Source organism: Acipenser ruthenus, chromosome 4, assembly GCF_902713425.1.
Source record: "Acipenser ruthenus chromosome 4, fAciRut3.2 maternal haplotype, whole genome shotgun sequence".
NCBI classification, from domain to species: domain Eukaryota; kingdom Metazoa; phylum Chordata; class Actinopteri; order Acipenseriformes; family Acipenseridae; genus Acipenser; species Acipenser ruthenus.
The window spans coordinates 10,230,813-10,302,500 of record NC_081192.1 but is presented as its reverse complement, the minus strand read 5'-3'; the positions used below and the strand labels follow the sequence as shown (position 1 = coordinate 10,302,500).

Below are 71,688 nucleotides of genomic sequence, written 5' to 3'. Positions count from 1 at the left end.
GCAAGAACACACCCTTACCCAACCTCTCTGTCATCACCATGATCGACAGGCGGATCCTACAGGGCTCCCGACCCCTCCCCTACAGGATCATACATATGTCAGATAGCCAGCACAGATCTCACCCTGTTACAGTGTTACATATTGTAAGGTCTTGCTGTAAAATAAAAGCACACACACAGGGGCCATGGCCACGCCCCCTGCCTCTGCTGCTATGCTGTTTCTGCCTGCATTCAGAGCAATATAATGGCTTTTATTACTTTTTGAAAAACAAAGGAATATCCAAACAAATATTAAATTTATTTAAACACAAGGCAAGTTAGTAGAAACAACTGGGGCAACCTTGACCCCCACCGCTTTTACAGTTGTGCCTATTTGCTTGGTGCTGGCCAAGGTTGCCCCAATTGTTTCTTCTAACATAGCTTGTGTTTTTGATATCTCCACTTTAAATGGCTTTTTTCACTTAATGGATAATATCACACACACACATTACAGGACTAGCAAAATTGTTCAACTTATATTGAGGCAATGTATTGTCATTTGGATAGGGTACATGTAAATAGTAGCCGTCTGTTGAAAGGGTTAAGATGTGTATCTGTGTAGCGTAGCGGTTATGTAGTTGGAAAGTATGACTAGTTAGGGTTCAAATCCTGCCTTATATACAGTGCCTTGCAAAAGTATTCAGACCCCTGACCAATTCTCTCATATTACTGAATTACAAATGGTACATTGAAATTTCATTCTGTTTGATATTTTATTTAAAAAAACTCAAACTCAAAATCAATTATTGTAAGGTGACATTGGTTTTATGTTGGGAAATATTTTTAAGAAAAATAAAAAACTGAAATATCTTGCTTGAATAAGTATTCAACCCCTGTGCTGTGGAAGCTCCCAGTTTACACCGATGAAAGAAATTGCCCTAACGAGGACACAATAACCTTACCATTGGCCTCCACCTGTGAACCATTAAAGTTGCTGTCACATTTTCTGGATAAAAACTCCACTGTTGAAGGATCATTGGTCAGGCTGTGAATCTGAAGGAAAATGAAGACCAAAGAGCATTCTACAGAAGTTATACAGAGATAAAGTAATACAAATGCATAGATTAGAGAAAGGGTACAAAATAATATCCAAGTGTTTGGATATCCCAGTGAGCACAGTTGGATCAATAATCAGGAAGTGGAAGCTCCATCACACCACCCAGGCACTGCCAAGAAAAGGCTGTCACTCAAAACTCAGCGTTCAAATAAGAAGGAGACTTGTGAGAGAAGCCACAGAGAGGCCAACAATCACTTTGAAGGAGCTACAGAGTTCAGTGGCTGGGAGTAGAGTAATGGTGCACCAGTCAACCATATCAAGAGCTCTGCATAACACTGGCCTGTATGGGAGGGTGGCAAGAAAGAAGCCGTTACTCAAAAAGTACCATCTGAAAGCACGTCTGGAGTTTGCCAGAAAGCATGAGAATGACCCAGCTGCGATGTGGGAAAAGGTTTTGTGGTCAGATGAGACCAAGATAGAGCTTTTTGGCCAAAACTCAAAGCGCTATGTGTGGCGCAAACCTAACACTGCCCATGCCTCAAGACACACCATCCCTATAGTGAAGTATGCTGTGGGGATGCTTCTCATCAGCAGGGACTGGGCATCTTGTTAAAATTGAAGGAAGAATGGATGGAGCAAAATACAGGGAAATACTGCAAGAGAACCTGCTTCAGTCCGCTAAAAAACTGAAGCTTGGGAGGAAATTCACCTTTCAACAGGACAATGATCCCAAGCACAAGGCCAAAGCAACATTGGAGTGGCTCAAGAACAAAAAGGTGAATGTCCTACAGTGGCCCAGTCAAAGTCCTGATCTCAATCCCATTGAGAATCTGTGGCACTATTTGAAAATTGCGGTCCACAAGCATCGTCCAACCAACCTGAACAACCTGGAGCAAATCTGCCAAGAAGAATGGGCCAAAATCACTCCGACACTGTGTGCAAAGCTGGTACATACTTACCCCAAAAGACTTAAAGCTGTTATTGCAGCAAAAGGTGGCAAATATTAATGTGTGGGGGTTGAATACTTATGCAAGCAAGATATTTCAGTTTTTTATTTTTCTTAAAAATATTTCCCAACATAAAACCAATGTCACCTTACAATAATTGATTTTGAGTTTCAGTGTTTTAAAATAAAATATGAAACAGAACGAAATTTCAATGTACCATTTGTAATTCAGTAATATGAGAGAATTGGTCAGGGGTCTGAATACTTTTGCAAGGCACTGTATATATATATATATATATATATATATATATATATATATATATATATATATGCACATTAAAGTTATGTGTGCAAAAGTATGAAAGTGTTCAATGAAAGTGTCATTCATATCAACTACATTTTTTTCACATTAAAAATGTGTTTGTTACACATAAATACAATACATTTTTTTTTTAAGTATGCAAGAACCCAAGACCTGCTTCCAATGCAGCTTGCGATGCAGGTGCCCTAGCTTTCACGTCACAAAGTTTGTCCTTCCTTTTTACAACATTTTAAAGTAGTATAGCAGTAAAGTTACAGTTTTTAACAAGTAACGAGACGAGCGAGATTTTGTAAATAATGATTATGTATTATCCCGATTGTATTGAAAGCTTTCATCTGATTTTTCAAACTATCATAATAAGCTTGATCCGTTCATTTAGTATATTGCAACGTTTTCATGTTTAGGAAGTAGTACTCATGGAGATGGTGCTGAATTCTCAAAATGTTTTATTTTATTTGAAACTACAGAGAATTCCTGTCAGGGGACGGAATTCATGGCACCGCAAATAATAACCCTACGTTTTAGTCTTGGCACTTTCACTGCATATTCTCTCCGGTCACAGCTCACACGCTCACTCAGTTGCACCCAGGTTCTCATTCAAGTTCAGTGCCGGACTGTCTCCTGTCGTTTCCCGCTGCTGACCGGGCTCATCAACCAGTCACATCCATGCTCTGCAACCCCCAAAAACAACAACACACATTCCCCCCACTCATTCACTCACTCCCCCTTCCCATGCTAAGTAACGGCGTGACCCGTTCCCCTTACAATACATGTAACATAAAAGACAGACGAGACAAACTGAACAGACAACAAGTCCTGCAACAAAGCAATTGTCTGGGTCGTTACAATGTATTTTAAAATTTGAAAGTAAAAATATATGAAAGCATGATGACCTTTATGTACAAAAATGGCAGTGTTTATATGTTAATTAAAAAATATCAAGATAGATAAAGAAAGAAATGTCTGTGTATTGATATCCATTTATTTAAATATTTATTAATGTATTTATTACTACAGTCTCTCAGTGCTCCAAAAAATGCATGCAAAATCAAACTGCTCCCATGATTTAATTTGTTAAATCAACTATGTAATTTTTAAGAGTTGTATTATTTTTGATCTACACTTTTATACTAAACATACAACAAATGTATAAATGTGAACTGAGAGAAACAGATTTATACTTTATACAGATTTATGTAGAATCAGACCCTTTTTTATTGTTTGATGGGCATGTTCTTACTTATAGCTGACAAGCCAAGCCTAGCCAAACTGCAGTATGCTCATATTAAGTCAAAAGTAACTGCTACGTTTTTGGCTTCTATGCTATAGGCACTTTAGCATTTACAAGTTAAACAATAACAGAGATGTATCACATATTTGCAAATAGTTTTGTATAAAACTAGGTCAAAGTTGCTTCAGGGCATGTTGGTTCAGTATGTAGGTGCCTTTCCACACAGTAGTGGTGCTGCATATTACACATTCTAGATGGTTTAAACATGCAAGGAAGATCAATGACTTGCTTTTAACTTTGTTGTAATATACAGTAGGCTGAGTAGCAAACAGTCTGTGCTAGGACTTGCAATAATTGCCTGGCAAATTCTCAAGGAACAGGTGTAGCAGACATTTTCTCTCCTTTAGAGTCAATTAAATGTAGTAACACAAAACTAGAGCTCAGAAAAAGTGGGTGGTCTTTTTTGTACTTAAAACAGAATATGAATGAACCTGTATAATCAATCTGAAACAACAACACATTGGAAATGTGAAAAAACTGCAAGTTATAAAAAGTGCCCAGCCGTTTAAAGTGGAGATATCAAAAACACAAGCCAAGTTTCATGAAACCATTTGGGCAACCTTGCCCAACACAATGCAAATAGGCACAACTGTCAAAGCGGTGGGAGCCAAGGTTGCCCCATTTGTTTCTACTAACTTTGCTTGTGTTTTTCAGGCACAATAAAAGCGGATCAAACTTGCATCAAAAACACAAGCCAAGTTAGTAGAAGCAATTGGGGCAACCTTGGCTCCCACCCCTTTGACAGTTGTGCCTATTTGCTTGATGCTGGCCAAGGTTGCCCCAATTGTTTCTTTTAACTTAGCTTGTGCTTTTGATACAAGTTAGAATAAACAATTGGGGCAACCTTGGCCGCCCATTGGTTTTACAGTTGTGCCTATTTGCTTTGTGCTTGGCGGGCGCCTCGGCGGTGACGTGCTGGCGTTCCTGGGCGAGGCAGAGCTGGCGACCCCCAGCGACGGCGAGCAGCAGACCCTCGGGAGGTGACGATGAGCAGTGGACCCTCGGGAGGCAATGGCAAGCAGCAGACCCTTGGGAGGCGACGGCGAGCAACAGACCCTCAGGAGGTGATAGCGAGCAGCGGACCCTTGGGAGGCGACGGCGAGCAGCGGACCCTCGGGAGGCGACAGCAGGAGGGGAGCCTGTGGCCATGAAGGAGGCAGCAGGAGCTCCACTTCTCCCTCTGGTTGTGGTGGTGGAGGCAGAGGCACCTCCCCTCCTGGCTGCGAAGGCGACAGGGGCTCCTCCCCTTCTGGCTGCGAAGGCGGCAGGGGCTCCTCCCTTTCTGGTTGCGAAGGCGGCAGGGGCTCCTCCTCTTCTTGCTGCGAAGGCGGCAGGGGCTCCTCCCCTTCTGGCTGCGAAGGCGGCAGGGGCTCCTCCCTCTTGGGTGTTGGAGACGGCCTGGTCTGGTCCACCGCCCAAAACCACTCTGCAGCGTCCACAACCAGACCCTGGTTCCACCCTGGGATAACAAAATACTGAGCCCAAGTCATGTGATTTCATAAAAATGCCAGGTGCTCAGTGTTTGTTATTTGAGTTGAGTTAAAATTGCCAAAATGGGTTGATTAAGAATTTCTATAAAAAGCCATTCGAAAAGACATGATTTTAATTAACGCAAGAACAGTGAATGATACGACCATGCCTTGCTTGAGTAATGAAGATCGCCTGGTTGCTATCGGCATGATTGAAGGCGGCCTGTCTGTGAGAGAAGTTGCCTAGAGAATGAGATGTTCTGCTTCAGCAATCAGCAGACTAATCCAGAGAAACCAGGAAACCTACTCTGTGAGGGACAGGCCTCGTCCTGGAAGTCAGAGGGTCACCACACTGGCCCAGGACCGTTATGCTGACTGTTGCATTGTTCAAGCCAACCAGTGGGGCAACCACGACCAGCCAACCTTCACCAGCTGGCTGCAGCTGCACAGGAAGATTGGCAGAACATCCCACAGCAGTCTATCCAGAGGCTGATCAGGTCTATGCGTCAACGCTGCCAGGATTGTATTAATTACTTTGTAATGTTTTCAAAAATTGTGTCACGTTTACACTAAAAACTTATCATGATTCTTTGATCTGTATTTTTGTTCATATTTTCTGTGATTTTGTTTGATATCTGTTCAAAACATTTGATTAAATCCATTAGACCTGAGTGTTGCGTTTCTTTTGTGCATCAGTGTGTGTGTAGTGGTTAGGGCTCTGGACTCTTGACCGGAGGGTTGTGGGTTCAATCCCCAGTGGGGACACTGCTGCTGTACCCTTGAGCAAGGTACTTTGCCTAGATTGCTCCAGTAAAAACCCAACTGTAAAATGGGTAATTGTATGTAAAAATAATGTGATATCTTGTAACAATTGTAAGTCGCCCTGGATAAGGGTGTCTGCTAAGAAATAAATAATAATAATAATAATATATATATATATATATATATATATATATATACAGACGTGCTCAAAATTGTTGGTACCCCTCCACAAAAAACGAAGAATGCACAATTTTCTCTGAAATAACTTGAAACTGACAAAAGTAATTGGCATCCACCGTTGTTTATTCCATATTTAATAGAAATCAGACTTTGCTTTTGATTTTTTATTCAACATAATATTGTAAATAATAAAACAAATGAAAATGGCATGGACAAAAATGATGGGACCGCTAACCTAATATTTTGTTGCACAACCTTTAGAGGCAATCACTGCAATCAAATGTTTTCTGTAGCTCTCAGTGAGACTTCTGCCCTGTTAACAGGTAGTTTGGCCCACTGCTCCAGCTGTCTCAGGTTTGATGGGTGCCTTCTCCAGACTGCAAGTTTCAGCTCTTTCCATAGATGTTCGATAGGATTCAGATCAGGACTCATAGAAGGCCACTGCAGAATAGTCCAATGTTTTGTTCTTATCCATTCTTGGGTGCTTTTAGCTGTGTGTTTTGGGTCATTATCCTGTTGGAGGACCCATGACCTGCGACTGAGACAGAGCTTTCTGACACTGGGCAGTACGTTTCGCTCCAGAATGCCTTGATAGTCTTGAGATTTCATTGTGCCCTGCACAGATTCAAGGCACCCTGTGCCAGGCGCAGCAAAGCAGCCCCAAAACATAACCGAGCCTCCTCCATGTTTCACTGTAGGTATGGTGTTCTTTTCTTTGAAAGCTTCATTTTTTCGTCTGTGAACATAGAGCTGATGTGACTTGCCAAAAAGCTCTAGTTTTGACTCATCTGTCCAAAGGACATTCTCCCAGAAGGATTGTGGCTTGTCAATATGCATTTTAGCAAATTCCAGTCTGGCTTTTCTATGTTTTTCTTTCAAAAGTGGAGTCCTCCTGGGTCTTCTTCCATGGAGCCCACTTTCACTCAAAAAGCGACAGATGGTGCGATCAGAAACTGACGTACCTTCACCTTGGAGTTCAGCTTGTATCTCTTTGGTAGTTATCCTTGGTTTTTTTTCTACCATTCGCACTATCCTTCTGTTCAATCAGGGGTCGATTTTCCTCTTGCGGCCGCGCCCAGGGAGGTTGGCTACAGTTCCATGGACCTTAAACTTCTTAATAATATTTGCAACTGTTGTCACAGGAACATCAAGCTGCTTGGAGATGGTCTTGTAGCCTTTACCTTTACCATGCTTGTCTATTATTTTCTTTCTGATCTCCTCAGACAACTCTCTCCTTTGCTTTCTCTGGTCCATGTTCAGTGTGTTGCACACAATGATACCAAACAGCACAGTGACTACTTTTCTCCATTTAAATAGGCTGAATGACTGATTACAAGATTGGGGACATGTGTGATACTAATTAAAAAAACTAATTAGTTTGACATATCACTATAATCCAATTATTTATTATCTTTTCTAAGGGGTACCAACAAATGTGTCCAGGCCATTTTAGAATATCTTTGTAGAATAAGCAATAATTCATCTCTTTTCACAGCTTCTTTGCTTTATTCTATGACATACCAAAGGCATGCAAGTATACATGATAAAATAGCTTTTAATTTCATCACTTTTCAGGAAGAATGAAGCATTATTTCAATGAGCTGTAAGGGTACCAACAAATCTGAGCATGTATAATAATAATAATAATAAATAGGAAACACTTCTTAGATATTGCCACCGCCAAAGAGAAAAGACAGTAACTCCCGCTAAATAAAAGTCTACATCCCAAAAATGTCAATTATTCATACTTTATTCATTAAAACAAGGTAAAAACAGATACGCTGACGTGTTTCGACATGTTGTCTTCATCAGAGCGCATTGAAAGCAGGACTCATTAGAACTATTAAATACTCATTGTCATTTAACACCATTACGATACTCATTGTCATTTAACACCATTATCTGATTACTAGAAATAGTAATCTAGCAATCAATGCATTCAATTCACATTGCATATACTTAACAATCTTATTGAACATTATTGTTGATTCAGCAGCATGCATTTGTCATATTACACTAATCCTCCTGGAAGACCTAAAATATGCTTTTACCATTAACAGAATCATTATGCTACATTTATTATTTTACTGAACTAATATGAAACCACGGAAACATCATCATTTATAACATATTTAAAAGTACAATAATTGCAAACAGCATCCATCTACCTGTCATTTTAGGCAACTTGAAAACAGAAGTGCCTGGGGTCTGCAAAAAATAGTTTAGGAGAAAAAGGATAAGGACATTTTTACCTTAATTTGGCGACTTATTTCTCTTACTGAATGACAGGTATTTTTTTTTTCACATTTCACCTAAGAGTGTTGGGAACTACAAATTAAAAGTGGAATGGTGCTTTTAGCGGATTTACTTTTGCCGCGCCAATACGCTGAAAACACATAAAGTATCCTTGCTGTATAGCTAGTCACTGGCAGTTCTCATGCTTCAGTGCGAGGAACTAACGTTCCGCTCAATCACTGGCAGTTCTTGCGCTTTATGCAATGTTTTATCAGGCTAAATTCATTGCAGTTCAACACTGCAGCATACACATTTACAGAATTTCTTAATAGTTTAGGTTTCATGTGCTTTGCCATTTTCAGAGTCTGCTTCTCTCCTTATGGACAAACATTTATTGCAAAATACTGAAACATGTAGTGTATTGGGTTAATTAATGTATTACAATATGTTGTAGATTGCCAACATACAACAAATAACATATCTTTGTTCTGTTTATTAAAGTGTAAAGCGGCAAGTAGGTATTTTAAAAATGTCAGTTGATTTTAAATTAGAAATATATTCATTTGTTTAAATGCCTATTGTTAGTAATATGGGGCCTACACTCTTGTGTGCACGTGGCATTCTCATTGCCTCAGGGAATTCCTTTGGCTGTTGTATGCCAAACATCCGGATTGTACTATGAAGGAGGAAAGGAAGTCTGTAAAAGAACATATTGTGCTTGTGTTAGCTCTACCTGTCAGCTGCAGTGTAACGAGGACGGATACATGCTGGATCCTCAGTAGAAAGATAAGCCTACGTAAGACTAACACTATTACGGGAAAGCAAGTTTTTTTTTCCGCACTTCAAGTTTAATAAAACATGCTGCTTTGACATACAGGCCCTGTTTTAATATTTATTACTCTGGTGTTATTCAGCAAGGCTGACTTGAATTTTTATAGCGATAAACCAAGCTGATGCCAGGCTTAATTGACACAAAATATAGAGCACATCAGATATCACACACTGGAATTTTAATAATGATAATGTCACAGGTAAGTATTCACCAATAACTTTGGCCTATACTTTGCTTTACAGGTTCTTAACACACAGATTTGCCACCTGGACCACCCAAAGGAGCACCCAAAATCAACACAGAGGTAAGTATAAATACTCATATAATTTATTTGAGAAATGCAATTCCATTCACAATGTCAAGTGGCAGTTGACTGCGTCTCAGTGAAAGAGAGAAAAACAACATAACAAAGCATTACTCAAATCCACACAATAATTCAAACAATATAAAAAGTATTGCAACAGATCACACAGTGAATTTTACACAGCAAACCACTAGCAATAAATCTAATAATAATTAAACAATACCAAACAAATTACACAGTGAAATTTTACACAGCAACCTAATTACAATAATAATAATGACACTGCATTTTTATCACTTGTGACATTCCTCCCCGCTTGACTATTGACATCCCGGCAATAATAGAATAGTTCTCATTCCCTATATCGATGAAGGGCTTACCCAAATTGTCTCTCTGCAACCGTCGGAAAAAAGGTTGTTCAGCAACTTCAGGGGGTCTCCTTAGGGGTGGGCGAATGACACTACTTGGGCATCTAATCCTGGTTGCAAGGAGATTTGTATTTGCCACGGTTGACCAAACCATTCCCCTCCTTCTGACTCAGTCCTCTGGGAATCTGGGCAGTTTACGGACTCGGGCATTTGCGAATCAAAGGTACAAATCTTAAGATGGTTCCTATGAAGGGTGCACTCCCTTCTGGGCGGAGGCGGTACACAGGATGTCCAGGATGTAAGAGGGCACCAACTACGTAGGGCAGCCTGTCCCATCTATTGGCCAACTTCCCTTGTGCACAACGCCGGAAACTGTGTACCAGGACCCGTTCTCCTAGTAAGAGAGGGACAGCACTCCGATTCTGATCATATCGCTACTTGTCTGCTTCTTGCCTCTCCGCTTGGTCTTAAGCACGGGCCAGCGTTTCTTGATACCCTTGCACCCATTGATCCAGATTCCCCTTCTCAATTTGCGACTTCACTCCTAAAGCCAAATTAACTGGAAGTTGAGCATGACAGCCAAACATAATAAAAAAGGGGGTCAATCCAGTACCACTATGTACTGTATTATTGTAGGCATGCATCAGCTACCAATGTACCCAACAGGTGGATCAAGGTCTGATTAATTCGCTCGCAGGCCCCGTTCCCCTGTGGATGGTAGGGGGCGGTTCGACTCTTCACGCACAACTGTTGAACAAGTCCCGATTCAAAGGTTGCTCCTCTGTCGCTAAGAATCCGCTCAGGGTATCCAAACGGCTGGATTAAAGTATGCCACAAGGCCCTTGCAGTAGTGTGGGCAGTCTGATCTTTGGTTGGGACAGCCCAAGCAAACTAGGAAAACAGATCAACCAGAACCAATATGTAAGGGTGTGCATCTCCTGGGTGGCCTAAAGACAAGTAATCAATTGCCACAATCCCCATAGGGGCACTTGTGACTATAGGCATCACTGGTGCTTGAGCTCCAGGGCTACGTTTGCTCAGCTTACAGCGTGGACACTCGGCGGACCATTTATTGATGTCAGCTCCCATTTTGGGCCAGAAGAATCCACGCTGGATAACCGACAACGTCTTCACTCACATGATGTAGCGCTTGATGATACTTCTGCCACACCATCTGTCTCTTCCCTAGAGGTACCGAGATCTTGGGGTGGCTCTCTTCCACCTTCACCTTCCCGCATCAGGTCCCCATCTTGCTTTGTCAACCAGCTCCATTCCTGTAGCACCTGTTTCAGGGTTAAGGAAGCAGCCCTCTTTACCTTATTGTCAAGCATAGGCCCTTGATCAAGAAGGGCCTCTATCTCCTTTAGCACCAGATCCTCCTGTTGCCACTGTCCCCATGGCATGTCTTCCTCAGCATTTCCCACTTTCTCACTTCCTTCCTCTTCCATCCTAAGGGTGGATTCTCCCTGGATCGCCTGGTATCACTCAGTCTCTTCAGGCAGGCGGGACAGGATATCAGCGTTAACATTCGCCGAACCTGGACGGTATTTTAATTCAAATTGGAAATTTGCTAGTTGGGCTGCTCATCGTTGTTCCGTGGCCCCAAGGTTAGCTGTCTGTAGATGCACCAGTGGGTTGTTGTCCGTAAACACTACAAATGTTACCCCCCACAAGTAGTCCTTTTTAGTCACGGCCCACTTCAGTGCTAACAGTGGGCATTCGTGGGAAGCAAACACTTTTGACCAACGACAAAGGAGTTCAGCCAATTGCGCTTCTTGAGTGGGAGTCAAATCTTTACCCCCTAAGCCCATCTCTGGGACCTCAGTTGTGTTCTCACTCTGGGCTCTGCAGATATTGACCTCAATGACTCCAGCTTCCTTGGGGGTCAAGACCACATCCTTCCCCCCTCCAAAAACTCTGCTGGATCCACTACATGGACAACAACCAAGGCCTTCTGCTGGGTCAGCTCCACCAGGTAAGTGGCCAAATCGCGGAGTCACACAGGGCAATGGTTTCCCTCTATCTGCACCACGGCTTGGGCGACTTGCCACTCGACAGTTTCGTCATCTGGCTCCAGGATAGCACAATAGGATTGTCTAGAGGCTGGCCCTCGCACCTGTGCCAACCATACCGTTGTCCTAGTCTCCTCACTAAACCGCCCTGCTTCGACCTTTCTGCAATCGGCAACAGCTCGATCCCACTCCTTCCATCGCTCAGGTCCAATGGTGGCCGTAAAGCAAGTATGTTGTAGTGGTACACCCCTAAAGACGTCTTTCCAACATGCTGCGATCATGTCCATGCCTAGGATGCCCTTCTCAGCTCCCAGGCATTCATCCTTTACTAGAACAACACCCTGTTCTGCTACTTGCACCCCACCTATGACAAAGTCCAACACAGCATAGCCAACATATGGGATTTTAAGCCCATTGGCCACACGCAAAGTCAGCCAATCAATCTGAGCTGGGTCTTGCCTGCCCTGGTTCTTCAGCCACTTTTGAAAAAAGGTTTCACTGAAAATAGTTACGTGTGAACCTGTATCCAACAGACAGGGTACTCGAACGCCCCCAATCTCAACCTCCACTCCCGGGCATTCTGGGAACACCATTGGCCAATATGTCCACTACGCCCACAGCAGTGGCAGATTGATCGTCCATCTTCATCCCAGCGATACTCCAGTGCAAAACATTCAGGGCGCTGAAACTGCTCCCTGGGGGTGGGACGCCTTCCCTCTGGCCAATTTGGGAGTGGGGGGGGGGCTATCTAGGACTGCATCTGTGCCTTAATTTCATAAGAGAGGGTATTAGTATGTTCAGAAAATGTACCCTGTACTTCAGCAAATAATTCCGTGCGAACTTCCTTTTTCCAAGCTTGGAGGTGTCGGAGCAATCTGGGCCCCCCTAACCAAAGCACAATTCATTGCTCCCAGGGGCCCGCATTCTTCTTCCTCCAAGACGCGGCTCTCCTGCCAAGCCATAGCAGGGTTACGTCAAAGTTGGCGCTGCAGTTATTGCCTTGTTGTACCCGGGTTTAAGCCCAGAATTCATTGATCACGCAGTCCAACATCTCCAAGTCTGGCGATCCTCTCTGGTGGACCCGATGGAACAATTCCCACAGATGGAGGGTATAGGCCCCAATAATCTCGGTCTCAGTTTGTCTGCAGCCAAAAAAACGTGAACGGAGCTGTGCCAGGAAAGTCCGATCTCCATAAAGTTCTTCCAAAACATTAAACTTGAGCAGAGTTAGTATGTTCAGCAACCGGGACAATTTGCATCTCCTGCTTAGTGTCCCCTAAGGCATTGATAATAAAGTCTGCCTGTTGTTCATCAGTTACATTTAGGGATCTAATCATTGCCCTAAACTGGGCCTGCCATTCCCCAAACCTCATTTCATTATCTAATCCTTTAAATTTTGGAATCCAGGAAGCCCCCATCATCCAAGGCATTATCGTAGTAGTTACTATTGAGGGATTTGCTTTCACTTCCTGCACTACTGGGGGTGCCTCAGCTTCCCTTGCTGGGGGCACTACCGCTGGGGGACCCTGTATGCTCATTGTACTGGCCTGTGTAGCTAAATCAGGTATCCTGCCAAACTACGCCAGAAAATAATGTCACAGGTAAGTATTCACCAATAACTTTTGCTTATACTTTGCTTTACAGGTTTTTAACACACAGATTTGCCACCTGGACCACCCAAAGGAGCACACAAAATCAACACAGAGGTAAGTATAAATACTCATATCATTTATTTGAGAAATGTCCCTCTTTTACTTACTACAATAAACATCACAATTAAGCTGGCATCAAATAAGAAACAAATAATTCAGGTAAAATAACAAAAGCACAAATATACAGAAACCAAACAAAATATAGAAAAAAGATATTAAAAAAAATATATACCGTATATAAATAATAAACGCACAATCCACTCAGGTTTTTCTATTAGACTATGATACTTAAGTCACTTGCAGCTGTCCTAAGTCTGCCCCCTTCAGACCAATCCACAGAAGCCCTCACGTCTCCAGTATCCTCCAGCTCAGAAAGCAGAGCAATTTATAATCCAGGCTAGTGAGCCAGTCCACAAGCCACGCCCGCGCCTTCCAACAGACTCCGTCAGCGAATCAGTAGCGCTCCTCAAAAAAAAAAGCTTTCCCTCAGTCATTTCAGTCATTTCAGTCATTTGGTGTGTCTCAAAAAACGCTTTGCAAAAAAACAAGGAAACCATTCTAAGCAGCAGCCATCATTATATTGCACGTCCCTATTTAAAAGTCCACTTTATTATACTTCTTAATTATTAAATCATTCGGCTACCTGTGCAAAAATACAATAAAAAAACTCATCCGATTTAATATGTGTTTCGGCAATACTGATCCCATAGCAGTCAAGAAAATAATAACAGCTTCCACTAGAGAACAGGGAAACAAACAGAAAAGAGGCGCATTGCACTTCTCTATAGCACAAATATATCTGCCGGTATTATCCCATCAACATAGGCGACAGTACTTAACTTTTGCTTGTCGATGCTGTCAAATGTCCGTCCTTGTTTTAATTTCTTTCTCCTTTCCAGGTATCCTATTACCGGAGCTTTTTGGAACAACTGCCACCTCTTGCAAAGGTAAGTCCCGTCTCCTTCCGTTCCCTCCGGTCCCGTCTCCTTCTGATTCCCCCGGTCCCGACTCCTTCCTTTCCCTCCGGTCCCGTCTCCTTCCATTCCCCCCGGTCCCGTCTCCTTCTCCTTCCATTCCCCCGGTCCTGTCTCCTTCCGTTCCCCCCGGTCTCATCTCCTTCCGATCCCCCTGGTCCTGTCTCCTTCCGATCCCCCTGGTCCCGTCTCCTTCTTCTTCCATTCCCCCCGGTCCCGTCTCCTTCTCCTTCCATTCCCCCGGTCCCGTCTCCTTCTCCTTCCATTCCCCCGGTCCCGTCTCCTTCCGATCCCCCCGGTCCCGTCCCGTTCCGATCCCCCCGGTCCCGCCTCCTTCCGATCCCCCTGGTCCTGTCTCCTTCCGATCCCCCCGGTCCCGTCTCCTTCTTCTTCCATTCCCCCCGGTCCCGTCTCCTTCCGATCCCCCGGTCCCGTCTCCTTCTTCTTCCATTCCCCCCGGTCCCGTCTCCTTCCGATCCCCCCGGTCCCGTCTCCTTCTTCTTCCATTCCCCCCGGTCCCGCCTCCTTCTTCTTCCATTCCCCCCGGTCCCGCCTCCTTCCGATCCCCCTGGTCCTGTCTCCTTCCGATCCCCCCGGTCCCGTCTCCTTCTTCTTCCATTCCCCCTGGTCCTGTCTCCTTCCGATCCCCCCGGTCCCGTCTCCTTCTCCTTCCATTCCCCCGGTCTCATCTCCTTCCGTTCCCCCCGGTCCCGTCTCCTTCCGATCCCCCCGGTCCCGTCCCATTCCGATCCCCCCGGTCCCGCCTCCTTCCGATCCCCCTGGTCCTGTCTCCTTCCGATCCCCCCGGTCCCGTCTCCTTCTCCTTCCATTCCCCCGGTCTCATCTCCTTCCGTTCCCCCCGGTCCCGTCTCCTTCCGATCCCCCCGGTCCCGCCTCCTTCCGATCCCCCTGGTCCTGTCTCCTTCCATTCCCCCCGGTCCCGTCTCCTTCTCCTTCCATTCCCCCGGTCCCGTCTCCTTCCGATCCCCCTGGTCCCGTCTCCTTCCGTTCCCCCGGTCCCGTCTCCTTCTCCTTCCATTCCCCCGGTCCCGTCTCCTTCCGATCCCCCCGGTCCCGTCTCCTTCCGTTCCCCCGGTCCCGTCTCCTTCCGACCCCCCCGGTCCCGTCTCCTTCCATTCCCCCCGGTCCCGTCTCCTTCCGATCCCCCTGGTCCTGTCTCCTTCCGATCCCCCCGGTCCCGTCTCCTTCTCCTTCCGTTCCCCCGGTCTCATCTCCTTCCATTCCCCCGGTCCCATCTCCTTCCAATCCCCCCGGTCCCGTCTCCTTCTCCTTCCGTTCCCCCGACCTCCCATCTCCTGCCATTCCCCCCAGTCCTGTCTCCTTCTCCTTCCGTTCCCCCCGGTCCCGTCTCCTTCTCCTTCCATTCCCCCCAGTCCCGTCTCCTTCTCCTTCCATTCCCCCCGGTCCCGTCTCCTTCTCCTTCCATTCCCCCCGGTCCCGTCTCCTTCTCCTTCCATTCCCCCGGTCCCGTCTCCTTCTGTTCCCCCCGGTCCCGTCTCCTTCTCCTTCCATTCCCCCGGTCCAGTCTCCTTCCTTTCCCCCCGGTCCCGTCTCCTTCCGTTCCCCTGACCTCCCGTTTCCTTCCATTCCCCCCGGTCCTGTCTCCTTCCATTCCCCCCGGTCCCGTCTCCTTCTCCTTCCATTCCCCCGGTCCCGTCTCCTTCCATTCCCCCGGTCCCGTCTCCTTCTGTTCCCCCCGGTCCCATCTCCTTCCGTTCCCCTGACTCTTGTTTGTGGTTTCCATTCCTTTTTATATCCATCTCAATCAGGGTTTGTAAGTTTAATAGGGCGAACGCAGATGAATCTGCGTTGCAATCAATGTGGGAAGCACTTGTGACAACAATCTTTACTAGTTAACACATGCAGAATAGCCACACGTACATCAGTCTGTAACATGAACTGACATACTTGTGCATACTTTCTGATGTTGACATCAATAATGATGTGTAAATTAAATCTAATAATAATCCAATTCAATAATAATATTGCTCAACACATGCTGTTTTTATGTGCGACCTTTTAGTTTTCTAAACTCCTAACTATATTGGGTCCTAAAAGTTCAAGTGAATATTTGTATAGTTTTGCATTGGCTTGTATTGTCACAGTAATTGGTTACAATATATGCAACAGTAACTAATGAAAACACACACCAGTGGTCCACATCCTATGGGTTGTTTGTGGTGTAAAGCAGTTTATAAGAGACTACAAATATAACGTCAAAGGCAGAGGTAATCAAAATTGCTATTGCTATGAACACACACACCTTTTTTTAGTTAATATTTGACTAAGTTGTATTTTAAATCTAAACAATGATATATTCTAACTTGCTCTCGCTGAGACAGACCCATTACTAGTAGTTATAAAACATGAGTGATAATGATTGGAGAAGACACTGCAGTAGAGAATGAAAGAGGGCACCAACAAAGGTTTTTGAAACAAGAAAGACATTGACATATTTAGGGCCCAGTTCAATGTGCAAATAAATTTAACTACATTTTTGTGTATAATTTTCCACCAGCTTAAAAACATTTCTTAAAGTCGGCATACTGTACACCCCTTCAATTTCGGAAGAAAGGCTACCAGTTCTTAAGGATACTGACTGACATATTTGCCTAAACCAGTAGAGGATATAAATACTGCCGCCCCTGAAACCTGATTTTTCACTTTATTTTTAATAAGTGGGTCAATAAATAATCCCAAGGGGAAAACACAGTAATGATTAACATAAATTTAAAGAGTGGAGAAATTAAGATCTGCCCCTGTTTAGATTGATAAAACAGGCCTCACTAAGTTATTGGGGTCTATTGTAATAATTTATTCTGTGGAAGATCTTAATAACATTTTTATTTAGTGACATAAACACCATAAGGAGTAGCAATACTTATATCTGCCACTAATATACCCCATTGTCTGTGGCAGCAATGTCATTATGATCATTTTACACTGTTCTTTAAATAAAATAAGCTATGTTGTGTTTTATTTACCTGTAAAAGTGTAAATGTTTTCTGTGATTATTATTTCTTCAAAGAAGCTACCGATTATGTCCCTCTCTATGTGATTAAAGTCCTGTATTTTAAATTAGACGCTAGAGCATTGTTCTGGAAGCATTATGGCAATACCACTCTTCTATTGGGCACCATTTTAATTAGCTCCTATTCCAGTCTTATTTCTAATCGTGTACTCAATTACCTCCTTGTCCACTGCCGCAACCCCAAGGACATAGCTCTCAACCTCGGGTGCAGTACTAATCAACCTGTCATCACAATCCTTTTATCGTCAAAGGTAAAAGACTGAGAGATGTTCTCAATGCTCATAGGTTAGGCCACACTCTATAAATGATCTTAATCACAAATGTCTTTTACTTTTCTCATTACTCTTTTACCAAAAAAGTAATAGTCACCAAACTCATTTGTGTTTTAAAACAAAACGGCTACAATACAACTGCAATTGGATTGTTTTGATTGTTTCATCAGTGAACAAACAGGTTTCCCAGAACAGAACAATCCATTCTTTAAGCCGCCCATAAAACATGAGGATGTGCCCCATAGCTGCTTTTAAAAAAGCAAATGCTCACAAAGTCAATATGCTGGATTCTTTGTCCCCTTCACCACTGACTAATCTTCCTATTGAAAGCCAGGGAGTATGGCTCATTTTTCTTGTCTGTGTTGCTTTTTCTTCCCTGTCTCTCTTTCACCACCATTGCAATAGTCTCTGTATGTTGGGCTCTACCTCCCATATTTATCCACGTAGTGAACTTCAGTTGAAAGTGTAACACCCTTCTCTAGAGTCTATTGCATTTTGTTTTTATTGTACTGAATGACAGTGCTTAACTGTGGAATGATTACAAATACCCCCTCCCCCATGCTATGAACGTGGAGCCATGCCTGTTCAAGGGTGAATAATCTTTCAGACTTTGGACTGGTAGAAGTGTAAAGTGAAACCTCCACGTAATGTGTTTATTATGTGATTATATCTTGTCCTTATATGAGTGAAACCCGAGAAGGGAATGTTTCCACTGCTGGTGTTACAGGAACATCACCAGCACACCAGGAAGAAAGTAATATAAACACAGTTGTTTAAAGAACAGCATGTGTTGCTTGTCACGCAGACATAAGTTTTGTTTTTGCTCTGGCTTTGCTATACAATGAGTTCACTGCTAAAAAAACAAAACAACCAAAAACAGCGAATTGAGACTTAAGGGCTGGTAAAAGAAACAAATACAATTAAAATGTTTCTTGGTGTGATGTTTGTGTACAGGACTGGTATATCTTAAAACTATTAAACAAAGAAAACAATTTACATTTTAACCAGCAGAAATGTCACACATCCAAAACATATTTGAAATGACATAATCCTAATGGTTATTTTCAACATTCTCGACCTGGACTGTACATTTTCATTAGTGAGATGCAACTGATTGCCAGTCATTCTGCATCTGTGGGCCACATGTTATACAGGCCTACAGCAGCTACTAGATTTCTGAGTGCTGAATAACAGAGAAATCCTTTCTGCAGTGTGCCCATCTCACACTAAATGCATTAGTACACAAGTAAAAGAATACTAAAAGAGCATAAAACTGTTAAATAAATACCAAGCAACAACACACCTTTTTTAGTTAATGTTTGACTAAGTTGTATTTTAAATCTAAAGGATGATCTATTCTAACTTGCTCTCGCTGAGACAGACCCATTACTAGAAGTTATAAAACATGAGTGATTGCAGAAGACACTGCAGTAGAGAATGAAACATTGTGTATATAAACCCCAATGTGGTTAGAGTAGTAAGTATATTACTTTGAAAAGCCAAGCAAAGACATTGCATGTGAGAGCAAAACTGCACATATTGGGAACTGGGAAAGACAAAGTCAGCCTACCACCAGAGAAAATTGACATTTGCCACAGGGCACAAATCACACATCAAAGAGACAAGTAAATAAAGGTGGATAAATACAGTGTACACATGACATGACTAAGAAACAGACAAACTAAAGAAAATAAACAGTAGGTTTTGAGCAAATACCTGCTCAAAAGTGATGCACTATACAACCTAGAAAACAGCTTTGTTTTTATTAACACAATTGCTGTTGAGTTTCATATTTTCTGCCAAACAGTGGTTTCCCTTGCATGTGATATATAGAGCATAGGGTCACTTCTTGATTCAGTATTAGCATACAAATGTCTGGGATAAACCTGACATATTAAAAAATAAAGGTTCCAATTGTTAACCATTTTTTAAAAACACATATCTTTATATGACTGTTCTAATTTGACTCTTTTTATTACATCTTTAAAAATGATTGAAAAAACAGCCTCTATTGAAATGTGCATTCCTAGGTTAATTAATTTATTTACAGGGCAATTAATAAATACACCATATGAAGTAAAAAGCAGTAATAATTTTGTTTTTACAATAGTTTGCTTATTAAACAACCTATATATGCATGCATAACACTATGTAACACAATTTTTGTTCCTGGGTAGTAAGTGTTATTTCCTAATTGCTTATGCCTCAAAAGTATAGAAAATGGCTATTATTCCCCACAAACTTTGCTTTTGTGACCAGAACAGTGATATTTTGAAATGTACCTATTTCCAATGAGAAAACGGGCGAATGTGTCTTTTCGTTCACATAAAGTCAGAAAAAAAAAAATCCAATCCAAATGAATCCATGAATCCAAATTAACATGTATTTATACTAAAGTAATACAAAAATGACTACAAAAGATTTAAAAGTGAGTAGTTTTTCGAGATTTACGATTATACTGTAAATCACTTTCACGAATCAGCCCCCAAATGTAGTCTCCCATCATGTTCTTGTTATACTGTCCTTGGTAGCGGCGTTCAAAGTCCAGTGTATCCTGGTGGAAGCGCTCGCCTTGCTCCTCCGAGTACGCTCCCATGTTCTCCTTGAATTTATCAAGATGAGCATCAAGGATATGGACTTTGAGGGACATCCTACAGCCCATTGTGCCGTAGTTCTTCACCAGAGTCTCAACCAGCTCCACATAGTTTTCGGCCTTGTGATTGCCCAGGAAGCCCCGAACCACTGCGACAAAGCTGTTCCAAGCCGCTTTCACCTTACTAGTGAGCTTCTTGGGGAATTCATTGCACTCCAGGACTTTCTTTATCTGTGGTCCGACAAAGACACCGGCTTTGACCTTTGCCTCAGACAGCTTAGGGAAGAAGTCTTGAAGGTACTTGAAGGCTGCCGACTCCTTATCTAGAGCTCTGACAAATTGTTTCATAAGGCCCAATTTGATGTGCAGTGGTGGCATCAGCACCTTCCGGGGGTCCACCAGTGGCTCCCACTTGACGTTGTTCCTCCCCACAGAGAACTCGGTCCGCTGTGGCCAGTCCCGCCTGTGGTAGTGCGCCTTGGTGTCCCTGCTGTCCCAAAGGCAAAGATAGCAGGGAAACTTGGTAAAACCGCCTTGGAGACCCATCAGGAATGCCACCATTTTGAAGTCTCTTATGACCTCCCAGCCGTACTCATCATACTTCAAGGCGTCCAGCAAGGTCTTGATGCTATTGTAATCCTCTTTGAGGTGCACCGAGTGAGCCAGGGGAAGAGACGGGTACTTGTTACCATTATGGAGCAGCACGGCTTTGAGGCTCCTGGATGAGCTGTCAATGAAGAGGCGCCACTCATTCTGGTTACAGGCGATTCCGATTGCCTCGAACAGACTGGTCACATTGTGGCAGAAGCAGAGCCCATCTTGACGGGTGAAGAAGCTGGAAAAAGGTTGGTGACGCTTCCTCTGATCTGCGACTTGCACACTTTCATCCAACAAGTTCCACTGCTTGAGCCTAGACGTCAAAAGCTCGGCATTGGACTTGGTGAGACCAAGATCTCTAATCAAGTCGTTGAGGTCTTTTTGGTTGGGGTAGTATGGGTTTCTCTCCTTAGCTCCACCTCTGAAATTGTCATCTGGATCTACAACATCTTCCTCGCTCTCTGACTTGCTGCTCTCTTCTAAAGACCGCTGCTCTCTCTCCGGAGGAGTGGGTACGGGGAGCTCATGGTAGTGTGGCAACGGGGCGATGGATGAAGGAAGGTCCAGATACGTGATAGCAGGTGCATTCTTGCCAGTCCGATGTTTGGAAGGGTCCACCATGCAGAAGTAGCAGTTGCTTGAGTGGTCAGTGGGTTCCCGCCAAATTCTTGGGATAGCGAACTTCATGGCTCTCTTTTCCCCTCTGTACCATCCTACAAAAATACATTTATTTCACCCAGCACTGAATCTATCTGGAATGTTCTGGAAAATAGGTACATTTCAAAATATCACTTTCCTGGTCACAAAAGCAAAGTCTGTGGGGAATAATAGCCATTTTCTATACTTCTGAGGCATAAGCAATTAGGAAATAACACTTACTACCCAGGAACCAAAAAAAAAAATAAAAAATTTGTTACACGGTGAATTGATCAGAATCTACTATATGGTTCTTCTTCAACAAGGAATGCATTTTAAAATGCCTTTTGGTTTTATGTTAGAATTGGTCTGTGCAACAACATAAAAAGAATGTCGCTATTCTCTACTACAGTACTACACATTTTAATGGCTTGAATCTCTACTAAGCCTACATCCAACTTTAATTAACTTCATATTTTGAATACAAACTATAACATAATTAGTGTAATGAAGCGCAAAAGAAACCTGATGAGAATGCAGCTTCAGTGCCATGTGGTTTAAAGGAATGAAAGTTAAATGGCAGGTATTGATTTCAGCAGCGGTTATTTGTCTCCCAGGTTCACATTTAATATGTTTTATAAATTCTCTCCCAGAGAGTGACTCAGGCAAAACCATTACTGTGAGACTGTGGCCAGGAGTCAGCTATGCTCAGTAATAATTCTTATATGACGCAGCTTCATTTGAATCAATATTTATTCTAGGACTATAACTAACTGAATCAAGGTCATATCCAGGGAAGTGAGTTTAAATTATAGCTTCAGATAAATGCTTTTAAAGCCAGGAACATACAGATTATCTTAACCATCTGGTTTTCTTACTCTTATATTTACAGGGCTGGCAAAATACGTGCTTGAGCATAACCACTTATGCTGTTTTGTCTAGCCGATGTGGAACCACGGGGAACCAAAACAATATGAAGCCCATAGTTATGCACAGCTACACATACAAAAACAGCTTTTGACTAAAACATTCTTAAATAAAAATAACTTGTTAGGTCTCATTCCAAAAATGACAAGCTCTATTTATAGATAAAAAAAGCTTGTTCCTTTTGAGGTGTTTTTGTCAAAAGATTAGTTACGTGCAGTTAGTCAACTGACTTGTAACTTAATACCATCCACATAGTACCAGAGCTAAGAATCACCACTTTGTTGTACAGTATATATCTTGTGATGTGTCAGTCTTTAATCCTATTAAATATATTTAACTACAAAATAATAATAATAATAATAATAATAATAATAATAATAATAATAATAATAATAATAATAATAATGGTTCCAAAGATGTACATTTAATAAGCAGATCCTAGTTTAGACATATTCCACTCCAAGTCAATCATATCAGTGATACTGGAAAAATAAAGATACCCAGATAGAATACATGCATGTGAACTTGTTTTTTTTTTCTTCTGTGTGCTTATAAATGTATAGTTTAGTAACTTAAGTGCTGGGTTGCACTTTAAGGAATTAATCAAAAAGCGTCACTGATAACATGAGGCACATGGAAAAGCGAAATTTCTGCATCACAATTGCTGGTGGAATAAAGACTACCCCTTGTTGTTGATCACAGCCAGATTGAAGTGCTTAAGTACCAGGAAGAAACAGAAAAATTGGTATCTATTGCTTTTGAAAGATTCAAAAAGAAGAAAAAGCTACTGAATACTGAATTTTCTGCCATTTTCAAAGAAATATATTATCTCAGTATTTCTGTAGTCTGGAATTCTGCAGAACAGAATTTGGACTGAAGAATTAGGTCTTGTTTATGTTATAGCAGTTTCATGTGGAAATGCTAGTCTGGACAAAAAGGCCCTGTTGCTAGCAGTAACACAATAGTCTGGCAGGTAATTGAAAACTTCTCAATAGAAGGAAAGAGAGCAGTACCGGGACAGGAAGATAATCAGCACTTGAAGTAAAGTACAAAGGAAACACTGTGCAACATTATCCTCAACTCTAACAAAGTGTTTCTTTATCTTATTATTAGCCTACCATCTAATTGTTTTTATATGTGTACAACTGGACAAATAATATGCTCTGTCTAACACAGAAAGTAATGTTTTGTATTGTGTGATAAAAAAACAAAATAAAACATAAGTGAAGTAAAAGTTACTGAATGCTTATCCATAACATTTGACAAAAACATCATAATTCACTGAAGCACAGCAGGGAATGGTAGAACCTGGTTGTACATGATCAAAGCTTCTGGTGGATGTCCTCATATTTATGAAGCCCGCCGCACACAGCCCGACTCAAGCCATCCTGACTCATCTCATCTGAGTTTGCACAGTTTCCACAATCAGTTGTGCTCAGTTTTGGTTTGACGTCAAAATTGAGTTTTTCCCGACTGGGTGTAACACACTGCTAAGACTGAAGTAGACTGACCACAACTAGAGCCTGGTGATTACTATGTATGCAGATTTAATTAATACTGCCCTGTACACATTTTTTTATTTACTTAGCCCAACATAGCGACCCTCATTATGCATGGCATCGTATGCTGATTAGACAGCGGAGACAGCGCTGCGAAGCAACCAAAAAGAAGCGCTTAACCTATTAATTTAGCTACTGACCATTTACACAGTGAAAACGTTTCAGGCAGTGTTTGACTTTTTGTATAGTTTGTCTACTACACTTTAGCCTTTGGTAAATAAAATCCAACCTGTTGATTTTTATTTGACTTTGGCCTTGTATCGCTTTTTGTGTAGCTCTATCTTGGGGCTTTGTGATTGTATTGAGTTATTGTTTTAGACATTGTGGGGCAGTAAAAATATAGACTACTGCTTCACTGATATTAAAACTAAATACCACATATACTCACTTGTAGTTCCAAGTGCTTTCGCAATTTCTGTTGTCACGTAGGTTTTGAAATTACGATCGGAGTGCGCTTTAGCACTGCAATTGAACAAACTTGGACTATTGGTCCACATTTGGACGAGCTCATCTTCACAATCTTTTGTCCAATATTCCATAATATTGCATAATAAGTCACATGACAAGCCACATGACTTAAACCTGCTTCACCACTGGTTGACATCCTTATGACTAATCTGTCTCAGTCTTGGTCAGCAACCGCTGCACACAGACAGACTGATCACGTCTGAATCAAACTGCGACTGAAAAAGATTCAACATGTTCAATCTTCAGATCTGAAGACAGCCTGACAGAAATCTGTATAATCTTGGTTTTAAGGGCACGCACACTGCTACGATCCCTCCAGACTGTGCATGGCCAGTTGAGTCGGGACGGCTTGAGTTAGGCTGTGTGCTGCGGGCTTTAGGATGTAATGGATCTGTGGTTGAAACAGGTAACATGTCCATGTTCTTTGCATTTCAATATGTTATCGAATATATGTTGGCTTGTGAACCAGGTTATTCTCCAAAGTGGCTCTGGATCCTGGGGTAGGGTGAGTGGTCGTGGTGACGAGCCCAATGTTGAAACTCCCTAAACCGAGGTGGATGCACACTTGTGTTTACGTTTGAGGACAAGCTTACTTATGCTGGAGGAGAATGTAATGAAGAGTTAATAATGAAGAGTTAAAAATAGCCATAAGTATTCATTTTGTAAAAATAATAATAATAATAATAATAATAATAAAAAGACAAAACCGCAGACTTTGCCAGAAATTATGCTTATTGGTACTGTAGTTCTATGGAAACTGTATTGTGTTTCTGAAAGGAGGATCTGCCCAGAATGCCACTTATCCTGCCACTGACTATAACTGTCATCAATCAATAACTATTACCCCACAGTTCAGCCAGCACAGGAGGCAGCTTTAAAGCTCCAATGGACAAGACCCGGGCCAAAAAGTAAATTACGTTTCTCATGGGCCTTCTGTCAAACGCAATAAAGAGTTGGTCAAATCAAATCTTTGGTGGAAAGCTCCTTTCCTGAAACAACATTAAGGAGGTGAATGTTTTCCCCAGATAATAATTATTTATTTTTTCCCCAATATATTTATAAGAAAAAACAGCATTTAAATGAGAAACCCTTGAGTTCATCTTGGGAGTGTTGCTTTGCTCTTGAAACAATTTACTCTGCTCTTCAGACACAGACACAACTGGTTGTCACAGACAGAGGCACAACCGAAAAGTAAACTGCAGTATACAGGCTTCACAATGCCACTTTGTGCATAACGCCTCTATGTACAATTTAACGTTAACACTCGATTGTACGTTTTCAGATCTTTCCAAAAAACTTATGGCATGTGTCACTAGTAACACAAAAGTTATGCAAAACGTCAGATGTTTCTGAATATGGAGGAAGAGGAGGTGGTTAAACGCTGTTCAGTTATAGATAGGGCGGTCATTTTTTTGTCAGTAAAAATTGCTTATTTCATGTTCTAAAAATAGGGATTTCAAGATATTTCATGACTAAATATACTTAAGCAAAAAAATAAAATAAATAAAAATGTTGTTGTCACATTCAAAATGTATAATTTTCTCTAGCGTTATTATACAACAAATGTTCCAAAATATTTAAATGCTTACCTGTTTAGATTTTTATGTCCACCTTTTAAAGACATTCTATTTTCAACATCAGTGACTTATCAAAGAAAATTAAAACATAAAATGTAAAAATAACAACAGCCATGAGAAACGTCTCCTTTTTGTACTGGACAGAGCGATCTTTATGAAGCTGGAGTCTTTCATTGAAGCAAACTAAACCAGCTGCTGCTAGGTTTATACATTCAGTGTAACGTGCAGCGCGTCAGTATGGCAAACGTTTGTATTCATTTTAAATGATAATATGTATATTTACACTATTCTTTTAGAAATGGGAATTTTCACTGGGAACTTTATGGAAATTGTGAAATCTGCCATAACCGTGAACAAAATCCAGCCTTAGTCATGGATGACCGTAGGTATTTTTTCAGCTTTTGAAAGCACGGAAATATGCGCTAAGCAGTAGCATTAGACATTGGGAGAGTGCAGTAGTTTCTTATATGATTGAATTAATTAGCCCCTCGCTTTTATGTAGGATGCAGAGTATAACCGCAACTAAATATTGTGTGCTATACACATGCCTTTTTTTCATACTGTGCACATGTTTTTTGTCAAAAAGTGAGGGGGCATGGGCGCCTCTGACTGACATAAGCATGTGACACGAACTTGCCTCTCAACTACAGAGTTTATAGCAAATTCAGGAGAGTGTGATCCATGTTCTCAGGGGTGTAAGTGTAGTAATTACTTGCCGTAGGATGGTGAAAAAACACTGAACAAGGTATACCTTTTTCACTTAAACAATGCAGTGGTAGATACAGTAAGTGGTCTGACCCACTCAGTCTGTGTTGTTATTTCTTTGTAATATACAAACTATCATGTGCAGGTTTTAACAAGCATTCAGTATTCCATTTGTAAAGTTGTCATTCTAGATTGATTCTTCAGTTGGCATTTCATTTCTGTACATTTTTTTTTTTTTAAATCTTTCTGGAGTGCTTTTAACAAGACCTATTTCTGGTTATGTCTTACTTAGGACCTTATGTAACTTTATTGTCAAATACATTTATATTTCTTGTTTAATGAAAGGAGAGCTGGTTATGTAAAAAAGGTCAATAGGAATCCGCTTTTTAGAATAACATAAACAAATATATATACAGAAAAAAAAACACTACTTCATGTACACTTCTTGCACAATTCAATTTAAAATGTGAACTGGTAAACACATCCGAAGTGCCAAATGAAATTTGGACTGGACTGCTAATGTTTTTATTTCTTGCATTGTATTCAAACAGTTTTCCACTTAAGCAGGTGCTTCCTTAACAGGATATTACTGGCATCTCTGGCAAGGACAATGGAATACATGATTATTAATGCACGTAATGGTCAATAAACAGTTGTGTCAGGGAACTGTTATAAAACAAACTGCCTGTATATGCAACAACCCTTAAACAGCAACAAGTGTAAACCGTTTTATCCAGTCTTGGTTACTACAAAATAACCAATGAGAACACTTTTAACCTGTGTTTTTCAGTGTTTACTGCTATCTACTGTGTTTTCTAAAATGCAAACATAAAACAATGCAAAGAATACATGAATCATAGGGTCCCTGAGTGGCTCACTGGGTAAAGCCATGGCTGCGTGCAGGGTGAGTCATTCAGTCAGGGAGGTTTGTGCCCTGGCAGTAGACCCTACTGGTCAGGAACTTGGTGAGCTCAACGTGGACACCTGCCGGGGTTGGCAGGTTGCTGACATCTGCATTTGAGCTCCTGGGTGTTGAGGCAATTGTCCTGCATTGTGATAACACAATTAAATGTAAGAAATACCTGTTCTATAATAATATGGCATGGATTATTTAAGGTCAAATTATGCTATAGTGGGGGCTCCCGAGTGGCGCATCGAGTAAAAGCACTCGCTAGGGTGCAGGATGCGCTCTATAGCCTGGACGTTGCTGGTTTGAGTCCAGGCTATTCCACAGCTGACCGTGGACGGGAGCTCCCAGGGGGCGGCGCTCAATTGGCCGAGCGTCGTCCGGGGGGAGGGAGGGTTAGGTCGGCCAGGGTGTCCTCGGCTCACCGCGCACCAGCGACCCCTGTAGGCTGGCCGGGCGCCTGTGGGCTTGCCTGTAAGCCGCCCAGAGCTGCGTTGTCCTCCGACGCTGTAGTTCTGAGGCAACTGCACTGTGAGTCTTCAGAGTGTAAAGAAGCGGGTGGCTGACGGCACATGCTTCGGAGGACAGCGTGTGTTCATCTTCGCCCCTCCCGAGTCAGCGCAGGGGTGGTAGCGGTGAGCTGAGCCTAAAAATAATTGGGCATTTCAAATTGGGGAGAAAATAATAATAAATAAAAAACTAATTGGCAACAACTAAATTTTAAAAAAAAAAAATTATGCTATAGTGATCACACTTTCTGTAATTATACTAGTTGTATATTTCCCTTTCTAAATACATGCTAGTAAACCAACTGTACTTAGGAAGAAGACATGTTTTAGCAACAGGAAGTGACTGAAACAGAAAATGCTAAATAAAGTGAATCTAAACCATTGAAATACATTAGTGAAGATACCTCTGACATGTCAGTCCCATACCAAAGTTGCTCTATAAGATATTTGTTAAGAAAAAAGCTAATGATGAATGGAAATATATGGTAATGGCAATGTATATCCTAATGTAATGACCACCACGTACAAAAGGGAAGGTTTCTTACTGAGGGCAAGGATGATGCTTTCACATTCTGAAATAGGTCCAGTCCCATTTCAAATGAATTGGTCAATCATGCTGTCAAGTGAGAAATCATGTCACACAGCCACAGCACTTTCATGAAATGAATACATTGAAAACTGTTTATATATACATATATAATTTTTCTTTTTAGTGCTCATGAAAGAAGAGGGCGCTCCAGCATGGGCATAAGGGCTTCCCTTCACAGCTACAGTATCTGTTGGTGTTTCCCCCACCTTCCCAGCATTTCCTTCCCCCTCCTTCCTCATCACACTCAAGGAAAGAAATTAAAAATTAAGAAAATGAATAAAGTATGGACTGTTCCTCATTTGACCAAGAAATGGTTTCACAAACATGTAAAGTAATAAAATCAATTATTATGTGTTCCCCACAGCCATTCAATATATACAAAAACTGGATTCTGCTTATTTATAGATCAAAGTATATGTGACCAGGAACGCATCGTTGACCAAACAATACTATTTGTTAAAAGACTTTATATCTATAGGTCCGACTACACCACAATAGGATTAGACCTGTAGAAATTATTCTCTGACTGAAATTTCTTAAGTTACTGCACAGTAACACGATTCTCTTCTGGAGGGGAGCCAACACCAATGACCAACCACACACCCTGGAAAGGACAACACAAACAGAAGTGTAGCAATTTAGCAAATACTAATGTATTGATCTAAAAAACAGGGTAATGTTGAAAACATCTACAATAATTTAAAATAAATGGACTGAGAATTACTGTCTGGTTGATGTAGGCAACCAAATGACACGCTGTTCCCACAATTTAGAACAAACAAAACTGGCTAATGAAATAAGCCTATGCTAGAGTGACCAATCGTTTCAACTTACAGTAATACCAAGAGTCCACTTCATTGAGCAAATGTCCACAAAAGTCCAGGCCCCCAGTCCAATACTTTATGATCACCCGCTCTGTTAGTTCAGTTTCTCAGTAGATCTCTCCAGGCCTGTATCAATAGCAGGTTTCCAGCACTAACAAACAAACCAAATAAAAGACAGTCAGTCCTTATCAGTTAAACTGTAATGAAACTACAAATAAAATACAGATACTAAATATTCTGTTTATTAAAATATACAAAAAAACCCTAAACTAATAACTCCTTACTTCATTTATTTAAAAAAAGAAAGAAAATATAATATCTATCAGTTCTAGTATTTAATACAACTCTTCAAGTATTAAAATAGCTGAAAGACCACAGGACAGCCAGGTGAGAAACAATGTGCCTGATGCAATGCAAATGTCAATCACTTCCCTGACTAATTCCTAAAGCTGGTGCAAAACACCATCATATGAATCAAATGTAGGAGGAGGTAACTATGCGGGAGGAGTAAAGCAACTTCCATCCTCCCTAATACAGCAAATTGCCGCCTTCTGTCAGTCACTGCACACCACGGACGCCGTGCAACTCTTTCTCTTAGGCCCTGTTCACACTACGTAACTGATCTTGAGAACCATACGCAAAAACATTTAAATTAATCCAGCTCAAATTGTCCACACTAAAGTACCGTTTCATGTTTAGTCAGGCTTAATGCATACAAACATTATTAAAATAGTCCAATTACAGTTCCTAGCAGCGCAATGGACTGTGAGACTTAATATGACATTAAGCCACCATGCACTGTATTTTATGTTTATAACCATGCAAATATGGAGCCCGTGCCGATGAAAGACATAGCACTTCTTAGCATGAATGTTATGGCTTTGTTTCTTAAAAACACAAGGTACATTTTATCATAATGTGTGCGTTTTGTTTTTTACTCTGAAATTCTCCTTGACCAATTGCATCGCTTCAGATATCAATGTGCCTTGATTTCAGCATCAGATCGCGTCGCTCTATGATCCACCATTTTACAACAAATTGTATATGGTTCAGCAGTATTGATAGTCGTTCTGTAATGTCCACGAGCCAAAAGCATTTTGGGATATTGGAGGATACACAAACAATGTAGTTCGGTATTACAGAATCCACACTTCTTACAAACTGCAGTAACTGATGCAATCTAATTTAGAACCAGACTCGGGACTACCCCGGTATGGTACTGTATTAAACGCTGTATAGTGTAGATGCTAACCATATTTAGCACTTTTAAGCCGGTTTAAAGGTAACACATATGTTTGAAAGGCATAGTCTGTGTCTGTGTCGGCGTCTGCGTCTGCGTCTGCGTCTGCGTCTGCGTCTGCGTCTGCGTCTTGTTTTCTCTTTCTTCGCGGCTCACTTCAATAGAACTTCGCTGCTGTTAAATACCCAAAAGGGGGTGGGATCTCTCGTTCCCCCTCCAATCCCTTCTTAAATTCAATTATATTTCTTTAATCAGGTATTCTGCAGCTTAGTTTGTGTCTGTGGTAGTGGGGAAGAAGTGTTACATCAAAATAAACCTGTGTGGAAACAAACCATGCTCAACTTAGACAATATTTATAAAAATGAAAACATGCAATACAAAACATACATAATCATGCCAAAAATAAGAATAAGTCGTGCAAACCAATTTTAAATAACATAGGTAAAGACAAATACCAGTATTAATAATAATAATAATAATAATAATAATAATAATAATAATAATAATAATAATAATAATAATAATGTGATCACAAATAATAACAGTCAGCTAGTCACCTCGTGACCTATATCCTCAAGGGACTTGTTTGGAGAAAGCTTTTCCAGGCATTGTGCCTCTGAGAGAGGCATTTTCTTTTCATAAATATAGCTTAATTTACGGCAGAACTTATTTTTGTCTAATTACAGTTCGATTAATAAATTATCAATACACAATGTATTAAACTCGCAATGGAGAGCCTGAAAATAATATTCCAAATTATTTGTGGAACTCAATGTTCAACCATATAATAATAATTAAAAAAAACTTGTAACATATAGTACTGACCTGAAAAATATCACATTTTCAGAAATGATACAACTTTTTATAGAATTCCTCTTTATCCTGGCTTAGGACTGTCTGCTCAGTGTCCATATACTACAGTTATGTCTGTTTTTACATATGTTGAATAGTTTTTTGGATATGTGTCAAAATACAGCCGCATTAACTGCTGCTACACCCCACTTACACTTTTGTTAAATGCATGTATGGAGTTCCATCCTCACAATCACAAACTTGTGTGTTAAGTGCATGTGGTAAATATTAGTAAGTGGTAACTATAGCGTAAGTAGATGTAGTTAATGCACCTGTTAAGTAGTATTATAAATAATAATAATAATAATAATAATAATAATAATAATCTGCTCGTACAAATAATGCATGCAATCATTTTAGAAATATTTGTTTATTTATATTTCCCCTTTCGTTTGTGGGAATGTTTTGCTCTTAATCAAAAGTATCTCCATTCTTTTTCCCATCAAGCTTCAAAAGCCTATACCCTAAGGAACAGCTGTTCTGTGCTGTTTGTTTACTGCTGGGGTTTCAAAGCTTACTTAATTCTTATATAGAGCTATCCACATACTGTAGAGCAGATTGCTGAGTTGCTGAGGAAATGTCAGCTTCAGGCTGAAATGAGCACTCAGATGTAATTTGGGTATCAGTGCACCTGCTAGCCATGACATCAAAGTAAGGATTCCAAGGCATGCTCCCACTGAATGATGGACTAATTGTCAAATGGAAATTGATGTCTTATTCATTATGCTCTAGGGAACATGAATGAACTAATACAGTAGACTGTCAATCTGAGTTTGTCAAAGCATATCTACAATCGCTTAGACAAGTAGAAATTCAGCAGATGCCCACAGTCAGACCCTGATCCTTCAATAAAGTTGCAAGGGAACGACATGACATAAGATGCTGTTCACAAAGGAAATGTTATTTCACTTTTGCACTTTCCTGAAACTTTAATTGAGTTTTGTTTCTACAAACAATCACATCTGGGGCTTTGGAATTCAGTTGGTTTCTCAAGTGGGTAGAAATTGCTTACACTGTTAGGTTACAAGATCCTTTGCCAATTGGACCGAGAGCAGAGATAAGCAATTCACTACTTACTGAGCCAACATTGATGAGTCCCTATCAGTGCTGACAGGAAACCCAACATAATCACTGCCCAAATCAGCAATTGGATTGGTGACCTTTTATTAACACATGAAGAAGAATTTCAATGATATGTTCCAAAGCTTTAAGGATTATTTACAGCTTACCTTTTCTTAAACTGCTATTACGGTAAAACCTATATTATCCAAACTAACTGGGACCAGGGGGTGTTTGGATAATTGAATTGTCTGGATAACTGAATAACAACTGTGAAATTGTTTCTATAATACATAATACAACATATTTACCATTATATGTATTTATAACATGTGTACAAATATATTATGTTGATTTTCAGTTCTGCTTGATATACAGTAACGTGTAAAATATGCTGAAATGATGCAGTACTACAGGAGGAAGTGATAGCCTCTGCCCCAGTTAACTTTCCTTTCATTTAGGTGACACATACAAAGACAGACAGCAGCTTGCCATCAACAGTGATTTGGATCTGTTTTGTAGTTTTTGTAGCTGGGAAAGGAGTCCTTGCCGTTTTAAATGGAACCTTAAAGGGAAGCGAGCGACGCGTACGATGCGAGCAAATTTTGTATCTACTTTAAAAGTGATATTTTTAGCAAAAACAGTCACGTAACCCTGTCCTTATCCCTCTTGCCGTTCTCCCACACAATCCCACACAAGACAGAGGTGGGCCATTCACAACACCACTCACGCAGCACACTGACTACAGAACAAGCAAGGAAAGAGAGAGCAAAGTCACCACACTCCCAGGAGAGAGAGAGGTCTCACTGACAGGGGAAAGAGGTAAATCACACTCGCAGTGAAACAGAACAATACAACCCCGGCACCCACAAAACAGTACACAAACAACTACATATCCCCTTCTCGTCCACCCACTCCCACAGTCCCAACAGTCCATACTGAATTAAAGCTGTTGCAGGTGGGGCTTATCCTGGAACTGGGTCTGGGGCAGAGGTTGGGGAGGGATTGGGACTGATCCTGGGGCAGTGCCTGGAAATAGGGCTGAAGCTGATCCTGGATGTGGTCTGGCAAGTGGGTTGGGAACTGACTTTGCTTCTGATTGGTCCATTTCACTCTAGTCACTCGCGACTGGCGGGAAAAATAGAACATATTTCTATTCCTGTGGAGTTGCTCGTTTCACCCAGACGGGCCGCTCGCGTTGCTCGCAGTTGGTGTAGACGTACCCATACATTCTAGTCACTTCTAAATTATTCGCTCACATATTCCAGTTTAGATCCAAAAATGGCAATAATCCTGGTGACTAGATCATGGTCTTCTTAAAGTTAGAAACAGCCCCTAAAGACTAAAAACCCTTTAAATTCATATGTATAATTGATGCTTAGGCTGTAGTTATAAGCAAAAAGTTTAATAAGTTTGTCCCTCTTTCTTGCACTGACAACTGGCTACCATGGGTTTTTATCAGGGACATGCAATGCCTACCCTACAAAATAATAACAGTAATAATAATAATAATAATAATAATAATAATAATAATAATAATAATAATAATAATAATAATTTTCCTTTTTGTAACTGCCTGTAAAAGCAAAACAAAGGTAATTCCTACATTGTGATTAGCTAGCTGCAGTGACCTGTCAATCACTGACTAAAGGGCAAGGTAATTTCGCAGCATTTTTTAAATCCCTGAAGTGTTGCTGAGTCTCATCTCACTCTCAGGTTTGTCTTCTCTGCCTCTTGTAAGATCAACCACAGGACCTGCATTCTTCAAAAGTTTGCAAATTTTAAATAAATCATATTCTCATAATTGATATAAGGATATCATAAATAACCTTTAAAACAATTAAATTGTTAGTTATAGCACAATTTAGGTCTATATTAACTGGTTATGAAATTCTAAAATACCAAAATACCCATAATGAAAAACAACTGTATTTGAAAATTCTTAAGATTCACAATAATATACAATATGTAAAAATATTAAAATATATATTTGCATTTATTTATTAAACTATCCAAAAAAATTTAATATGTATTTCTTCTGCATACATCCCAGGAGCTACTTATTTTAAGGTTTAGTTATCTTAACATTAATACAATTTTTAAGCAAAAAATCCAAAGTTAAGAAAAAAGTTGGATTTAAGAAGATTTTTTTTCTTAAGAACGTTTCAAGAATTCGGCCCCTGGTTGTCAATAGGAGTAATCACCGTGCTCCACTTTACCACTTGTGCGACGAGATGGCAAACAGGGGAGGGCTGGGAGGACAGCCCTGTCTGCTTCCTCTTGTCAGAGGAAACTGAGCAGACATCACGGATCCAGTTAATAAACTGATCCAGTTAGTACAAATCATATCGATAAAGAGGGTCCCAAAGCCAGAGCCGCAATACTGCCAACAAATAATCCCATTCCACTCTGTCAAAAGCTTTTTCAGCATACAATGACAGAACAGCAGAGGGCGATGGCGATTCCTCAGCCAGATCTACAACATGAAGTAAACGACACAAATTATCCAAAGCAAGTCTGCCTTTCATAAATCCCGTCTGATCGTGGTGAATTAGGGAGTGAATAGTCAAGTCAAAGGACTGTGCACAAATCCGGGGCAAAGCTAGTCCATCGATACCAACACTCCACCTGGACCGAGGGATGAGAAGTGCAGGACCCTGCACACGTATCCTGAAAGCGCTGAGCCAAAAAGGAATAGGCCTCTTCAGGATTAGTGAAATACAGGCACTCCCCTCTATGGTTTACTATCAAAATAGCTGTATACACCAAGAAATTATCGAGTGAAGCTTCAATCTCACTTCACCAAAGGCCCTCCTCTTTGCGGTGGTGACAGCAGAGTAATCCACATAAAATATCGCACAAAACTGCAGTAACACCCTCGGCAAGGTCATTATCTGAGTTTTGGTTTATAACAGCAGTAATACCCTCGGCAGGGTCATTATCTGTTTTGGTTTATAATAGCAATAATACCCTCGTCAGGGTCATTATCTGAGTTTTGGTTTCTAATGGCAGTAATACCCTCAGCAGGGTCATTATCTGAGTTTTACCATGTAAATGTTAACTAGCATAAATGTTAACTAATACCTTATCGGATATCAGTCACTCTCTGATATCTATTAGACCAAACAGAATATTGCTAGTATGCCTGGAGTGGGGGCCATCTCTGTGCAGACCACCAGAGGTTTCCTCCCACAAGGGGGGGGGGGGGGGGGATTTCTTCTCCACTGATCAGTGTTGAAGTACTTTATTACGAGAGTAACCAAATGTTTAAAACTAAAAGTTAATATCTTTAAAGTGGTTAAAACATTTATTCGTTCTTTATTAGTATTCTAGTTTGTTTACATTTGTTAGCCTTGAGTTTGATCGAAGTTCAATGTAATGGAGCACTGTGCCTTTAAGAAATTAATAATTTGACCAGAGGTAGGTGACATCACAGATGACGTGTGAATATGTCCATGGACATTAAAAAAAAGTGTACCGTCCATAGTTGTAGCTTATTACAAAGATGAGAAATAAAAGAAAATATATCTAAAAAGCTTTACCACCACTGAAAGAGACACTGCTTCAAGCAAACCTCTCCATGAGTAGAACAGAGTGTATTGTTTGTATGTATTAAAGAAATAATACGTATCGCTTTATTAAACATTTAACTCGAACTGTAGCAAAAAAAGGGTTTAACAAGAAAACGGTCTTGTGCGTGTTTCGTTTAAGGGTGCAACAAACACAACATATATAGATAATAATAGGAATAAAACATATACTAATATTTGATACTGTAAATTATTAATTTTAAATTATTCAGTGTTGTGTGCAAGTGTTCGATATATGAGGTCGGTGGAGTGTCTTGAGGCATGTACTGTTTTCTTTGCAAATATCAAGATGTTTAGTGTTATATATTTTACTATTTGCTGAATCCGCGATAGCTTTCGACAAGTTTGAAGTTGACTATAAAATCCGGTCCTGCGAAAGTCTTGCAATGTGATTTATAGCTGGAACTGAGTAGATCTGGTCGGGCGATAGCAAACCACTCCCCCTTCTCAACCCACTTGTAGTCAACAAGCTCAGCTATCGTAGTCATCCTTCCTTCGATAGCTCAGCTGGTAAAGCCGAGGACTGTAGTGGAACACATTGGCATCCTTAGGTCGCTGGTTCAATTCCGGCTCGAAGGACAAATACATTTTAGAAGGAGGCTGTGTGGTCCAGTGGTTAAGAAAAGGGCTTGTAACCAGGAGGTCCCCGGTTCAAATCCCACCTCAGCCAGTGACTCATTGTGTGACCCTGAGCAAGTCACTTAACCCCCTTGTGCTCCGTCTTTCGGGTGAGACGTAATCGTAAGTGACTCTGCAGCTGATGCATAGTTCACACACCCTAGTCTCTGTAAGTCGCCTTGGCGTCTGCTAAATAAACAAATAATAATAATAATAGTAATAATAACAAGCGATAGCTGCTTTTTGAAGGGTGAAAAGGGTTTGTTTCGGTTCCGCGTGATTTCACTTGGAATTTTTCTTGTGTTTTATTACCGCGAATGCTTTCGCGTCCTCGTTCACTAAGTGCTAACTTTGATTTGGCCAGACCCTTAGTTTATTTTTAGTTTTATTGAATAAGTTGTATGGTGTCTCGATTTGTGTTGTCTGAGCCTTTCTTGGAATATGCAACAAAAGAAAATATTTTCCACTGGATTCATTTGCTACTGGGCACCTTGCTTGCACTGGCCATAAGCTATTAAACAGAACAGTATCCACTGATGTAGTCAAGACCAAATGTACTGAGACCAAGACCAAGACCGAGACCCAACGTGCCGAGACCAAGACCCAGACCAAGACCAGACGGCCCGAGACCGAGACCAAGACTGAGACCCAGACCAAGACCAGACGGCCCGAGACCAAGACCGAGACCTAGACCGAGACCAGACTGCCCGAGACTGAGACCAAGGCCAAGACCGAGACCCAACGTGCCGAGACCCGAGACCCAGACCAAGACCAGACGGCCCGAGACCGAGACCAAGACTGAGACCCAGACCAAGACCAGACAGCCCGAGACCGAGACCGAGACCCAACGTGCCGAGACCCAGACCAAGACCAGACGGCCCGAGACTGAGACCAAGACCCAATGTGCCGAGACTGAGACCCAGACCAAGACCAAACGGCCCGAGACCAAGACCAGACGGCCCGAGACCGAGACCGAGACCCAACGTGCCGAGACCGAGACCCAGACCAAGACCAGACGGCCCGAGACTGAGACCAAGACCAAGAACGAGACCGAGACCCAACGTACCGAGACCCAGACCAAGACCAGACGGCCTGAGACCGAGACCAAGACAGAGACCGAGACCCAACGTGCCGAGACTGAGACCCAGACCAAGACCAGACGGCCCGAGACCAAGACCGAGACCGAGACCCAATGTGCCGAGACCGAGACCCAGACCAAGACCAGACTGCCCGAGACCCAACGTGCCGAGACTGAGACCCAGACCAAGACCAGACGGCCCGAGACCAAGACCGAGACAGAGACCCAACGTGCCGAGACCGAGACCCAGACCAAGACCAGACGGCCTGAGACCAAGACCAAAACTGAGACCCAGACCAAGACCAGACGGCCCGAGACCGAGACTGAGACCGAGACCAAGACCCAACGTGCCGAGACCGAGACCCAGACCAAGACCAAGACCGAGACCCAACGTGCCGAGACCGAGACCCAGACCAAGACCAGACGGCCCGAGACCGAGACCGAGACCAAGACCAAGACCCAATGTGCCGAGACCGAGACCCAGACCAAGACTGAGACCCAGACCAAGACCAGACAACCCGAGACCGAGACCGAGACCCAACGTGCCGAGACCCAGACCAAGACCAGACGGCCCGAGACTGAGACCAAGACCCAATGTGCCGAGACTGAGACCCAGACCAAGACCAAACGGCCCGAGACCAAGACCAGACGGCCCGAGACCGAGACCGAGACCCAACGTGCCGAGACCGAGACCCAGACCAAGACCAGACGGCCCGAGACTGAGACCAAGACCAAGAACGAGACCAAGACCCAACGTACCGAGACCCAGACCAAGACCAGATGGCCCGAGACCGAGACCAAGACAGAGACCGAGACCCAACGTGCCGAGACTGAGACCCAGACCAAGACCAGACGGCCCGAGACCAAGACCGAGACCGAGACCCAATGTGCCGAGACCGAGACCCAGACCAAGACCAGACTGCCCGAGACCCAACGTGCCGAGACTGAGACCCAGACCAAGACCAGACGGCCCGAGACCAAGACCAAGACCGAGACAGAGACCCAACGTGCCGAGACCGAGACCCAGACCAAGACCAGACGGCCCGAGACCAAGACCAAAACTGAGACCCAGACCAAGACCAGACGGCCCGAGACTGAGACCAAGACCAAGACCGAGACCCAACGTGCCGAGACCGAGACCCAGACCAGACGGCCCGAGACCGAGACTGAGACAGAGACCAAGACCAAGACCCAACGTGCTGAGACCGAGACCCAGACCAAGACCAGACGACCCAATACCGAGACCAAGACCAAGACCGAGACCGAGACCCAACGCACCGAGACCAAGACCAAGACCGAGACCGAGACCCAACGTGCCGAGACCCAGACCCAGACCAAGACCAGACGGCCCGAGACCAAGACCAAGACCCAACGTGCCGAGACCGAGACCCAGACCAAGACCAGACGGCCCGAGACCGAGACCAAGACTGAGACCCAGACCAAGACCAGACGGCCCGAGACCAAGACCGAGACCGAGACCCAGACCAAGACCAGACTGCCCGAGACCCAACGTGCTGAGACTGAGACCCAGACCAAGACCAGACGGCCCGAGACCAAGACCGAGACCTAGACCAAGACCAGACTGCCCGAGACTGAGACCAAGGCCAAGACCGAGACCCAACATGCCGAGACCGAGACCCAGACCAAGACCAGACGGCCCGAGACCGAGACCAAGACTGAGACCCAGACCAAGACCAGACAGCCCGAGACCGAGACCGAGACCCAACGTGCCGAGACCGAGACCCAGACCAAGACCAGACGGCCCGAGACCGAGACCGAGACCAAGACCAAGACCCAACGTGCCGAGACCGAGACCCAGACCAAGACTGAGACCCAGACCAAGACCAGACAGCCCGAGACGGAGACCGAGACCCAACGTGCCGAGACCCAGACCAAGACCAGACGGCCCGAGACTGAGACCAAGACCCAATGTGCCGAGACTGAGACCCAGACCAAGACCAAACGGCCCGAGACCAAGACCAGACGGCCCGAGACCGAGACCGAGACCCAACGTGCCGAGACCGAGACCCAGACCAAGACCAGACGGCCCGAGACTGAGACCAAGACCAAGAACGAGACCGAGACCCAACGTACCGAGACCCAGACCAAGACCAGATGGCCCGAGACCGAGACCAAGACAGAGACTGAGACCCAACGTGCCGAGACTGAGACCCAGACCAAGACCAGACGGCCCGAGACCAAGACCGAGACCGAGACCCAATGTGCCGAGACCGAGACCAAGACCAGACGGCCCGAGACTGAGACCAAGACCCAATGTGCCGAGACTGAGACCCAGACCAAGACCAAACGGCCCGAGACCAAGACCAGACGGCCCGAGACCGAGACCGAGACCCAACGTGCCGAGACCGAGACCCAGACCAAGACCAGACGGCCCGAGACTGAGACCAAGACCAAGAACGAGACCGAGACCCAACGTACCGAGACCCAGACCAAGACCAGATGGCCCGAGACCGAGACCCAACGTGCCGAGACTGAGACCCAGACCAAGACCAGACGGCCCGAGACCAAGACCGAGACCGAGACCCAATGTGCCGAGACCGAGACCCAGACCAAGACCAGACTGCCCGAGACCCAACGTGCCGAGACTGAGACCCAGACCAAGACCAGACGGCCCGAGACCAAGACCAAGACCAAGACCGAGACAGAGACCCAACGTGCCGAGACCGAAACCCAGACCAAGACCAGACGGCCCGAGACCAAGACCAAAACTGAGACCCAGACCAAGACCAGACGGCCCGAGACTGAGACCAAGACCAAGACCGAGACCCAACGTGCTGAGACCGAGACCCAGACCAAGACCAGACGGCCCGAGACCGAGACTGAGACCAAGACCAAGACCAAGACCCAACGTGCCGAGACCCAGACCCAGACCAAGACCAGACGGCCCAATACCGAGACCAAGACCAAGACCGAGACCGAGACCCAACGTACCGAGACCAAGACGAAGACCGAGACCGAGACCCAACGTGCCAGGACCCAGACCCAGACCAAGACCAGACGGCCCGAGACTGAGACCAAGACCCAATGTGCCGAGACTGAGACCCAGACCAAGACCAGAAGGCCCAAGACCGAGACAGAGACCCAGACCTTAAAATGTGGCCTTGAGACCAAACAGTTTAACATGCTATCACATTAGAACATGTGACGCACACTTGTTAAAGGCTATTGAGACCTTTGCCTAGAGCAGGTTCTCGAGTCATAAATACTGATGATATGATTACAGATAATTGCTGTTTTTCCTAGTCCCAAACTTTTCAGATATTTGGTATGCTGAATATGTATTCCACATATTGCCCTAATATGATATGGATTATGTCATTCTTCTACAATTCCCCATTTTGGTAGTATTGTGAATACTGAGCACCAGTAATTAGTTTGCATGGGGATAAGTCCCATGTAAACAAATTAAGTGCCATTTACAAGCAAAATTCTGCATACTACTTGTATATACCACCTAGCAAATACAGCATATTGGCGATCATAAACAGAATGTTCATCCAGGGCTTGTAACCAGAAGGTCACCGGTTCATATCCCACCTCTGCCACTGACTGACTCACTCTGTAACCATGAGCAAGTCACTTAACCTCCTTGTGCTCCATCCTGCGGATGAGATGTTAAATCAATGTTCTATTGTAAGTGACTCTGCATATAATGTACAGTTCACAGCCTACTTCTGTAAAGCGCTTTGTGATGGTGGTCCACTATGAAAGACGCTATATAAAAATAAAGATAATATTATTATTATTATTATTATTATTATTATTATTATTATTATTATATTCAGTTTAGATGAATCCATATTCAACATAAGTATTACACATACTCAACATGCAGAATACTTATCAGAATTTAAATCTGCCTGTAAACATGACGCTTGGCCCAGGTGTGCATAAAGTCACTGTCCTGGGTGTTCCTGCAATGGCAATGTTTGGGGCACTCTAAATTTAAATAAATAAATAAATAAAATGTGTGTACAAAGGCTATGAAAATCAAGCATCTAATCGTGCATGTGAGTCTTAGTTTATTTCTATCTGAAACAATATGTAAAGCAGAAGGGAGGGTGGTTTAACGGATGCATGCATTTAGATCCACCACCATTCCAACCAATATTTTATCTTCATTATCAATCCAAGGTAGGTCAGCTGATATGCTACAATTAGTTTCCAGCAGGGTCCTGCTTGTCTTGGTTTTACAGATGGATGGGAAGACGTTCAAGCAGGTGCAGTACTGCCCTGGGGGTCATGCAGTCAGGTTATGGATGAACTAAGACATCAAAACTAGGTCCGCCTGTCTGTTTTCATTAACCAGTCTTTGTTTGATATTTATTTTCATAGAAGTAAAAAAAAAGAACTGTAAAAGCAAAACACAAATGCCTGTTCACATAATAGACATTTGATTAAAAAAATTCTCGAATGTACCCTTTTGATATTTGTAAGAGTATTTGTTTATTTATTTGGATGCAGTACAAAACAAAGAGTTACATTGACTCTCATCTGGAAAGAAAACAGGGAAGCATGTAATATTGTGACAAAGCTATCACTCTCAGAGCCACAGCATGTTCCTGGGAATGGGAATCATGTATTTGCTACTTGTTCTATACTATGGTGTATACTATGCATACAGTGCTATACATTTTTAACTTTAGTTTGGCTCTTAAGATTTTGCTTGGTTTCCAGGTGACCGTGATATAGGCCCTGTCCACACTACATAACCGATCTCGAGAACCGTACTCAAAACCGTTCTAATTAATCCAGCTCAAAGCCTCCACGCTGAAATACCGTTTCATGTTTAGTCAGGCTTAATGCGTCCACACACCATTAGAATAGTTCAGTTACAATTCCCAGCAGCGCAACGAACCGTGGAAATTAATACGATAGTATCCCACCATGCACTATATTTTATTTTAAAATAATGTGTTATGCCCCATATTAACAGAGGTCCATATTGCATAAATGAAATATAACAAGTATTGCGGAAAAAGTAAATCCGAACACACACACACACACACACACACAAGTAGGACTTGAAGTTTTCAGGTTTTATTTTTAATCAGATGGTCCATTTAAATAAATTGAGCTGATTCTGTTTTATAATTAAACTCAGAAAATGCTGTTAATTACAAAACAATCTTTGTTTTTACCTTCATATCTTGCCTGAGCCTAATTCTGGTCCTCTTAATTTTATTTCAAACAGAGCTGGCACATTACATAATTTGTTCATACCACAAAGCATTTTGGGATATTGGAGGATACACAAAAAAATGTAGTTTGGTATTACAGCGTTGTCACAAAGACGGCCAGAGTGGGTGGCGTCAGACCAGAAAAGGAATACATGATGAGCTGAGTGCAATGGCTGCACTCAGCGTTTATTTAACAAATAAAAGGGTTGTAAACAGCACAAAACAGGACACGGCACTGGTAGCCAAAAGAAACATATAAACAAAACGGACTAAACACTTAACAAACGGTGCACGGAGACAAACAAACACGGTGAGTACAAACAACTATTATATTTACGATCTTACTTTCAATTTACTTTTACTCTCTCTCTCTCTCTCTCTCTCTCTCTCTCTCTCTCTCTCTCTCTCTCTCTCTCTCTCTCTCTCTCTCTCTCTCTCTCTCTCTCTCTCTCTCTCTCTCTCTCTCTCTCTCTCCTCTCTCTCTCTCTCTCTCTCTCTCTCCTCTCTCTCTCTCTCTCCTCTCTCTCTCTCTCTCTCTCTCTCTCTCTCTCTCTCTCTCTCTCTCTCTCTCTCTCTCTCTCTCTCTCTCTCTCTCTCTCTCTCTCTCTCTCTCTCACCGTTCTCCTCTTCCGAACACCCAACCCTGAGTGCAAGAAATGTGCGTCTATATATACTATTGTGCTGGGATTCAATACTAATTAATTATTTCACTTGAATCCCAGCACGTGAATTAATTCTGTGCAACCCCGTGCTCACATATTACATTTAACCAGCACGTGAAGTGATTTGTGCTCTCCTCGTGCCTAAATACAAATCTACACTTTTTAAATACACGTGAAACACAGACCCGTTTATATCCCGTGTACCAATCTATACACCAACATTTACACACGCACGCATACACACAAATGCACACAGGGACGGGGCACATTGCCACAAGCGTCCACACTTCTGCACTACCTGATGCGATCTAATTAGAACCGGACTCGAGACTACCTCCTGAGGTGGGTCTCGAGTCCGGTTCTCGAGTATGGTATTAAATGCTGCGTAGTGTGGACGCAAACTGTATTTAACACTTTTAAGCCGCTTAAATGCAACTAATACGGTTTAAAAGGCATAGTGTGGACAGGGCCATAGTGTCTGAAACTGTCTCTCACAGGCATATGGCATCTTAATTTGAATATTCAGTATGTGACAACACTTGCTTCTCTGGCCTCCATCTTTATGTTCAGCAGCACCATTTAAATACAATGCCACGTAAACTATGGGAACACAGGAAATGATAATATCCAGTACAGCATAACATTCTTCTTCTTTTTATAGTATTATGTCAAATGGATTTAATATTTGAATAGTATATTTATAGCAAGTCATTTTCAACTTCAATGTTGAAGGTGATGCTGCAGTTAGAGTTTGTAAATTGTTAATGTGTACTCTCTTACTTCTCATGTAAGCTTGATGAACTGAAACATACTGCATGACTAGATAAACAATGTCAAGGCACAAATATGTTTAGACTTTCTCTTTGTGTGCTGAGTCACCAAATGAACAAAATAAAATGAATAATAGAACAGTGTATCCATTTCGAATTGTTGTTCTGTACTCAAGGTTAATGTACTTTGTGTTTTCATCACACCACGGTGTTTCACAATACTTGTGATGGTTCTGATGGGCTACTTGCATGATAAGATCAAATTATCATTTAGTGACGCACTATTTTGTTAAAGACAAAAAGTGAAATAAGTTTAGGGAGAGTATGTATTCATGCCAACTATAAAACCCACTTGTTCTTCATTCAAGAACCACTTGGTGAACTACAGTGACAATTAACTACGTTGTGTATCTGGTCTTGTATCACGGTAAAAAACAATACTGTACATACCACTATTATGATAAGATATATCATGTAAAAAAAAAAGTATCATGATTCATCGATACACAATTAATTGATACCCTAATACCGTCCAAGTGTACAGTACACATTTCAAATCAGTTTTAAAAAACAATGTACTTGAAGCTGCTTGGAGATGGTCTTGTAGCCTTTACCTTTACCATGCTTGTCTATTATTTTCTTTCTGATCTCCTCAGACAACTCTCTCCTTTGCTTTCTCTGGTCCATGTTCAGTGTGGTGCACACAATGATACCAAACAGCACAGTAACTACTTTTCTCCATTTAAAAAGGCTGAATGACTGATTACAAGATTGGAGACATGTGTGATACTAATTAAAGAAACCAATTAGTTTGAAATATCACTATAATCCAATTTTTTATTATCTTTTCTAAGGGGTACCAACAAATGTGTCCAGGCCATTTTAGAATATCTTTGTAGAATAAACAATAATTCATCTCTTTTCACAGCTTCTTTGCTTTATTCTATGACATACCAAAGGCATGCAAGTATACATGATAAAAATAGCTTTTAATTTCATCACTTTTCAGGAGGAATGAGCATTATTTCAATGAGCTGTAAGGGTACCAACAAATTTGAGCACGTCTGTATATATATATATATATATATATATATATATATTTTTTTTTTTTAATTGCACCAGAATTACAATGTAATTCAGCGAGTTTTCCATTTCCTTGACCTTATGCTGTAAAGTTCTGTTTACCAGCAGACTGAAACAATAACTTTTCCAATCTCTTCTTTTAGTCCCCTATGCTATTAAACACAAGAAAACTGATGGGTGGCTAAGCCTAGAATGACATGATGAGATTTTCTATAAAACTTCAAATTAAAGTGAGAGATCACATTTCTCAGGATATACAAGAAAGTATTCCAATGGTTAGGCACAGTCGTGACATTAAAAATGTAAGCCTCACTTCATAAAACAGAACATGTTTTAATAAGAGTGCCTTGTTTTATCACTTGGTGGACATTTTGCACTGAGAAGATGCCTGCAGCTGCTTAATAGAGCGTGTTCTGGACAAGCTGTAATTCTTTCACTTCCTGGCTGTAAAAACAGTTTTTTGCTCAGTGTATTCATTGTCTACCTTCCACACATTTAAGCATATTTCAATATAGTGCTGCTGGCCGTTGACACGGCCCTATACACCTGGAATAAAAAACCAGAGGTGCCAGAATTCCAGCTTCAATTTGAATTTGTGGAAGGCAAAGGACAGTGATGACGAATGTGCTGTTCAAGATCATTCCGATAAGATTGTGTGATTGTGGTGGCCCTGGAAGATGCCGGAAGTCTCTGTCATGCTCCTCATACCATGCCCACAACACTGGCATGGTAAATGGATGCTTGTCGTCTGGACCGCAGCCATCGCCATCAGCATACAAGTGCAAAATTGCTGTGGACGCAATGATACTTATTAATGATACAATGAAAGGGTATTTAAAGGGAACTTTCTATTGTGAGTTTATTTCACTTTTTTTTGGAAAATGCTATAAACACAGATTTTTGGCCATCTACTCAAAATTAAAATGAAATGTTTACAAAATGTAAAACAGAAGCCTTAGAGATGCATATGTTTGCAGTCACGCTATGCTTGATGCAAATCTACAGGGTAAAAGAGATCTGGCCATCCTAATATGTAATTTAGAACAGGAAACATAAAAAGTAAACACACTCTGCCCTAAATCTTCTGTAAGACCTGCTTCTCTGATCTTATAAATGTTATTCTTTGCAAAGATATTGACCTAATTAAATTTATATTACATTTTCATTTAAAAAAATATATATGTAGTAATGAACATAAGCACGGAAAATTTAAAAAATCACCATAGGATTAATACAATGGAGTCGTGAAATTTAAAGAGACTGGATTATAAAAATGATATTCTAATCATTATTCCTAATTTGTGATGTGTTTCACTAGCCTCCATATATTCATTAACCCAATTAGAATGACAACCAAGTTGACTTTGTAATACATTTTAAGAAACATTTTAAGTAGTAGCAATGATTGCTTGTACTACAGAAACATGTGGCTTAAAATACAGTTAATTGCATAAAGCCTACTATATCTAGTATATTTTCCCTTTTTTTATATAGATCATGGACATTTTCAAATTACCAAAAAACAAAAAACATTTTTGCTGGACAAGCTCATAATATCAAATGATAAAGTATAAGTTTGCACATTCAGCATATGTTTGTTAATTTGAATATTTGTCAGTTTTAAATCAGTTATCTGGCCTGAATTGAAATAATATACTTATAAACCTGCTTTGGTATTGCTCTTTTTTTATTTTTTTACTTTGTTTTTTTGTTCATGACATCGAAATGTATACCTATTAATACTATATATATCATACAATATATTTCAATGTTGTTGCTGTTTTTATTTTTAATTGCTTAGGACTCAATATACCTGGATAATCACTGTGACTCACCATTTAAGTTAATATCGTTTAAAACTTAAGCAGCAAGACTTAGGCCAAATGTGTTTTAAACTCTTTCCTCCTTGGGGCTCCCAAATACTGCAGGGAAACAGTAGCTTAGCAACACCAAATGGATACCGAATTCACAAGTGCACCAGTGGTTTAATGCCCCTCCCAAGTGGCAGGAAGACAGGCCCATAAAACTTACTGAATGGGACAGGTGGACTGGATCTGTTGTTAAAAGCAGAACTTGGCTCCTGGCCTAGATAATTTTATTGACCCAGGTTGTCTGCATTAACTGCCCCTGTGGGGTATGATTCATAATTGGACAAAGCAAGTCCCAACCAATCAATGTTTTGATTTAAATCTAACAAAAGTAGTCATATTAAAGCTCTGTAATGTAAAATGTGGTTTACAGGCATTACCCCAAGGGGCCCAGCAATCCAGTGGTTAAGATGGAAAATTGGCTGGTCACAGCTGAACGGAGAACTGATTCCCTTAGGGCAGTGTTTCCCAAACTTTTTGATTGGCGACCCAAATGAACACAGGAATAATAACCCACGACCCCAAATTATTCAGTATTTGGTTTTTTAACTTAAATACTTCTTAACCAATCAAAAAGCCATGTTTCATTTATTTGTAACTACACTACACTATATAAGCATTCAGGCTTTGATAGTTTAACAGCTTGCTAAAATGTTTGCTTTTATCAAATTAATTATTAGTAAAAAATGGTATTAAACTAACATATTGTAAAGACGAGGCAGGACTTGTACGAACATTCTTTATCATGACAGCCAGCTCAGGTTTTTGAATTAAGGGTTCCCTTCGCGTGGACATAAGGACTGCAGCCAATCGCAGACATGCATTTGCAAGAGAGGCCCCATGGGGATTGATGGACTATGTGGGTGCATTGAGATAATGGGTGGTGGGACAGGAATGCATGCCTGTGATTGGGGGAGCGCGCATGACAGAGCGAAATGTAAGCCTGGCAGAGGGAGGGGCTGGGTGAAGAGTGAGTTTTGGAGCTGTGGGAGAAAACCTTTTTTTTTTTTTTTTTTACCAATTCAGACACGCAGAGACTGTTGGCTTTGTGTGTGTTACCTGCCTGTTTATTAAACCCTTGTGTTTATCCTGTGTTTGTCAATGTTTATTGCATTTATTTTATTGAACTGCTCATTCTTGTGAAATAAACCGTGCATTTGAGACCAGCATACTTGCCTGGATTGCTTCCTTTACCTCCACGTTACAATATCAATTTAAAATTATGTTGCAACATAATGAATACCAGTTTTAATTTCCAATTCAGCATCAAACATTGCAAACATACCGTCAGGAAAAACTTGTGTCGTTTCACAATGCAATCTGGCTTTCATGAGCCAGTACTTCACAACAAATGACACATGAGGACAGGGGTGCTGGGGGTGTGGCAAAAGACTGGTGATAAAACAATACATTGTTTACATAATTACTGCTAATGATTTGTATGCAAATTATATTTATTTTGAATATAAGCGTAATCCAGGGCGATTTACAGTCGTAAACAAAAATACATTTCAAGAATCACAATACAAGTATTAATACAATTAAGAGCAAGATAAAATACAATCACTTCGGTTCTAGCAAGTACAAGTATATGACAAAATACGATTCAGTAACGGAGCAGATAATAGTGTCAGTGATAGTTATATCAGGATATAATTAAATACAAAATACTACAGATTAAATGACACTTGACAGATTACAGTACTCTAAAGTACAGGGTTAAATGCAGTAAAATAGGGAGCAGATAAGAGCAAGTAAAGTGCATTTAAGGAAGAGTGATAAGTGTCCAGATGGAAAAGAGGAGTTTCTACAGGTGCTGTCTGAAGAGGTGAGGAGTCGCTGGAAGATTAAATAAAATCTTAACAGTGTGTGCTGAACTTCATATTTTTTAGATTGTTTGTGACCCATCAGAAACCTTGCGGTGACACATATTTGGGTCACGACCCCCACTTTGGGAAACGTTGCCTTAGGGACAGCATCCCCCTTGGAAAAAGCTGTTGTGGGATTGCCCCTTCTTTTTAAATGTGAACCTCCGAAAAACACAACTCGCTTTACATAGGGAAGCCTACTTAAAATAGTTTCTCACTGGAAAGGAGAAAACTACTGTGAAAATACATACATTTAGAACTTCATTATAATTAACTTATTTAGCTTGTTCAAATGCATGGCAGAGTCACTGGGTGGGTGGGAGTGAATACTATTAAGCTGTAACAGTATATACTTCATGGCTTGCTCTGTTGCGCTTTTGTGCAAGGTAGTGGCCAGTATGATGGCATGACATTTATAGAACATTCTTCAGGCTGTAAAGAGGGCTTGAGATAAGGTAAAGGGTGGGGTGTTTTTTAGAGCATCATTTATAGGGTCACTTATGATCCTATAGAGTTTCAAACCAATGTAATCAACCAATGTAACTGGCTGATCAAATTGCACAAAATGACAATCGGTTATACCATAACAGATAGGAGTTAATTTATTAAATCACAAAAAAGGAGCACACAGGTATTACTTATGACTGTGGGTTTATTCATAATAGTAGTAGTAGTGGTAGTGGTCACAGTACTGTATGCAAGACATTTGATTAGATTCACATCATAAGTTTATTTTTGTCTCTAATTTTCAGCAGTCATGCTGTACAGTCCAAAGTAGTACTCACCAAGATCTATTTTGTTTTTTTTAAAGCACAAAGTAATTGCTGAAACAGATTGATATACTGCCATCTATTGGAAAGCAAGATGTATGAACAAAGTAAAAAAAAAGGCTTACATCAATAGTTAAGTAAATCAAAGTGAAGAGGAATAAACTAAGTATCACTGGTGTATTGTAGAGACGCAATTGGAATATTGCATAGGGTGAGAGTGGTCAGAGCTGCTGCCCTGCTTTTTAACCATCCTGTGTGGGGTGGAAAGCAGCTAGTATCTTAGAACAACCTGCAATATACACTGAGTGTACAAATTATTAGGAACACCTTCCTAATATTTTGTTGCACCCCCTTTTGCCCTCAGAACAGCCTCAATTCGTCGGGGCATGGACTCTACAAGGTGTCGAAAGCGTTCCACAGGGATAAGAACAGAAGAACATAAGAAAGTTTACAAATAAGAGGAGGCCATTCAGCCCATCTTGCTTGTTTGGTTGTTAGTAGCTTATTGATCCCAGAATCTCATCAAGCAGCTTCTTGAAGGATCCCAGGGTGTCAGCTTCAACAACATTACTGGGGAGTTGGTTCCAGACCCTCACAATTCTCTGTGTAAAAAAGTGCCTACTATTTTCTGTTCTGAATGCCCCTTTATCTAATCTCCATTTGTGACCCCTGGTCCTTGTTTCTTTTTTCAGGTCAAAAAAGTCCTCTGGTTCAACACTGTCTATACATTTTAGGATTTTGAATGTTTGAATCAGATCGCTGCGTAGTCTTCTTTGTTCAAGACTGAATAGATTCAATTCTTTTGGCCTGTCTGCATACAACATGCCTTTTAAACACCCGGATAATTCTGGTTGCTCTTCTTTGCACTCTTTCTAGAGCAGCAATATCCTTTTCGTAACAAGGTGACCAGAACTGAACACAATATTCTAGGTGAGGTCCTACTAATGCATTGTAAAGTTTTAACATTACTTCCCTTGATTTAAATTCAACACTTCTCACAATATAGCCGAGCATCTTGTTGGCCTTTTTTTATAGCTTCCCCACATTGTCTAGATGAAGACATTTCTGAGTCAACATAAACTCCTTCCCTTCTTCAATTTCAGTATCTCCCATATGATATTTATAATGCACATTTTTATTGCCTGCATGCAGTACTTTACAGTTTTCTCTATTAAATTTCATTTGCCATGTGTCTGCCCAGTTCTGAATGCTGTCTAGATCATTTTGAATGAACTTTGCTGCTGCAACAGTGTTTGCCACTCCTCCTATTTTTGTGTCGTCTGCAAATTTAACAAGTTTGCTTACTATACCAGAATCTAAATCATTAATGTAGATTAGGAAGAGCAGAGGACATAATACTGACTGTGGTACACCACTGGTTACCTCACTCCATTTTGAGGTTTCTCCTCTAATCAGTACTTTCTGTTTTCTACATGTTAACCACTCCCTAATCCATGTGCATGCATTTCCTTGAATCCCTACTGTGTTCAGTTTGAGAATTAATCTTTTATGTGGGACTGTCAAAAGCTTTCTGGAAATCTAAATAAACCATGTCGTATGCTTTGCAATTATCCATTGTCAATGTTGCATCCTCAAAAAAGTCAAGGATGCTGGCCCATGTTGACTCCAATGCTTCCCACAGTTGTGTCAAGTTGGCTGGTAGTGGATCTCTACTCCGAATAGCTTGTTCCATCTCATCCTACAGATGCTCAATTGGATTGAGATCTGGTGACTGGGCAGGCCACTGCAGTAAGCTGAATTCACTGTCATGTTCGTGGAACCATTCCTGGACAATCCTAGCCTTGTGGCATGTGGCATTATCCTGCTGAAAAAATCCATTAGCAGATGGATACACTGCTGCCATGAAGGGATGCACCTGATTGGCAATGATGTTCAGATATCCTGTGGCATTCAAACATTGCTCCACTTTTATCAAGGGGCCCAATGTGTGCCATGAAAACACACCCCACACCAGCACACCACCACCACTAGCCTGCAATATTGACACGCGACATGATGGATGCATGTACTCATGTTGTTTTCTCCATACCCTAGTCCTCCCATCAGCATGAAACAGCAGGAACCGGGATTCATCAGACCAGCCAATGTTTTTCCAATCCTCCAGTGTCCAGTGTTTTCGTTCCTTAGCCCACTGCAACCGCAGTTTTTTGTGTTTTGCTGAAAGAAGTGGAACTCTGTTAGGTCATCAGCTGCCATAACCCATTCGTGTCAAGGTACGACGAGTTGTGCATTCTTTTATGGGTCTTTTGGCACCAATGTTGTACTGGACTGTCAGTTGACTAACTGTAGCCTGTCTGTTGTTCTGCACAATTCGTGTCAGCCTCCTTTGGCCTCTTTCATCAATGAGCTGTTTTCGACCATTGGCCTGCCATTGGCTGGATGTCCTTTAGGTGGTGACCATCCTTGATACACACGGGAAACTGTTGAGCATGAAAAACCCAGCAGCGTTGCAGTTCTTCACACACTCAAACCGGCATGCCTGGCACCTACTACCATACCCCGTTGAAAGGCACTTAAATCTTTTGTCTTGCCCATTTACCCTCTGAATGGCACACACACAGTACACAATCCATGTCTCAATTGTGTCAAGGCATAAAAATCCTTCTTTAACCTGTCTCCCCTTCATCTACACTGATTGAAGTGGATTTAACAGGTTACATCAATAAGGGATCATAGCTTTCACCTGGATTCACCTCGTCAGTCTATTTCATGGAAAGAGCAGGTGTTCCTAATGTTTTGTACACTCAGTGTATAGTTAAATAAGAATACTTAAACAGTACACTACAGTAGCTACAGGTACATGATCTGTTTTTGTGCTTACCTTCATATATATCTTCTGTTTCTGTGCTTATCTTCAAAGTCACATTGGATGTGGTCAATAAAGTGAATAATAGATGTTGTCTCTGATACTAAGTTTATGTACAGTAGTTCAAAGTAACATTGCAGTTAAAACTGAAGGTTCTTTTTTAATGCCTACCCCATTACCATTAAAGATTTTACAGTATTTATCAAGTTTACTGATGACTTCAAGGTAATGTTGCATTTTACCCCCTGAAAATACATTGTACTCTCTCTGTGTTCATATAAGAGGGTAAGTTACCCCCAGACCCAACACCTTACCTGGAACGCTGGTTACATGTTTACTGTTGAACAGTTACAGTGATTCCTCCCCATTTCTGTTGAAAAATTTAGTTATGGTGAGCAATACTGCCTACGATGACTCTGCAAAAGCACAATTCATATCCCTCTGCATCTTTCTTGCAGACCTACAGAAACAACACTGCAGGAAGGCTAGCAGTCGACGGACCGATCGCTCTGTAAGTAAATAATATTTAATTTGTAAGTGAAGGATTGCTGGTTGAGGTTGTAACGTGAGTGAGTTGTGTTGGTGTAACAATCGACCAAACTCGCACAGGGCATAGCTGACTGGATTTAGAATAAATTGCAACGAATTATCTAGAGCCCCCAGCTCTAAACCTGTAGGGCATTATATAAGCACTGACGCAAACTTAGTGCACCAGCTCACCGAAGGGCCTCATCACCAAAGGGCCGGCAGTCTACACTGTGGATCAGCTGCCAAACTCTCTACCCACGCTTCAAACTGAACGCTCCAACTCCAAACCAGGTTTGTATACACTTCCTTTTTTTCTCTTCTCTTTATTATTGAATGCTCTCGCTCCTCCTGTACCTGTCTGTTCGTCCCTGTCTCAGCACCACTCTCTCCCATAGTCATTTCTACTTCCTTTCCTCTAGTGCTCCCTACCATAACTATCTTTAATATCCCTGTAATCCTCTCCTCTCGTTCCTGTCCTCTGTCTCCTCCCTCCTGCCGCAAATCTAACTCCTCTAACCTCATCTCCCTGCTTCTCCCTCTTTCCCCTGCTCACCCCCCCCCCCCCCCCCCCCCCCCCGACCCACTCTCTGGCGCCCTCTGGAATTTCTCTAGGCTAACTTAGTCTCTGTCTATGCCTCCCACCTCTCTCTTGACTTCCTAGCTCTCACTGAAACCTGAATCTCCCCTGATAACACTGCCACTCCAGCTTCCCTTTCCACTTTCTATGTCTTCTCCCACTCTCCTCACCCCTCTGGACGGGGTGGGGAAACATAAGAACATAAGAAAGTTTACAAACAAGAGGAGGCCATTCAGCCCATCTTGCTTGTTTGGTTGTTAGTAGCTTATTGATCCCAGAATCTCATCAAGTAGCTTCTTGAAGGATTCCAGGGTGTCAGTTTCAACAACATTACTGGGGAGTTGGTTCCATACCCTCACAAACAGGACTTCTGCTCTCTCCCTCCCTGCTTTTTTCTGTCCCCCCTGCTCTCTCCTCTCTCTCTCTTAGCACCTTTGAGTTTCATGCTGTTGAAATCACTTCCCTTTGTCACCTCCTCCTCATTGTTCTCTACTGCCCTCCTGGACCCCTTACTCACTTTCTTGATGAGCTTGACTTCCTCCTCTCCTCCCTCCCCTCTCCCTCCATCCCTGTTGTTATACTAGGTGACTTCAACATCCACCTCTCCAACCATATCCACTCTGCTGGATTTCTCCCCCTTCTCCACTCCTTCGCCTTCTGTCTCTCCTCGTCACCCCCCACTCACTCAGTGGGCTGTCAACTGGATCTTGTCTAGACTGATTGCCCCTCGCCCTCTCTGTCACTCCTCTCAACATCTCTGACCACTACTTTATCTCCTTCTCTCTGTCGCTCCCTTCCCTTCCTACTCCACCGACCCCCTCTGTCACCTTCTGTTGAAACCTCCAAATGGAGATTAAATTCAGAACAGAAAATAGGAGGCAGTTTTTTACACATAGAATTGTGAGGGTCTGGAACCAACTCCCCAGTAATGTTGTTGAAGCTGACACCCTGGGATCCTTCAAGAAGCTGCTTGATGAGATTCTGGGATCAATAAGCTACAAACAACCAAACGAGCAAGATGGGCTGAATGGCCTCCTCTCGTTTGTAAACTTTCTTATGTTCTTACACTCACCTCCAAACGCTCCTACTTCCACTTTATCATTCAGTCCTCCACTAACAATCCTTGTAAACTTTTCTCTACCTTAGCTCCCCCCTCCACCCTCCTCCATCTCGGCTGATAACTTTGCCTCCTTCTCCTCCTTGCCTCGCTACCACCCTCTGCAACCCCTACTATTCTACCCTCCTTCTCACCCCTCTCAGACTCTGATCTGTGCTCACTGCTTCAAAGACATAAACCCACCACGTGTGCTCTGGACCCCCTCCCCACTCACCTCTTCCAGACTGCTGCCACTGCCCTACTCACTCTCTTCAACACCTCTCTGCTCCCTGGCTGTTTCCCCTCTGCCTTCAAACAAGCCTGCATCACCCCCATCCTAAAAAAAACCCTCCTTGGATCCTTCATCCCTCCAGAACTACCATCCTGTCTCCCTCCTCCCATTCCTCTCTAAAACTCTCAAGTGAGCGGTTCACCGCCAGCTCTCTGCTTTCCTGTCAACACATTCTCTGCTCGACCCGCTCCAATCTGGTTTTGGCCCAGCACACTCAAACTCTCTACTCATGCTACTTCTCTCTCCTCTGTCCTGTGCTAATCCACCACCCTCTCTCCCTCCTCATCCAACAACAACCTTGGTGTTACCCTTGACCCCTCCCTCTCCTACTCTCAGCACATCTCTACTCAGGCACAATCCTGTTGCTTCTTCCTCAGCAACATACGCATAATTCGCCCCTTCCTCACTGATTACTCCACACAGCTCCTAGTTCAAGTCCTGATACTGTCCCACCTTGACTACTGGAACTCCCTCCTGGCTGGCCTTCCTGCCTCTGCTACCCGTCCACTCCAGCTCATCCAAAACTCTGCTGCTCGCCTTGTCTCCTCCTTTCTCTGTTTCTCCCATGCTTCACCGCTGCTCCGCTCTCTGCACTGGCTCCCTATCGCTGCTCGCATTCAATTCAAAACTCTTGTACTCGTCTGTCGCTGTCTTGCCCATTCTGCTCCCTCCTATCTCCAGACTATAATTTCTCCCCCTCTCGACACCTCCACCTCCGGCAGACTAGCTGTACCCCACCTCCGCTCCCCCGTCTCCAAAGCCCGCTCCTTCTCCACCCTTGCCCCTCAGTGGTGGAATGACCTACTCACGGATATCAGGACTGCTCAGTCCCTAACTACCTTCCGGCGCCTCCTCAGGACACACCTGTTCAGACAGCATCTGTAAGCACTACAACTCTCGACCATGCTGGACTATATGGCACCCACTTGTACCAGTACTTGCATCAGCTTGTACTTGCACTGAACAACTCCATACCTTGCTGCATTCAACTACTGCTCATACCTATAAGTACTTACTATATCTTGTATTTGATTTTACTCTCATAGGCATCTGATTGGTTAAACAGCATCACATTACCATGCGTTTATAGAGCATATACCATGGCTTGCATACTAATGAGCCATTTCACACTGAATAAATCACTACGCACCACTACATTCTAAGTTCCATGACAAACTGCCATTTTATTTGTTATTGGTTACAAAACCACTGCTAAAAATGAGTGACATTCCACCTATTTCTTTTAATGTGGATGAAACTCCAGATAACACCAACTTTCTGAGTGAAGACTGCAAAAAATTATTATAAAATAAGCGTACCAGCAACTGTCAGGAGTAGACACTAGTGTTGTAAATCGAACCCTGGCGTTGACATCGATTACCGTGCAAATTCTAATGACGAGTATTGATCATTATCGAGTTAAAATGCTTTAAAAAAAAAAAAAAACTTCCCTCGCAGTAACAGTTTAAAGGAACAAAATAGTCCTCTTTTTATAGAGCATGGTATAAAAAACTAATTCAAACAAATCCCAATGTTTTAAGACACGTCTGATTGCATTACATTGGCATTTAAATATAGCACGCTCCAATTTTCATATTCCTGGCGTCACTAGACTTAGCCTTGTTTTGTGCAAAATCTGACACATTTCCAGTGTAAACATAACAGTAAATTAAGAAAACAAAAAAAACAAACCCCATTGTCTAAAGGAGAAAAAAAGGTTTGAAAACTACATTAACATTATGGACTATTCACATGCAAATAATTCAATCTCTTATTTATTTATTTTTATTTGCTGTCGGTTACAATTTATGAATTACGTGGCCCAGCTTCTGCTAGCGAAAGCAGCCGTCCCTTCCAGTGTCCGGGGCTGCAGAGATGCAGTTCACTTTTTGAACTATATTTAATTGTCTCATGAAACAAGCAAAGAAAAAGATTTGCGATTCTCTGTCCCTTTTATGCTATCACGCATGACCCCTTGGTAAACAAGTGCAGCTGTCTCTACTGTCTGCAGCTGCTACGTAATTTACCTTCCGGGTCAATACGTTCCTGCAACAGAATCTCGCCTTCTTCCAGACTGACCGACTACCCGGCCCGGAGAAAGAACTGTCAGGCCAGCCCGTCCAAAGACTTTCGCTGCTTAGCGCCCTCACAGGTTTCTGTCATAGTATATATATATATATATATATATATATATATATATATATATATATATATATATATATATATATATATACATATATATATATATATATATATATACATACATACACACACACACACACATGTCCAGAATGTAAATGTTATTTGTCATACTGGAAGTTCACCGTAAACCACGACGATGAATGAATTAATAACTTGTTATTAAAAAATTGTCAGTGACTGCCTGCACAGGCAAGCCCAATTGTGCTAGTTTTAAGCAGAACTGGCAACCCTGGTGTGCAGGCTAATTTGTGCAGTGTAAATGAAGATTTCAGGGGCTGACTTCTGAATAATGTGCAAAAGATACTGCTGTGCTGTGTCAACACAAACCTACTCTGTCCCAGCAGTTATAATTATGTTATGACGTATAAAAACTATTTTAATTTCTAAAACAATATTGGTCTATTAAACCACAAATAATTTGCCCTGAGTGCCCTTCAGTGTATGTTACAACTCAAAGAGGTTTTATTGTGAGGTTAATTAGACACACCCAAGCTTACCTATACTGTATAAGATGTTTAATTAAGCTCCCAGTAAAATCTGTAATGGATCAAACTGCTATGCTTTGTGAATTTATTTCCATCCCAGATTTACCCATAATGCTGATGTAAATCATGTTTAGCAGACGTAAAGTCTGATTTTAGCAGCCGCTAAAAATGCGGCGTATGTAAAGAGCGGTGTTCACCTGCTGTTCTGCACCCGCTATCAACTTTGCACTTTGCCATCATTAATCCATTAAAATGATACTGAAATGCATTCAAATGAAGAAAAGAGCATGGAATACTAAAAGGGCATAAACATTGTAATGTGATGTAAGGATTTTGCCTTGCACTTAGGCAATTGCTGACCCTCCAAAAACGTTACACCTCTTCTTACAAGGTGCAAACCATTGTAGAAGAGAGTAACTAAGTGCTGTATAAAAACACACACCTGCAGAGACCTGTCATTGGCTTCAGGGTGGCTGCTGTGGTACACTTCCTGATGCGGCGACGCTTGGCTCTTGTTAAGGAGAGACAGGAACACGTTTGGAGGAGAAGGACAAGACGCAGAAGACCCTGCATATTCAATCTCAGGGTAATTTTGTTTGGGATGCCAGAGAATGTGATGCTAAAGCATTATCGTCTCACTCCGCAGGTAATCCTTGACCATAGCTGAACTGAGGGATGAGCTAGACCCCTGAGTTAATCTAGACACCGCTATCCCTGCACATGTGAAAGTGCTGTGTTCTCTGCACTACTTAGACTCTGGTTCCTTTCAGACCACAGTTGGAATGTCTGGAGGGATAGCCCAATCCACCTTTTCAAGTGCTAGGCATATTTCTGGATGTCATGGGCAGGCCAATACATATCATTTCCTAAGGATACTATCATAACTGATTTTGGCTGAGGCTTTTACAAACAACTCCAATTTGAATTTTGCATCCACAATTATTTGCACTCCGCCTATACTTACATCACCCCCTTAATGTCTTATTTATTTTTACTTACTGTATTGTAATGTGGTGCCAACCTCCCTCATGTCTCTGACAGTGTGACACATGCATATATTGTATATATTGGTATTACCTTAAAAAAGTTGTATAAGTCAATTTTCTAGTCATTTTTTTAGAGCCCTTAAAAAGGGGGAGCGACTAATACACCAGTGCGATGTATGTGCTGGTGTGTCTAATATTAAACTACTGTACCAGTGCCACAATGGGATTACTAAAGTCATGGTTATGGCTCACACATTTTTTCAGGATCTACGGCATTCAGGTCATGTTGCTAGGTAGAAACACAAAACCACTGTTCTAATTAAAAGTTTTAATTTGTTACTCTCAATACCCTTAGTCATTTTAAGTCATCCTTAGTCATCCTCTCAACCCAGAGTGGTTATCAGTTACCAATTCTCGGAAATACAAAAATGTCACAGCTATACTGCTTCACTGTTAACACAATAGTCATTCCCATCTTCCCGAGCCACTGATTTATATATTTATAAATAGTGGTTAAAGTTATCAATCTTCGGACTATGAAAACGTCACTTCACTGTTAACACAATAGCTGTCAATCTCTATGAATTTCCTTATTCCCAGCCTACTGAGCCATTGATTTGTCAGCATTCAAACTGAACCCGCCCCTGGGATCCGTACCAAACAGCTATTGGTTAGAAAGCCGAGTAAACTTATCATGTCTTCCGTTCATTGTAACTGTAATGCTATAATAATGCGGACTTGACTTTGAGAATGGATAAAGTAGGACAGTCAGTCAAAAAATGAAAATGCTACACAACAGGTTTGAAATTGCACATTGCTGAATTTGCCGAAATGCATGTCAATCTCAATGCTGAAAAACACAGTACGTGACTGGAGACGAAACAAAGACAAACTTAAAATGACGAGAGAAAAACAAGCTGATATAGGAGGAATGTGTTTATGGATCGATGTAGAAAGCATTTTGTAGAAAGCATTTTGATTGAGTGGAGTACTTTGAATGACATTAATACAAACTGTAACTTGTTCTACATGTCAGTGCAACGCAGTGGTACACTTGTAAAGTATGTGTATGGTTATTGATTAACAAAACAAAATGCATGTATTTGTACAGCTGGAAATTTAATGCAATTGTACTGTACCGTATTGCAATAGTAACATGTTTGGTTTACTGGTTATTAGATAGTGCACAGTTTATTTATTTTTTGTAATTGACACAAGTAGCACTGTTTAATAATTTTCTTTTAAATTTGAATTAATACAGCAAATTTGTAAAACCCAATGGAACTAGAACTATTGTCTACTATATGTCTTAATGCATACAGAAAGGGTGCTCTCCATTAAATATGATATTATTTGTTTACTTAGCAGATGCCTTTATCCAAGACGACTTATATAGACTAGGGTGTGTGAAAAAAAAAATCATCATAATGGTTTCATTTAATTAAAATAAATATATATATATATATATTTAAACACAGCTGTTTTATCATCTTTGGCCCTTGGTGCTTGTCTTGTGCAGGCATGTTTTAAGGTAGAATACAGTAAGTATGTTGTGTTCAAATAATTGGGATTTTTAAAAAAATGAAACACAGTATGTAATTGAAAAATATTATATTGAAATATAATGACCTATGAATTCATGCTATTATTATTACTAATATTGTACTCATATTACGCATAAATGTAGTGCAGCGAAGGATTTATACGTTTTGATGATTTAAAATGCTTCTACCTTTGAATCGTTTGAGGCTAGATATAGCTCATATTTCAACAATAAGCACATATATCAACGAAAAGTAGGCAGAACGGAAAGTAATAACTACTCTGTTAATTTAATTTTCATTTGACCTGTTTTGTGTTTTGGTGTTTTATACTGTTTTGATGTCTAAAAAATGCATTCCATTTATAATGCCAAAAGTTTGCATTAAAACCATGGCGATGAATAAATGAATAGGAAACGCAGACGCATGAGCATATCTCAGAGGAATGCACATGCTTTTTGTATCCAAGGCTCTGCCTGTTCAGTTTTCATCCCGACAGGAAAAATAGATTTTGTACTGACAAATGTCATATAAACAGATGTTAAGAAGATATGAAAAGTGTTGTCGGTAAGATTCTACTACTGCAGCCTCCTGCCTTTTTTTCTGCCTCCCCATTTTTATTTTTGGCTGCCAAATGCCACTGATCCCCGCAGAAGGTGCACTCAGACCAGGGCTGCAATGAAAAAGACCCGCAACACACCGCTGGTCTGGAAGTCTGGACCACAGTGTTTGGGACTCTGTTTCTAATTACTAACAAAGCATTTACCACAGTGCAAAGTTAACACCAGTTTTATCCTCAAAACAAAACAAAACATAGATGTTAAAAAGCTTTAAATAAATCACTCAGGAATCACTCAGGGTGTTCTTTCAAGAGCTCCTACACTTACCTTTTTTTTTTTTTTTTTTTTTTTAAGAAATCTAGTAGTTGCCAATTGATTTTACCCCGTTTTTCTCCCAGTTTGAAATGTCCAATTGTATTTTAGGCTCAGCTCACCGCTACCACCCCTGCGCTGACTCGGGAGCGGCGAAGATGAACACACTCTGTCCTCCAAAGCGTATGCCGTCAGCCGACCGTTTCTTTTCACTCTGCAGGCCCACCATGCAGCCAAACCAGAGCTACAGCATCGGAGGACAACGCAGCTCTGGGCACATTACAGGCAAGCCCGCAGGCGCCCGGCCAGACTACAGGGGCTGCTTGTGTGCAGTGAGCCGAGGACCCCCTGGCCGACCTAAGCCCTACCCTCCCCCCGGGAGCTCCCGTCCACGGTCAGAGGTGGAATAGTCCTACACATACCTTATTTCTGTAATATCGGCAGTTTTCTTTTTCGTTTTTTAAAAAATTGTATATACATTAAATATGAGGTTTTATGATAATTTAGTCTTCGGGCATCTGCAGCTTAATTTTAAGCTGTTTCCAAATAAGTACTGCACTGTAGAATAGGTTATGACTTATTATAGCCTGTCACACCCCAGGGAATCAAGTGACATTACCACAGTGACTTCACTTTTGATTTCAGGGATTTAGAACACTGAGCCACTTAATCAATAGGGTTCAAACCGGGTGATTCATTACAAGAGAGTGCTTGTAATGCATGGGTCTGTTCAGAAATCTAGTCAACACCCTGTGACTGGTAAGCCAAATCCAAGACATTTCCCACTTTTTAACATGTGGTACTCTTTTAAAGACATTATAAGAATATTTACCACTTTAAATTCCTCCCAATGATATTTGTGCTTTTATTTAACTGTATTAAGCGACCACCAGTCTAACGTGACCAGCGACCACAATTCTCTTACCCAGCAATGGACTCAAACCTGTATTAAGAACCCTTATACAGGGCTATTTTATGAAAAATATGGTTTCAAATGGTACGTCCTAAATTCAAAGGGATAGAGTAACCATTTTAGTGGTCTTTTATCCATAATCAATAAAACAACAGCGCTCTCTTATAAAGGAAGAGAGAAAATGTAGAGAAACAAAAGGGCCTTCCTAGATGTCAGAATTAAAGTTATTAAACTTGTAAAGACGGTCAGGTGCCAGAAAAACTGCTGAAAAATTTGGCACTAGAAAGACGCAGATACAGCATTTTGAAACGGAAAGAACTAGGGCTTGAAGTTTTAGGTTTTTGTTTTTGTTCACGTGACCGTGTTTTGAGCCGATTCAATATCTAAATTAAACTGTTAATTACTAATCAAAGTCGCTTCTTTTTACCTTGATGTCCTGATTGACTTGCTGATTCTGTTTCACCTTCTTCATTATTCGAACACAAGAGCAAGCAATGACATTAATCACTTCCCCCAGATGCTACTTTAACTTGCATTTCGTTCTCACACTTGCCTGGGAACTAGATATCTTCCAATGTGCCTGTTTCGTGTTGTGTTGTTCAACATGTACTTGAAAGGCAGACACAGGCACTGAAATTTGAAAAGGATTTAAAACATTTCGTGTGACCTGAGACAGGCAAACATTCATAACTTTCACACAATAATTTGTTTTGTAAATGCATTATCTAATTGAATGTTATCAAATTACATACTTCCTTTTGTTCATATTACATCTTCTGGCTTTTACAGTGTATGTAAGACATACATAACTACAGGAAAGCATGTCAGAGACAAATAGAAAATTCATAAGTTATGGGCCCTCTTTTAAGAGACCACCTGTGTTAAGAGGCCACTATTTGAATGTCCCTTGAGTGGTCTCTTAATACAGGGTTTACTGTACAGTTAATTATACAAACAACAACACCAGAGTAAGGTTGTAAGCTTTCAATTACATTTTCTTTGTATACTGGGATCTCGGGAACCTGTGTCTCCTGGCTGTCCACTTACCTATCTGGACGCATGCAGTCTGTTTTCTATGATGGAAACAGTGCAGACGCAAACCCGGTCACTTGCGGTGTCCCTCAAGGATCTGTTCTTGGGCCTCTTCTTTTCAACATCTACATGCTTGCTAACATAGCCTCATGTTTCACTCCTATGCAGATGACACCCAGCTCTACTAAAAATTAGACCCTGGAAGTCCCTCTGCCATGGTCCGGCTCTCAGCTTGCATCCAAGACATCGAGGCATGGATGTCTGACAACTTTCTTCAGCTCAACACTGACAAATCTGAACTTCTAGTAGGATCGAGAACTCAACTGAAGAATCTCAATATTGTTGCCTTGAACCTCGGAAACTGTATGCTGCTGCCTTCCCCCACCCCACTATGAAGCCTTGGTGTACTTCTGGATAGTAACCTTTCCTTTGATGCCCAAATCTCCTCTGTAGTCAAATTCTCCTTCTACCACCTCCGAAACTCTCAAAGGTCCGTCCCTACCTTTCCCTCCCAGATGCAGACACACTCTGTCATGCATTCATTTCCTCTCGACTCGAACACTACAACTCTCTCTAGTGCTGCTGCTAGGATCCTTACCAGATGTAAAAAACATGATCACATTACCCCCTGTCTTGCCCAGCTGCACTGGCTACCTGTAAAGTTCAGGATTACTTTCGAAATTCTCCTGCTTGCCTACAAGGCCCTTCATCACACAGGTCCAGAGTATCTCTCCAATCTGCTGACCTGCTATGTCCCTGCATGCAAGCTGAGGTCCTCTGACTCAGGCTTGCTTGTTATACCCAAGCAAAAGTGCACCACACTCGGAGAGCGCTCTTTTAGTTTCATGGCCCCAACTCTCTCCCAGCTTTAGTGCGTGTGGCTCTGTGACCGAGCTGTTGTTGCAGTGACGTGTGGGTAGTGACGTCACGGACCAGGAAGTAAACAAAGGCAATGAATGGCGCTGGTGAAACTGAGCGCTACGGCGCTTAGTGTTTTTATTAAATCAAAATTAAATTAAATCAAATCAAAAGATTTAAACAAACACAAAAAACTACAAAACAAAAAGGCGCGTTGGCTTTCAATGCTCTTTGAGCCTGGTATCTGTTATTAACTGCTGTCTAAATTGCTATTTCAGGTTTTTCACTCTTATTCGTATGATTCTGTATGACACACGTATCCACAATGTTTAGAATTCACATCCTAGCCTTTTATTTAATGTAGTATGCCTGTATTTAGTGTATTTGCGTTGTTTTTTTACTGTTTGTATTTAATGTACTATGCCCTGTATTTCACTGTATTTAATGTATTATGCATTGTTCCTCACTATCTTGTAAAGCGCTTTGTGATGGTGGTCCACTATGAAAGGCGCTATATAAACATGCTTTCACTTCTCAAAATACACTGTAGTAGTTTTTCAGGAATTCAGGATCGCTGTAAACCCATGAATCAAGCTAAGTACGATACTAGAAGTATAAGCGGTGCTGTTGGATAGCTACCGACTGCAGACCCGTTAACATTGCTTTGTTTTATTTCAATAACCACATTTATGTTTAAACAATATTATTTACAATTATGGAGGATATAACCGTTACTCAGTGAATGTTTTGTTTTATTTAGACAATTTCAAGTTATTAATTAAGAGCATTTAAAATTATTATTATTATTATTATTATTATTATTATTATTATTATTTAAACAGCAATGAAAAACATCAGTTTGAGTAAAATAAACTGTACAGGAAATGGATCATTTGTAAAAGCAGTAAGGTGAGTAATAAACTGACTCCATTGTGATTTAGCAGTTGGTTCAAACAATTTAACAACAATGGTGGATTGTAAATAAATATAAAACTATAAAGAGAATCCAGAAATTGGAAAACAAGGTTTTTATGCTGGGTTGTTTTTTGAATGATGATGATATTATTAATAATAATAATAATAATAATAATAATAATAATAATAATAATAATACTTAAATGAGATAGCTGTAGTAATTGTATCAAATAAATATGTGACTAAAACCAAGATTAACTGAGATTAATTTTTTTAATCTCAAAATTAATCGTGAAAGTTCATGGTTGCCCAGCTCTAGATACTATTTAATTTAGCTGAGTGTAGAAAACTTACCATTCTTTACCACCAGAGGTTGCTATTGGAATTCAGAAAAAATATCAAGCTCAAATATGACCCTTGTCTAGTGCAATGTAGAAGCAGCATTTTTTACTTTTGTAGTTGTGAGTGCTAAGCAGTGGTATTGTACACTTCCATTTGTCCTATATATTAATTTTATTAAAAGTGAAAAGCTCTAGGAAACTAACAACAGCTAATGTGAATGTTCAAAGCCAACCAAAAAATCCACTTTAGGTCAAAGATGTAGCCATTTCCTAACTGCTATAGTTTATACACAAGTCAAGTGCTAATAAACGCTGCAGACAAAAACAATATTCACAGCAGTAAAATGAATATATCAGGTCCTAACCATAATTCCTATACAAAAAAATGTCAGAATTATAAACCACCAACCTGGCATCTCCATAAACGTGAAATACATCACAACATTTGTAAAATAAGAGACGAAACATCTCAGTGTGCTAAAAAAATTATTTCAAATTCACACACTGAAATAAATATAGTTTTGTCAGAACTAGCGAAAGCAAAGCAGTCAAGCCAGGCATATAAGAATGTGAATAAAGCAGACAGGTCAGCAGTTTGGGAAGAATCTAGCATTTCCTGTACAGTGTATGCTCTCTAAAGTACTGATGCTCTTACCTTTCTTACGTCAAGTAACGATTCTTAATTACAATAACACCCCAATTAAAGGGAATAACCTTCTGTATTATGAAAATGGTCTAAATAACCAATTTAGTATAATGGAATTCATGAACTATAATGGAATTCATGAACTAAAATCGAACAAAATTTAGTATAATGGAATTCATGAACTAAAAGAACAAAATACAAGATGAAAATTTGATGAAGAAAAAAAAATCATTACAATAATCGCTACAACTGCAGCTATAAATGATATTATTTAATAATTCTATCATTTTTTAAATGGATGGGGCAAGCTTGATTAATTTTTATTGACACTTGTAGATATATTAGATGCTTTCTGTCAAAATGTGATGGATAGTGACCTTTGATCTTTATGATATATATATATATATATATATATATATATATATCTATTCTTTGCAAAATAACTTTGTTAATGTAACAGTTCAGTTAGGGTTGATAAAAAGACAAAAAGTGCTCTAGACACCAACTGGTAGGCTGCCAGGGTTGTATATATATATAATCATAACCATATTAAATATCATTTAGATTAAATAAAGGTCAAAGGGCCATCAGATTTTGACAGAAGGCTTCTAATGTAACTACTCACACTATGGACCTTTACATTGTCCAGGAAATCTTTTATTCTTAAACAACAGATAGTTATACAACATCGCACTGGCTTGGTGTATCTAAACAGATGATGATGATGATGTAAACATGCATGGCTCCTTTGAATCTCTGTATAAGTGAAAATGCATCTTCTTAGACCTTGGCAGTAGGTGCAGCAACACTTTGCTGCTTGCTGTGCAGTATTTTCCCACAAACAACACTTCAGTCGTTGTGCCTGACCCTGATTTATATGCAACCTCACAGCCACGCTGTATTTTACAAATATCTAGGAGCTGTGTGATTAATTAACATCTAGTTCATAGCCCTTGAAATTATTGCAGGATCTCAGGAGCTAATTAGCTTACTGTAAACCTTATAGTAATAATAACAATAGTTCAAAATTTAACAGCAGTGATGCCCATTTCATCATAATAAATGGCTGGGGGTTTTAAATATTAACTCTAGAGTGAAAGAGACGTGATAAATATGCATGAATGATAGGCCTAATGTGATATGTGGACCAATCCCAGTTATATCGTCTTAGAATAAAAATGTACTTACTACACTGATTTAAATAAAATGGTACAGAATTAATTAGAACCATGAACATTAATGGATGTTGTTTAAAAAAAAACATTTAATACAAAAAGCATACTTCAAATATGCAAGATTTTCTGAATATGAGATGCAACTAAATATATGTATGTAATTATGAATGTATGTACAATATGTTATGAAATATTACTCTAGTAGACACTACAGCAATAGGGACTTTTAACAAGCATTTATTCAGTGGATGAAAATACATTTTAATGCAATTCATTATTTCGAACCAATAGTATTCATTCATTCATTATACATAAACATTATTATAATGTTTATATTTTTAGATTTCTCATCAGGAAAATGTCCAAAGACATTCACATAGTTCCTAAAATGAAGTATGTCTATTTACAAGTGTATGTAAATAGCTAAAACAATTACTAAATTAATAAATACAAATATACACGGATGCACAGACAATGTAAACACGTACAATCTACCAATTTTAAATATAATGGAAAAACAAATTACAAATGTAGCTGCACAACACAGGTAGCATCAAGCAATAGAGATTTTAATCTCTTTCAAATTGATTGTATTGATGCCTGCAAAAAATGACTACACAGTTTCTCATGGGGTATAATTAGGAAAAACAGTAGGCCAAAAGCTGTACTTATATGTTCCAAAAATGAGAATAAAGGAGTTTGAGTATTTTTTTGTTATGTAATGCTATATTTATAAGGCAGTATTTATAAACACATTTGCATATATCAAGATGAAAAAGTTGTTTGAATTTGGGTAATTTGCATTTCTTGAAACATATGGCATAGCAGTGAGAGCCATGGGCCATGCCTTCATTAACTGAGCGTTGTTTCATCACTATCTCAGTTTCCTGCTGAGCCACCCTGTGGCGTAGCCTTCTGTCCCTGAGGTTTTAGTGACAAGGGACAATATGTCCCCAAGGTGAAAATCTGGGGAAATATCTCAGATCTGCTCTCCAAGGAGCTCAAATGATTATTTAATCAGACCTTAGTGGGGGAAAAAAGAAAAGACTTACAAAATTCAGTGACTAGAATACTGATCGATTTACAGATAACAGATTTGCAGGTAAAGTCTGGCACTTCTGAGCGTTAAGAGAACATGAATAGAGCAATGCTATGTTAAAAGTATACTAAACATCTGAACTGAAAGTAATGGCTGTCAATTTGTAAGTAGAACAAAACAGTTTGAAATGCAAACTGTACAACTGATTTGCATGATGCAGCTGAGCAGCATTCGGATATTAAAACATATTTTTCATCATCATTCTGTAACGTTATCGGTTTGTTTAACCTTTTTCAAACTGTAATGGTATGTAAGCCAAGTGAAAGTCCCTGGAATGAGCCATGATAAATAAGGCTCAGTGGCTAAACCCTGCATCTGTCAAATTCCAGTGACCTCTCTTAGACAGTAGCTAAATCAACTAAGTTTAGTGTGAGAATTTAAGCCTTGTTTTAGTTGCTATGCTTGTGAAAAAAAAAAGGTTAACCTACTTTAAAGTTCATTGTTTCAAAGTTTAGGTTTGCAGTTGACAAGCTCAATCGAGTTCAATCAAATCATGATTTGTATTAAAGAAAAGTTAAGTAAAAGTTAAGACTTTTTTATGGAAAAGAAGAGGTGACTTGATGCAATCTTTTTTATAAAATGATGAATGGGATTGAAAGATGGAAAGCACAATAATTAACCAAGGCTTGTTGGACCTGTTGACTTTTTAGTACATTGACAATAGATTAGTCTATTTTGTGTTAATGTGTTTTGGTTATGATTTCAGGAGCTGCTCTTCAATTCACGTTACCTGCCACAGGCATATGTAATGTAGGCTACTTTAGCCAAGGTGTCTTTATATTAATAAGCTCTGACACTTTCAGATGTACTGCAGTGTATTGCCATCAAAACAAAGAGAAACTTTATCAAAAATGTCGATCATTAGATCACTAGTCCTTGTTTTTAATGTGAAATCCAAGTTCAAGTTTACTTCCCACCTGCCACAGCCCCATTTTACACCTGGTGTCTATTTTAAACACATTTATACTGTAGTAAGGTGTGATTTGTGGTGTGTTCTGGTTTTACTAAATATGTAATATGTATTAACTTTTTATTTTCTAATATCACAAACTAATTATTTAATTTTGGTAATGTTTATAATTTCACTGTTTCTGCTGTTTGTAAAATAAAAGGCAGATGGCAAAAATGACATCATGAATATACTGTCAAAAAGGCGTTAAGGTATTCACTTTTATGTGTTCAATAAATTGTGACAGCCCTTAAAAGCAGGTTCCCCCTTTTAGATTTCAGATTTTATCATTAGTCAAGTGGTTGCTCAGGTGATAACATTGTTTGCTGTTGTATGGCTTTGAAGTTACCCATTGGTGGCAGATGAAGTTTTCTGATTGTCTAGACCAGTGGTGCGCAAAGTAAACCTCATGTTCTTACTTTATGAAAACGTGTCTATGGCCATTGTTTACTGTAAAAAGTGAAAAAAAATATAAAATGCAGCGTCAACATTATGTACTATTTATTACGAGAATAAACTAAACGTTTAACTTGAACTGCTGTTTGGCATCATTTGTTTTGTAGTTAATTCACTGGGGTAAAGTAAGGCCTACACAATGTATTCTTTACTCTTGAGATTTTTTTCTACTATAATGTGTTACATATTGTAACATCCTGCTGTAAAATAAAGGCACACACACAGGGGCCACGGCCACGCCCCCTTGCCTCTGCTGCTATGCTGTCTCTGCCTGCATTCTGAGCAATATAATGGCTTTTATTACTTTTTGAAAACAAACGAATATCCAAACAAATATTTAAATTATGAGTGAATATCCGAACATGAAAATCCTGTGTTAGTCCCAGCATTAATACATATATTGTGGCAGAGTAGGGGTTGGAGGAGAAAAGATGTAGTCCAGGAGGGTGCTACAGGACTACATTCCCCAGAATGCCACAGGAGTGAGCCAGGAGGAGGTTCACCTGGCTCTAATTTTAATGAGGGATGCCTGCCTGTGATTAGCAGGCAGGTATTTAAACAGGCCAAAAGGTTTGTTCGGGGCTGTCTGTGTGAAGCCGAGGTATGTGTGTAAGGACCAAAGACAAAATAAAAGGTAGTTTGTGAACCTTAGTGTTATGAAAATGTAGATGAACCTATTGCTAAGAAAGCAAAAGTAGGCAGAGTTTGTATGTTTCAGTCCTCTTGGACTACAGAAGGTGAATTTAAAAACTGGATTTGCATAGATAATGAAAGCAAGCACAATGCTAAATGCAGTTGGTGCAAGAAGGTGTTTAGCATAGCACCTGGCGGGGTGTGAGACGTTTGCAGCCACGCTAATAGCGCAAAACATATCAGCATATTGTTGGTGAGGAAATCTACATTTTTTGCCAAAAATACAGATCCTGCAATAACTGCTCACAACAAAAAGGTTACAGAATGTGAACTCAAACTGGCAGTTTTGTTGCAAGAAAGAACTTGCCATTAAATCTGATGGACGACATCTCGGAAAATGTTGCAGATTGGTTTCCTGATTCAAAAAGTGAGATTTCAGTTGTAAGCAGACAAAATGATCTATGATGATTAAGAATGTTATAGGGAAAATGAACAAAGAGGAATTGTGCACGAAGCTGAAATCCTGCAATTTCACACTACGAGCCAACTGATATATCAACAACAGTTGAAATGGCCATGGTTGTAATTTATTTTAACAGTGATATTGGTAAAGTTCAATACAAATTTTATCGTTTACTTGATTTGAAAAAAGCAGAAGCAGAAGCTATTTTTGTTGCAATCAAGGAATGTCTGGACGAGGATGGAATACCAATAGCCAATTTAATGGCACTTGAAACTGATGGGGCTAGTGTAATGATTGGAGCCAGAAATTCTGTGCTTTCACATTTTAAGGATGCACAACCAAATATCTTTCATAGACATTGCACATGTCACGTTGCTGCTCTGTGTGCTGCTGATGCATGCAAGACATTTCTGAAATTGATTGAGCAGCTTTGCAGAGACATTCACAACCATTTTGCACACAGTTACAAAAGAAAGCAACTGTACAAAGAGTTTCAGAGTTTGTAGAAGCAGACTCTCTATGAATATTGCAGTTGTGTTCAACGAG

The 71,688-nt window shown here is 40.9% G+C and overlaps 1 protein-coding gene, 1 long non-coding RNA gene and 1 other non-coding gene across 3 annotated transcripts; 2 read left to right on the top strand and 1 right to left on the bottom strand.

Moving 5' to 3' along the window:
• Positions 1-14,315: 14,315 nt before the first annotated feature.
• On the bottom strand, positions 14,316-16,163 carry LOC131733445 (protein qua-1-like). Its single transcript, XM_059021173.1, has one exon. It carries the CDS (start codon positions 16,161-16,163, stop codon positions 14,316-14,318), a length of 1,848 nt encoding a protein of 615 aa, XP_058877156.1.
• A 20,667-nt stretch (positions 16,164-36,830) lies between these two features.
• On the top strand, positions 36,831-36,917 carry trnay-gua (transfer RNA tyrosine (anticodon GUA)). Its single transcript is given in 2 exon segments — positions 36,831-36,867; positions 36,882-36,917. It is a non-coding gene; the product is annotated as a tRNA-Tyr (tRNA).
• Positions 36,918-43,372: 6,455 nt separating this feature from the next.
• LOC131736817 (uncharacterized) lies at positions 43,373-70,095 on the top strand. The gene is made up of 3 exons (XR_009328392.1): positions 43,373-43,545; positions 53,542-53,594; positions 61,774-70,095. It is a non-coding gene; the product is annotated as an uncharacterized LOC131736817 (long non-coding RNA).
• The last annotated feature ends 1,593 nt before the right edge of the window (positions 70,096-71,688 follow it).

Bases quoted from the DNA above. Each gene is read 5' to 3' on its own strand.
- LOC131733445 (XM_059021173.1), bottom strand. From the start codon at position 16,163: ATGGATATAAAAAGGAATGGAAACCACAAACAAGAGTCAGGGGAACGG.